At 32.4% G+C, this 72,089-nt stretch overlaps 2 protein-coding genes across 2 annotated transcripts; both read left to right on the forward strand.

The window, feature by feature from the left end:
- The first annotated feature begins 5,788 nt into the window (after positions 1 to 5,788).
- Positions 5,789 to 21,777, forward strand: LOC123669354 (venom dipeptidyl peptidase 4-like). The gene is made up of 13 exons (XM_045602961.1): positions 5,789 to 5,931; positions 10,385 to 10,535; positions 12,166 to 12,257; positions 12,816 to 12,893; positions 14,120 to 14,172; positions 14,419 to 14,609; positions 14,940 to 15,109; positions 15,187 to 15,831; positions 16,501 to 16,726; positions 17,148 to 17,298; positions 17,952 to 18,112; positions 20,222 to 20,427; positions 21,449 to 21,777. Exons 1-13 carry the CDS (start codon positions 5,929 to 5,931, stop codon positions 21,542 to 21,544), a joined length of 2,223 nt encoding a protein of 740 aa, XP_045458917.1. The 5' UTR covers positions 5,789 to 5,928; the 3' UTR covers positions 21,545 to 21,777.
- A 776-nt stretch (positions 21,778 to 22,553) lies between these two features.
- On the forward strand, positions 22,554 to 25,281 carry LOC123669743 (spermine oxidase-like). The gene is made up of 3 exons (XM_045603334.1): positions 22,554 to 22,579; positions 22,845 to 23,051; positions 23,213 to 25,281. The coding sequence occupies exons 1-3, from the start codon at positions 22,554 to 22,556 to the stop codon at positions 24,561 to 24,563; spliced, it is 1,584 nt and encodes a 527-aa protein (XP_045459290.1). The 3' UTR covers positions 24,564 to 25,281.
- Positions 25,282 to 72,089: the final 46,808 nt, after the last annotated feature.

Here is a 72,089-nt window from a genome sequence, read left to right on the forward strand (position 1 = left end):
ATAATATTTTTTTAAAATAAAAATAGGATTAATAATAATAATAATAAAAACTCTTTATTGTACACCAAGAGTGAGCTAAATTACAAAAAATACAAACAGGAGATAAGTATAAAAGGCGGCCTTAGCGCTAATGAGCGGTCTCTTACAGGCAACCTTTAGGCAGAGGAAATGGTATATATGTAATGGTATATACAATATTTTTAAGACAAACAAACAATGTAACAAGGATTAGTTTTAGTATTTTTTCATTTAACCAATAGCCTTGCTTAAAATTCACGTAGGCACTAACTCTGCCACTAAAATAGCCTATTTAAAACAATAGTTAAAAATAATACGATGAACATCATTTATTTTTCTTTTATCATGATAAATAGTTTTTTATCATACATGACAATATTTGCCGCAAACGACGCTTAGGCAACGCTTATAATTTCATTAACAGTACTACTATTGTTATATGACGCGTGACGGATTCATGGTTATTTAAAAGCTAATACTTCCTAACTTTTAGTGGTCCTACCATGATAATGTTTGTTTGTAATTTTTACAAGACATTAATTTAATGACCACAAAATACATCTCCGTTGTTATTTAACCAACAGTTAGATATTCTGCAGATGTCAGGCGCCAGTTTAGATTTACATGTAGGGCTTATTATAATGTCACTCTAGTGACGTTGACCAAATTTTGGTCGGCCAAAGTATGGACCAAACATTGTAAACAGACGTTACAACTTCGCGTAATGTACTGTCAGGAAAAAAATATCACGGGATGGCCAGCAATTCAATCACACGTATTCGCTACAATGAGCTTAATATTCAACCACTCTGGTATAGTGGTGTGAGATGCTTAACACCAGCAGTCGTGGTTTCGATTGCCTAGACAAAGCAGTAGAGCAGCATGCTGGATTAAGCAGTGACTCCTGCATGTAGAAAGTGGAATGGGCCCACCAGTAGGATGTCACTGGCTGAATCAGTCCATTAATCATTCTATATCTACATTCTAACTTCCAATATATATATATATATATATATATATATATATATACTAGCTGTGCCCGCGGCTTCGCCCGCGTTGAAATCAGTGTTTCACAAAGTTTTACCAACAAACTTCCAGTGAAACTTTCATCAAAATCGGCTTAGTCATTCCGTAAACCTTCCTCTTGAAGCACTCTCTCCATTGGTGAAACCGCATGAAAATCCGTTCAGTAGATTTTGAGGGAATCGACCACATACGCTTACGCATACGCTTTTGGGGACTTTGTTTTATAATACACTAACTGTTGCCCGCGACTACGTTCGCGTGGTTATGAAGATACGCATTACTATTAAGATGTTTAACGCAAACTTTTTTTTATTTCAGTCACTTGAAATGCTTATCACAATGATTAACTTTTTAAAAGGCACAATTTAGTATAATTTAATAGTTATTTTTATAAAACCTCTCTATACACCAACTTTTTAGCTTTATTTTCAGGCTGCAGTATAAATAACCTATCAGGCGAACTTATAGCTGCTGTTTATGTTTCGTACAAACTATAATCGCCAATTAAACCCTCTTAGCGGTGGAATATCGTAAAATCCGTTTTTAGCTGACGTCTACTTACTATAATCTACCTACCTACCAAATTTCATCTTTGTCCATCCTGGATGGATTAAAAACCACTGGATGGTCCCAGCGGTTTTTGAGTTCTCGTGATGAGTGAGTCAGTGATCATTCTTTTTTATATATATAGATTACGATACATTATTTGGACACCTCCTCACCATCTATAGAGCATACATTTTAAATTTCAAGTCTCTTACTCAAAAACATATGACTTTCATATAAACTTCCAACCCCCGTTTTATCCCCTTAAGGGTCAAGTTTCGTAAAATCCGTTCTTAACGGATGTTTACGTCTTATAAGGAGCCTACCTGCCCAATTTCAAGTTTGTGGCTATTATAGTTTCGGAGATTTCGTGATGAGTGAGTCAACCTACCATCCCCCGTTTTAACCCCAAAAAGGGAGTTGATTTCTAAATATACATTATTTAGACACCTTCTATAGAGCATACATTTTATATTTCAAGTCTCTTACTTCAAAAACATAGGACTTTTATACAAACTACCAACCCCCGTTTTACCCCCTTAGGGGTCGACATTTGTAAAATCCATTCTTAGCGACTGTTTACGCCCTATAAGGAGCCTATCTACCAAATTTCAAGCTTGTAGGTGTTATAGTTTCGGAGATTTCGTGATGAATGAGTCAAACTACCATCCCCCGTTTTAACCCCAAAAGGGAGTTGATTTCTAAATATACATTATTTAGGCACCTTCTCACCATCTATAGAGCATACATTTTATATTTCAAGTCTACTTTTATACAAACTTCCAACCCCGTTTTACCCCCTTAAGGATTAAATTTCGTAAAATCTGTTCTTAGCGGATTTCTACGCTCAATAAGGAACCTACCTGCCAAATTCCAAGTTTGTATGTGTTATAGTTTCGGAGATTTCGTGATAAGTGAGTCAACCTACCATCCCCCGTTTTAACCCAAAAGGGAGTTGATTTCTAAATATACATTATTTGAACACCTTCTCATTATTTATAGAGCATACATTTTAAATATTAAGCATCTTACTTCAAAAACATAGAACTTTCATACAAACTTCCAACCCCCGTTTTACCCCCTTAGGGGTCGAGTTTCGTAAAATCCGTTCTTAGCGGATGTTTAAGCTCTATAAGAAAGCTACTTGCCAAATTTCAAGTTTCTAGGTGTTATAGTTTCGGAGATTTCGTGATGAGTGGGTCAACCTACCATCCCCCGTTTTAACCTAAAAAGGGAGTTGATTTCTAAATATACATTATTTGAACACCTTCTCATCATTTATAGAGCATACATTTTAAATATCAAGCATCTTACTTCCAAAACATAGAACTTTCATACAAACTTCCAACCCCCGTTTTACCCCCTTAGGGGTCGAGTTTCGTAAAATCCGTTCTTAGCGGATGTCTACGCTCTATAAGGAACCTACTTGCCAAATTTCAAGTTTGTAGGTGTTATAGTTTCGGAGATTTCGTGATGAATGACCTTTCGCGTTTATATATATTATAGATAGATTATATATATATATATATATATATATATATATATATATATATATATAGTATGTATAGTAAGTAAAAAATGCGCATCTAATATGAATAAATACATTTTACCACTTGTATTTTATTTTTGTCTCAGACAGTACAATGGTCTAAACTCTAAAGGTTCACTCCAAAGTCAGACGTGTGTTGCGTCAACGCAGAGCTGAGACACGTCCGACTCGCTGTAACGTTTCATTTGTTGAATTCAATTAGAGCGTGGCGAAGCGATCCTGGCCTTTTCTGAGTAGAGCAAAATTCTTCGTTTAATGCCGTCTTAATATGAACGTAGATAAAAAATACATAGAAAATTAGTAATTGAATAGTTATTAATTTTAAATATTACATTGAGTTTTTCATTACGAAAAATTAGTTTCATAACTTTTTTTTTCTATATTTTAACTTAACTTTATTATATTAAGTATTTAATATAAACTAACTGGTATAAATGCTAGATTTTAAAACCTTTAATAACCCTTTGAGAGAACAAATTTGTAACATACATGTGTGTGTTCTTTAAACGTTTATTTAAAATAAAAATTGCAGCAATATGTACCTATAAAGAAATAAATAAATAATTATTAAAAGTATAAAGCATGTCTGCGTGTGATGGATGCAAGAATGCTAGCAGCATTTCCTACTGAATACCTAATCCGATTCTCAGTGTACGAACCGACTTAAACTAATGAGTTGTAGTCATGGTGACATTATTATTGTTCAAATATAAAATTGAAAAAAAAAATGTATGTATACAAATTAATTGAATAACTTTAGTTACCTACTTATATTAGTACAAAATTTACGTCACTAAAAATAAAGGTGTGTGATGTGTCGGTAAAATAAAAGGTTGTACAGCGATTGTAGATAGTTTTGGGCTTACATATAATTTTTAGTCTGTTTTCAATAAAATTTGGTATCTATTTATTATTTTACTAGGTTTTGCCAATATATGATATTGACTACTGTCAAGTAGTCGCTTTAGTCGAAATCAGCTTCGAACATTACACATTTACAGATAATACATACTATTTACACTAAATAGTGTTCATCATTACAGCCTATACGGTCCACTGCTGGACATAGGCCTCCACAAGTTTACGCCAAAAATAACGTGAACTCATGTGTTTTGCCCATAGTCACCACGCTGGGCAGGCGGGTTGGTGACCGCAGTACTGGCTTTGTCGCACTAAAGACGCTGCTGCCCGTCTTCGGCCTGTGTATTTCAAAGCCAGCAGTTGGATGGTTATCCCGCCATCGGTCGGCTTCTTAAGTTCCAGGGTGGTTGTGGAACCTTGTTATCCCTTAGTCGCCTCTTACGACACCCACGGAAAGAGAGGGGGTGGCTAAATTCTTTAGTGCCGTAGCCACACAGCACAATATTTAGTGTTAATAATTTTTTAATATATTACGAATTATAAATAAAAGTGTAACTTAACAGTTACACATTTCTTATTTTTTTTTTGTTTAATGTGATGTATCTTGAAAAAGAAGAAGTATCTAAATTCGACTGTATTGTTTTTAATGTGTTACATTTATGATGTAACTTTTTCTGATTTTAATGATTCTTTTTATATTTGTGACTGGTGCTTGTCATGTGATCCCATATAAATTTGAGCGATATCTGACGAATAGTTTTTGAGTTATAGGTATCTAATAATATGAATTGTAGCTACTATTAATGTCGATGTAAATTAAAGTCGGATTTTTTTTCCAGAACAAACAATTATTTACAAAGAACATTTGGTTTGTGGCCTACAAAGTTTGAAATTGAAAGTATACATGGGTATTCATCGTATTTAGTATTTAGGACAACTGAATATCCGAAGATTAACTTTTTTACAATAATGCATTTATACTTTTATATATCAGGTACTGCATTATTTATTAATACTTTATTGTACATATAAAAAAACAATTTAAATTTATTTTTTCGACCTTACCGCATTCATATTATTAATGAATCTAAAATCTAATAACATAGATGATGGAACGCTAGTTTTCTACATTATTCATTTTCTAAGTTGCATAAAAACACCGAGAGTAAACAGAGTCAGTAGAACCGTAGTTTTTGTAGTAAAACCGACGGCACGAACACTATCACGCATCGTTGGAAAAAATATAAACATGTGGGATATGCGGTTAAACTTGTTAAAAATTGTAATAGATATGTTAAAACTGCATTGAGTATAATTTTCATATACATTTTCTAGATAATACTATTATGCTTTAATAATAATTTTATACTTTTAAAAACATGTTTACACAATTTTGCGCCTAATTTGTAATCAAAAGGTTTTAATTTTAATATGTAGGTAAGTAATATATTTATCTAATAGGGACCTTAATTTTTTTACAAAATAAAGTAATTGCATGAACCTACGATACTTAGGTATTTGAAGTTGCTTGTTCAAAAGTAGTCTTGAAAATTGAGGTTTATTAATCTGATTAATTTTCTTTCTACGTTATGAAACCTGTTTGAGTTTGTGAGCAAGCCTGATTATAGGCTCTAAAACAACTAGATACACATATATAAATTGTATAAAAATAACAGACAGATTTAATCTTCTCAAAAGAAAATCCTCTTATAAACCAAAACATCAAGTAATTGTAGGTCAAATTAAAAGTTCGCAAGCAATCCAGTGCGCGGGCGCAGTAAGCAGTTTACGTTTGTACCGCGTCGAGCGAACTCGTGCGTATAGTTTGATTGCCTAGTCGAGTGTGATGTGATCTGATTGGACCACTTAAATCATTGACAAGGAGTCATCCTTTTGTCCCGTGACCTGGGAGTATTTATTTACATAAAATGGTAAATTCAATGTTTTATACTTCTCCTTCATTGAGATTTACTTTCAATCATTATATTTATAACCACTTTTTTTATGGAAACAAAATAATGTCAAAATTACAATACTTGTTAAATAGTTATTTTAAACGAACAGTTCGTGATCATTCAATATAAACAATTTTAACTGTTACGTGTATTGATTATCAAAAGTACTCGCCTAATTTAATGGGATTGCTCATTGTTTGTTAACGTGATTGCAATTAAAATAGTGTTATTAAACAATTACTGAAGAGATAGGTGGTGTGAGAGAATAGATATTTAAAATTTAAATTTTAAGAGATTAATAAATTGTAAATGTTATTAAATTCTTTTATATAAGTTCATCTATTATGAAGGATATATTTACTTGAAGTTGGTCGAGTTGGGTGGCTTCCTGGTTTTTCCCAGAGTTAAATAAGTGTGGTTCCTTGGTTGATGATAAGATTTTGTTGATAAGATTTTTTTATACCATTTATTATCTTGAAATAAAATAAGTAAATAAGTAATAAATGTTTCATGTTAAATATAGAAAAAATAAGTGTTGTAAACGAAAAATTTAATAATCTAAAATTCGTAGCAGAAAAAAATAATGTAACTAATTTTTTTATAAAGACTAGCTGACCTGATCAGTCCTGTCTTGGAAACTGTCAATCGCGTGAAGTTTAAATAGAAAAATAAACAAACGGGACACTTTTACCACCTAGCCGCTAGCGGTATGATGATATACTTCATGATTTTTTTCTCATACATAGCAAATATACACAAATAAAGTGTGTGTGTAAGCTCGGAGAGTAAACTGAAATTTACTCCTCAAGAACTATTACCGAGATACCTGTTCAATAATAATAAATTTCTAAAATCAAAACATAAATAAATAGTTTTACTATTATTATTATTTATTCACTATTATTTATTACTATTTATTTACTATTCGTATCGGTATAGTAAATGCTGATATACTGTTATCTGTATATATATCTTACATTAACATAGAAGTGCTGTAAAACATCGTCCTCAGCGTCACTGAGTGTCAGCGTCAGTGTGCGTTGGCGTTAGTTGTTTCACACGATTTTACTCCCCATATTCTTTTCAATACCCCCCTTATATCTTTTCAGTAAGTAAAATTTCATGAAAATTGATTGAGCGGTTTTGGTAAAGTGTGACCACAAAGACCTTGAAACGAGATTTTTATGCATTACATTTAGAATTTACAAGTATTAATTTTAATTGATTCATAATATTAGATAATGGTTGTAACGATATCCGTTTCGATATAATGGCTGCTTACGCTTTTATTTATTTTATTAGCTGCGCCACGCGGTTTCACCCGCATCATTTCCGACCTCGTGGGGTAGTAGAAATAAAAAGTAGCCTATGTGTTATTTTAGACCTCAGCTATCTATGTACTAGGTTTCATTAAAATCAATCCAGTAGCTTTTGTGTAAAAGAGTAACAAACATACATACCTACATACGTTCATACAACATTCGTCCTCTGTAGAACTACGCATGATCTAGACACATATGTATATTTTGTACATTTTTTTTTCTGTCTAAATGAATGTCAATTAACTATTTAATTTTAATATTCAGAATAATTATATATTATGAAATCCATTAAAATTTTAATTTAGATTGATTGAATTATTAAATAGTAATTGATCGAAATATATTTATTAAAAGATATTATGTACCAACCACCGATTTAAATTTTCACTGTGGTTTGAAAATTTAAATGTTCAAAAATATAACTATACTCAGATTTTATTAAATGAATTAAAAATATCAGTACTATTAATCATTTAGGATTTTCGATCTAAAGTAATATTTTAAAGCTGAAGAGAAAACTCTTGTATTGTGTCACGCGTTAATCTCAGTAACCAGAATAGAATAGAATTCGCAACAGTAGACTTCGAATTGAAAAATTATTTTATTGTTGGATACATCGACCATTTATTGAGGGATTATATAGACTTTATTCCATCAAGCTATGAGAAATTAGAAGGATTTTATGGATTCTTAATGAAAAATATTGTTAAAATGGGAACAGATTTCTTTTGAGCGCAAGCGTGGTAGCGTGAGTTAGCAATAGCAGTTGAGCATTACAACTGCACGTGGAAACTAGTCTAAAGTATATTATATTTATAAGCCTCTCATATATATATAAGTCATTGAGATTTGTATAAGAATCCTATAATTAAATGATAAATTATTGAGATTTTTTGCTATGATAGAATTCAATGCAATAAACTCATCTCAGGAAAGACAATACATATTACACACCTATTGTTTATTGTTAATAGCAGATATTTCACTCAGTCACACATAAAGACCTTCTTAAAATAAAAATAAAATACTCAATTGTTAATCTGTGGCGATAACGTTTTTGCCCGTAATGTTGACTATTTATATACTTCGCAAATTTAGGGTTACAGATTTGAAAAAAATAATTGTGCCTTCTCTTTTAAACGTGAGATAGAATGTTTGGTAAATAATATTATAGTCCATAAAACATTAAGAAACAAGTAATAAAATTGGAGTTGTAGCCATAAATGTCAATTAAAAGTTATATATAAAAAACTGGTCACCATTATCATACATAAATGAAAAGCTGCCGAAGCCAAGAAGTACGTCTACAATAACTAACTAAACGTTTGGAATTTATATTACTGTCTATTTATATATACAGAAAAAAAATACCATGAAATTGTTCATTTTGCAGAGTTAATTTAAATAAAAATATTCAATAAAGATAGCCTAAGTTACTCCTTACTATATCAGCTATCTGCAGTGAAAGTCCCGTAAAAATCGGTCCACTCGTTTCAGAGATTTTCCGGAACAAACAGACAGGCAGACAGACAGATAGATAGAAAGACAAAAATTATAAAAATGTTATTTTAGTATATACCGAGTATACATCGATATGCATTTAGTAAAAAGCGGTTATTTTAATATAATGTTTTGTGTCCTATTGCTTCTTTTAGAAAAATTATTATTAGTTACAAGCAGCTAAATTTCAAATATGTTTTAAATTTAAGAGCTTTCTGAATATCATATATTCCGGGCATTAATTAACAAGATGCTGTTAATTTCAATTGTTGTTTTAATTATAACCATAAATAACAATTAATTGACTTTTATAAGTGTAACTAATCAATTTTATTAAACAAACAAAAAAAAAAGAAAAAGAAACAACGCGCGATAACTCTTGCGATACGTTAGCAATAAAGATGTATTTGTTCATGGTATTATTTTTTGTAAAAATTACACTAATCGAAATTATTTTGATTAAAATTGTTTGAGAAAAGTATTAATTTTTTTTGGCAAATCTATACAAATAAATAAAATGGTAGTATCTGTTTGTAATATTAAAATAACTGCATTTTACTACATAATACCAAAATATTTTTTTTATATATATTTTGTCTTTTTGTCTATCTGTTTGTCTGTCTGTTTTCCGGCTAATCTCTGAAACGACTGGACCTTGACGATGGACGATGGATTTTGACGGGACTTTCACTGGCAGATAGCTGATACAATAAGGAGTAACTTAGGCTACTTTTATTTTAGAAATTTATTCATTTTATATATATGCATATTGAAAAATAACTTTTTTGTTAAATTCCACGCAGACGAAGTCGCTCGCGGGCACAGCTAGTTTAATATATAAATTGTGCATGATGTGGATAAGCTGTAAAACTACATAATATTATAATATTAAGTATCTGTACTTATTTATTATTATTCTTAGCAATTTATAAAATACGGAGTTGGAACTAAATCTAATAAATAATAAGCTAAATCATTAATTATTATTTTGTAACTATTTTAAAAATATGTATAGTAAGTAGGTACGCACAAACATTTTATTTCTTAATTAGCATTATCTTTACTACTTAAAGATTCATTTTGTAATGTATTATGTTAAATATTTACTTTTGTACTGTGTGACTACGGTACAAAAGAATATAGCCACCCTCTCTCTTCCCGTGGGTGTCGTAAGAGGCGAATAAGGGATAACATAGTTCCGCTATGGAACCACCTTGGAACTTGAAAAGCCGACCGATGGCGGGATATCCATCCAACTGCTGGTTTTGAAATATACAGGCCGAAGACGGGCAGCAGCGTCTTCGGTGCGACAAAGCCAGCCCTGCAGTCACCAACCCGCCTACCCAGCGTGGTGACTATGGGCAACACACATGAGTTCACACTATTTTTGGCGTAAACTTGTGGAGGCCTATGTCCAGTAGTGGACTGTAAAGGCTGTAATGAATTTAATGATGTTAAATATTTAGTAAATATCTAAAGAAGAAGTTTTAAGCAAAATAAAGTATGGTTTTAAACTATTGTTGCAAATATTGCACAAAAATACATAAAATAATATATGGCTTAATATAAGATGAGTTTTATTTATTTTACGTTTATTTATGTTATAGGCTTGGCAAACAGTTTATTTGGCCTTGGCATTGGTTGTAACAGAATCCTTCGCATCTCCCCAAAGAATACAAAAGACATTTACATTAGAAGAGTTAGTGCCTTTGCAGGTTGACTTCTTTCCAGAAAGAGTTGCTGTTCAATGGATTTCAGGTACGAATAAATATGTGGTGAGAAAACGGTTACGTTATTAGTGAAAACTGTAACTAAATTTTATTGAGGTAGTGTACAGCACGATGTATCCTGCTCAAAATCTGGAGCAGGCCATCTGGGGAAGTACGGCTATCTTACAGAAGATCACAGCTAAATAATACTGCTTTCATGTAGTGTTGTGTTCCTATGGTGGGTAAGGTGACCAGAACTCCTGGAGATGGTCAGGGGTAGGGTTGGCAACGCGCTTGCGATGCTTCTGGTGTTGCAGTCGTTTATAGGCTACGGTAATCGCTTACCATGGTTACCAAGGTGGGCCCGTACGCTTTTTGCTGCCATAGTTGTATAAAAAAAATACATTAAAATACAGCAGTAAAATGTTATGATTCATGGTTTAATTAGCACATTTCTTCATAGTTTTTAGTTTGTTAAAACATTTAATATCAAAATGTAGCATTAATTTTCAATTGAAAATGAATACATATTTTTACAAACTACTTAATGAAAAACGTTTATGTTTTTTATGTGTATTTTTTAGTAAAACTAATGTAAAAATGTAACAAAACAAGTTATAATAACATATAGGTATGTTAGAACTCACTTCCTTTTTTTATAATATTTTAGTTATTTGCGCTCTGTAATACGTCTAGTGATTAAATTTTATTTATATGTGTAGGTATTATATGTGTACGTTTATGGAAATTCAAGAGGTAATTATCAACAATTATTATATTCATTTTGAAATTTGTAGAACTAGTATTTTCAGTTTCCTCTAATAAGTATTGGAAAAAATTGAATTCCTTTCAAATTAATTCTAATATAATGTAAATTTATTAAACTAAAACTAAAAAATTGTTTCTCTATTTTAAAATACTATATATTACAAAAATACAAAACAATGTAGTAGGTGGAATTGTGTAAACGTAATCGTGTTGGCTCGCAAACGAAAAAAAAAATCGACTTCAATTACATCGACCAGTAATACAACTATGGTCGACGAAAAAATAGTCAAGTAAATACACATTATTTGAGATAACTCAAAAGGTACTTGGCTGTTCTCGATTATATTTAACATGACAAGCACCATATTTCGAATAAAAAAGTATATGTATCAGCTCCGACGCACGACTGGAGTTTACTCCTTCAGATCGATTGTCTAAATAAGCACAAAAAGTCTCAGAAAAGATTAATATCATATCAAATGGTAAATAAACGAATCAAATAAAGTCACCTATTGATGATACGTTACAATGAGATGGCGTTATTAGAAATTGTCGTTACGACTTTAGACATTACGTGATAGATGGCGTTACGAGAAACGTAACGAGGTCATTTGATCAGTTGATTTTAGTTCTCATATTTTTTTTCATACTGGGCGTTTTATATGAAAATTATTATATAATAATTTTATTTTTAAGGAGTAAACTCCAAAAATTAATCATCAAAATGGGTCCAACCAGAAACAGTTATGAGGTAACACATAAAAAATACGATCGAATTAAGAACCTCCTCCTTTTTCCAAAACTAGTTTTGAAAGTACCCTACCAAATTAGTTTATTGACAAATGTAAAATGTGATTGTCAAATTTAAAAACAATAAATAAACTTTGTTAAAGAAATCGTGTACTTTTCAGATTCTGAGTACGTAGTTGTAGAGCCTGGTTTGATAAATAAGTATGACGCTGCAAAGGACACTTACGTTACGGTTCTGGATCATGCCGAACTTGTAAGTATTCAACTTATATTTGCTTGCTTCTTAACGATCGCATTAATTCTCATTTCTTCTTTGTTACAATTTATTAAAAACTAGCGAACTCGACAAACGTTTTGTTTTCTTGTGAACTGTCAAACGCTTTCTGAACTTGAAATAATAGTTACGTTTTCTAAATTATTTTTGACTGCAATAGGCTAAAGTGATGAAGAACCTTTTAAAATGTATTTAAAAAATTGCCAAAGCCAAGTTGGCACAGCCGTTCTCGAGCTTTGCGCTTAGCAATATATTTAGTGATTCATTATTATTGAAGTAAAACTTCTTGACCCACGCTTGACTTGGGGAGTAAGCTAGTAAAAGCGTGACGAGAGCATAACGAAAAGTGTGATCGGGTGAGGCGAACGGAAGTTGAAAGAGAGATATAAGTTAGTGAAGATAGAAAGAGAGAGTTACGTTTTGTATATTACTGTAGGGGTAATTAAAGAAGTTTTACTTCAGTCGTGAGGTGTAACACACTGAACGAATTTTTTTTTTTTTTAATTGAGATGTGTTCATTACATGTTTTTGTTACAGTTCAATTTAAGCCGCTTCTCAGTGTCATCATTTTCAAATGATCAGAAATATTTATTGATGACAACAAATAAAAGAAAGGTATGATTATTTATATGACAGGTCACACTGTAAGAGTTATAAAAATAAAGTGCGTGCGTACAAAGTACACATGTCAGGAGTGAAACTTTTTTGGCAAACTAATTATTAATTCTCGTTTATATTTTTAAAAATCTAATCGCCATGGACAAAAGCGTTGCCGTTTCATCAACATGTTGCCGTTCCATCAAAACATTGCCGTTTCATCCGTAACAATTTTCCCCTCATGCGCATAAAGAAGTTTCACTTCAAAAAGCACGTGCGTCAGTTCCGACGCGTGAACGAAGTTTACTCTTGAGAAAGATTACCGATGTCGATGTGAATTGAAGTCTGTATTATTTTCATTTGCAAGCAAACACAATTATTAATATTTAACAGTACAGATATAATAATTCTTTATCAACTAATTAAATAATCATCAGTATTATAAATATGTATTAAGAATTCAAAACGTGGAACACAAGCGTGCACAATAAAATACCATTAAAAATTAAAATTCATTACTCGTATCTTATAGATACTATATAAAGTTGTGTACATCTGCTTACTACATAAATATTTCCTAAATTAGGCTTCTGCTTTGGCAAAGTGCGAGATGACATTCGAGCGAGTAGTTTTGCTTTTGGAAAATTTACTATTTGATTTTTTGTGTGCTTGCGGAACATGAAACATTATTTTATAGCCGTACATAATATAATTAGTGGTAACACGATAAGAAATACAAATTTTAAAACATTTGTACTTCAATAAATTTTCGATTCGGTAATTAAATGGAAGTGATGTGATTGGATTCTAAATAGTTATTCTACTTTAAGTTTTTGCATGAAAATATTATCACCATGAAAACTAAAGCAAATGGTATCTTAGCTGGATGTTGACTTTTTATTGGAGTGAAGCTCTTTCAAATCGTTGTGATTTTAAGCTCGATGAAACCAAAAATGTTTCACGATAAAGAAAGAAACACATAAATGTATAGGATAGAATGATATGGAATACGTTAACGTTCAAAACGCGTAAGCGATGCGTTTTCCATGGCGCTTACGATCTTTTTCACGAGACCATGATCATCATCTATAGGACCAATCGCAAACAGCTTTCTAAGATTTTTCAGAAGTTTCACTTCTGCCGTGTGTTAAATGCACACACACACTTTTTTAACTTTTGCTTATATAGCCTGACTTCTTCTGCTTATGTATATGCGAAGAGACAATACAGACCCTTAATTTCAGGTATATCGTTATTCAAGCATAGCGGAATACGCGGTGTATGACCTTGAAAAAAAGTGAGTATATTAAAGCAATTTTTATAAACAAATTTTCATAATTTATTTCGTATTTAAATGTATTTAGAGAATTACTTTCTAAATTAATTCTATTTAAACTAATAACATTTTTGACAACTTACAATAACAAGAATACAAAATGTACTTCGACAATATGTACTAATGATTCGAATCCTTTGAAATTGTTAGCAACATGTAACACCAAAAGTTTACCTCTAAACGATAATAGCAATGTTTACTTAACAGGTCTATTGCTCACATTGGTAATGGCTCTCTACAAGTAGTGGTATGGGGCAATGATCACGCACTAGCGTTTGTTCAATATAACAATGTCTTTTACGTACCTGATGTCGCTAAGCCTGACGAAATCATACCGCTCACTGTTGACGGGGTAGTGGGCAATATATATAATGGTGTCACGGATTGGATTTATGAAGGTAAGTCTAGAATTAATTATTACATATATTTCTTTTATAATATATAGAATTGAATAAAGATATAGGTTTAAGATTTTAGATTAACATGGTTACTTCTATAAGGAAAATTATTCGAAAACGGGATATTTACCAAGTACGAAGTACATCCGCTGGAATTTAACTCGCTATCGCGCGCTATCGCTGCAAGAATAACGTAAAACTTAGTCAAATGCCTGTACAATAATATATGAAAAATGTGTGTTCAGCGAAATGCCGACCTTAGAAAGTCTCTTTCATTCATAAAATTACTCAAACATTCAAATTATAGATTTTTGATTGTTCCAATTACAGAGGAAGTGTTTAATGCTGCGGAAGCGATGTGGTTCTCGCCTAACGGAACCTACTTGGCCGTGGCTTCTTTTAATGACACTCAAGTGGAATCTGCGGTTTACCCTTACTACGGTGAAAGTTCTGAATTTGACAACCAATATCCTTTGATGATTCATTTCAAATATCCGAAGGTTAGTTTGAAATTACTAGCTTTTTTTTTCATTAAATTTATTTTGTTTACTATTATAAAATGTAATTGAATTGTCAGGCAGGTCGAACTAATCCTGTCGTTCAACTGCGAGTATTTAAGTTGAAGGAAAAGAACATTGAATCTATGGTCATACTTCCTCCTGTTGATATTATCGGCCCAGATCACATTTTGGGAAGAGTAAACTGGGCCACAGATGAAAATTTAATTTTACTGTGGTTGAACAGACGACAGAATGTAAGCGTTTTAGTTAATTGTGATTTGACTAGAAACGAATGCAATATCATGAAACACGAAACTGAGCCGAATGGATGGATTGAAGTCCGTGAAATTTTCTTTGACAAAACTGGAACGAAAATGTTGGAAATTCAACCACTACCTTACGGGGAACAGAGATTCATGCATCTTGGTCGTTTCGATTTTAATACAATGCAAACTGAAGATTTAACGCCTGGAAATTCAACAACTACCGAAGTCTTAGGATGGAATTTGGATACCGATACTGTATATTATATTGTATCACCAGGAATGGAACCTTGGAAGAGACAACTATGGGCAACTTCTAAAGGAAAAGCAAAATGTGTTACTTGTAATAAGCCACATTGTCATGACGTCGATGCGGCATTCTCACCTAGTGGTAGTTACGCGATTGTATCTTGCAGCGCTTTAAATGTCCCAGCTGTAACTTACTTTTACACTAGTGAGGTAAGTAGAATAAAGCTATTTTATATCGTCGATGACGGTTTGGCGCAACGGTCACAATACTGACTGTACAACTAGTGGTTGGGTTCGATCCCCGCACATGATAAAGATTTATATTGGCTATAGTTTGTCGTGGTCTAGGCGTTTGTGCTTGTGTATTGTATGTGTTTCCGGTTCCCTGACAAAGGAGAAAATCCTACTGGGAGCCGTTGACTGTGAAGCGTTTATTTAATTATTATTACTAGTGGTCGCCCCCAGTGGTCGAAATTCGACCATAAATAAAAATTTAAATTAAAGAAAATCAAAAAATTATGAAAATAAAGAACCTTTTTTAAATATTTTCAATTGACTACAGACTGACAATCAACAAAAGAGTGTATATAATATGCGTCTGTGTGTGTCAAATAAATAGTAGTGTGTGTAATGTTTTCTTTATTGATATAATGTATTTTTTAATCATAGTTTTACAAAAATATTAGTATTCTGCACTCCTTCTCTATATAAACTATAAGTGTACGAAATTTCATACTCCTCCATCCGCGCAATTTTCGTGAAAAAGGGTTTGTTTCACATATTAATATATAGATTTGAAAAAGAGATTAAAACTTATTATCTTTTAAGATTGCAACATTTTAAGAAAGATTGGATTTTAATTTTCTTTTTTAATTTCAGACGGATACATTTAAAACACTAGCAGATAATTCAAGGTTAACTACGAAATTGAAACAATATAAACTGCCAATGGTTTTGTTCAATGTGATAACATTAGGCGAAAAATTAAGGGCACATATTAAATTGCTTTTACCTCCAGAAATGGAAAAAGACAAGAAATATCCAATGATAGTGAGATTATATGCTGGACCTGGAACATCAAGAGTTAGAGATAGTTATGATTTAGGTATTTATATATTTTGATATAAGCAAGTGGACTAAATTTTACTGTAACAGCCTATTCCTGTCTCAATGCTAGTCAAAGCCTTTTATTTGCATTTTATTTCGGAATATGAAGATTTCCTCATGAATTTTTTAATCAAAAATTATACCACGAATAAAAAAAAATGCATTGAAGTAAATATTTACCTGCTCTACCTTCATTTTTTTACCTGATTGTGTGGCTTAATCACGGGACCATCTCAGCTCATGAATATAAACCCTTTGTGACGTAATTAAACAATGTGACTGTAAGGAATTTTCGAGAATATTCATGTGCATGTTTATTGATAATTGCTTTTAATCAAAGTGATTTTGCAGATTTTAATAAGATTCTGAAATGTTGTCATGTGTTACGCTACATGAATTTTCTTCTGGTTTACTTTCAGAATATTATAGTATGTACTTGAGCAGCAATCGAAGTTTCATAGTAGCGTCCATTGATGTACGAGGGTCGGCTGTAATGGGAGTTGAGGCGCTGCACGCCGTAAACGAAGCTCTCGGGACAGTGGAAATTACTGATACCTTAGACGCGATAAGGTAGGAATTAGGAAATCGTCTTTTTAACCAACTTCCAAAAAAGGAGGAGGTTCTCAATTCGATTGTATTTTTTTTAATGTATGTTAGTTACTTCAGAACTATTGACTGGGTGGACCGATCTAGATTAAAAAATTTTTTATCGAAAGGTGGTGCGTGTCATTTTGTCCCGTGTAAATTTATTTGAGATCTAACAACTACTTTTTAAGTTATATCTAATAATGCGTTACTACTGGGTGTACCGATTTTGATGATTTTTAATTTAATCGGAAGCTGGTGTTTATCATGTGGTCACATTTAAATTTCATCGAGATCTCATTACATCTTTTTGAGTAATCTTTGATAACGCGCATTTACTTGACTATTTTTTCATCTAACTACGTTACGTTGTATTACTTGTCGATGTAATCGAAGTGGGTTTTGTTTTCGTTTGTTAGCAAACACAATTATATATATAAATATGTATTGTTTGTATTAATGTATTACGTTTAATAAATAAATAGATAAATAATATTAATGTCAATCGCTACCTGCTAATGTAATTAAAAAGAGTTAATAAGTTAAAAATTTGAGATTATTTACACACGATCACATTATTTTTTGATATTGTTGATTATGCAACGTTTGTATAATTATCAGTATATTTAATTTAACAGGCAATTATTGAAAATGCACTCATTCATTGATCCCCACCGCGTTGGCGTGTGGGGATGGAGTTACGGTGGGTACGCGAGCACCATGATGCTGATCAAGGACGAGGAGAAGACCCTCGCGTGCGCAGCTGCCGTCGCGCCCGTCACCTCCTGGCTGTACTATGGTAATAATTAATAAATTTATCCGTATATAAATGACTAGCTGAGCTCCGCGGTTTCACCCGCATATGATAATATAATATAGCCTATAACCTTCCTTGTTAAATTTCCTTGTAAAATTCAAAACCAGTAGTTCCTAAGATTAGCTCGTACCAACAAACAAACGCTTTAGCTTGACCTTTAAAATGAGTAAAAAATAGCGGTTACCATGGGAATTATTAGCGGTTACCACCATTACAGCTTTGGTTTCCCGTTCACATATCGATTATTAACCAACTTCAAAAAAGGGGGAAGTTCTCAATTCGACTGTATTTTTTATGTTACCGCATAACTTTTACTGAGTATACCGATTTTATGATTGTTTTTTAATCGAAACCTGATGATTGTGTGGTTTAAATTTGCTCGACATGTGACGAATAGTGTTTGAGTTATCCCTCATTATGTGCATATATTTTACTATGCGTGTTGATATCAATTGAAGTAGTTTTTTTTTGTTTGATTAAAAGTATAATTACTTATTTTTTATACGAACCTAGTCCTGACTATCATCCTTATCTTAACAAAAATCCTAAGATTTATTGAATTTGATGCAGTCATTCGGAAGTATGTGCATATGAGCTGTCTTTTTCTTGTATTAAATTTTAACTTTTTAAATTGTTGCCCTAGCCAAGAGAATACTTTTTTTTTGTTTAAAATCGTTTGTTAAAAAAATATTTAACACGAATGTCATGGATAAATTAATAAATTACATTTTATTATCTGTAATGTTATGAATGCAGATTCGTGATTTTAGTTCATTAATTCTAGACTGTAGAAAGTACACGTTTTATGTTTTTTTGTGATTTTAATTACGATACGTATGATAAGGAAAGGCAGGCATAATTTCAATCCAGATAAAACACTTTCTACTAATCCGTTTTTAGGTATTTCGTGTTAATTCTTGAAAACTTATTAAAATAAATCAAATTTACGTAAACAAGTTTTTTGGGAACATTTCACTGATAGATATTAACAAAAATCGCTCATCATATTCATAATAAAATATTATTCAAATAATCAAGTTAATCTTTTATAATAAGAATAAAAAGACCGATATCATTTGTATTATAGGTTGACTTATTGTATGATAGAGTCCTAAATAGGTACATATGGATTGCATAAAAAAATAAGCAGCCTAATTTTATTATCGGAATTCGTTTAACTCTGAAACAAGGGTCAACATTATTGGTCTCTTGTAAGTTAATATTTTTATTTAAAATTTTAATTCCGTCAATCGTATGTAGTTGTTAAATTTTAAATAAAACAACTTTTTTCTGAACTGATCATATGAAGTTACGTACTCTGGCAATGAGGTCGACGTAATAATACATAACGTATTGTGTGTAATAACCGGCTCGAAGGATTATGTAAATTGGCCCAGAAACCTCGAAATTGCCAGTATTTGTAGGTATGTATATACATGCAAAAATAATCATTTTTATTTTAAGGCAGTATGAGCCTTATATCAGACTAACAATAAGCATTTTGTGGTGAGCCTTATATAAGACTAAAACTTTATAAAAATAATTAAAAAGTTGGAAAATTAGTAAATATAACTAAATAATTTTTATGTAAGCTATATCTAAGTTGTTAAAGTAAAATAAATGAATAAAAGGATACTTATAATAACGTCAAAAATTGTATAGACTAGTTAAGAAATCAATTTTACTATAATACGATAGTAGTACATACGTTCAACTTTAATTGAAATGTCATGAATTTAAACCTATGTACTTACGTCTTCTAAATTTTTAAGCGTTTAATTGCTTAAAATCAAATTTTGTACTCTGTTGTTACAAAACAGATAAATTCCCAATACATAGCTACTGACTCTAATATTATTTGTCTAGCTCGTTGGCGCAGTTTGTCCTACTCTGCTTTTTGCTCCAGAGGTTGTGGTTTCTATTCCCGCCCTGAATCTAAGTGTAATATATATTTATATGTATATATAGGTATTTTATTTAGTATATCAACCGGTTGCTAGCTAAAAGTCAGGTATTAAGTTGCTTACCTTAGGAACAAACAACCGTATGTGTTTCTTAAACATTTTTTCATATTAAGTTTTTGTTATACAGATTCAATTTACACGGAGCGGTACATGGACACTCCAAAAAACAACCCAAAGGGTTACGAGAACTCAGATCTGATGAAAGCGGCTGAGAAACTGCGCGGGCGCAAGTACCTGATCGTGCACGGTACTGGCGATGACAACGTTCACATCCAACACAGCATGCAACTGGCTAAAAGGTTACAAAGAGCTGACATAGCCTTTGAGCAAATGGTAATTTTTTATATATTTTTGAATATTATATACTTTGAATTATTATTGATAAGATATAACACCTGATCCGGCGACATCGTAGGACCAAATATTTTTTCGTAAAATTATGAATATATATGTTTTATATAAATCTTGTTTTCGTAATAACGAATATCATTTAAGATATGCAATTTAATGGTGTAGTCTGGAAATTAAGCACGTACGTACAATTCGACGAATCGTTATTTTATTTATGTAGATAGCGATCTCTACAAGGCTACGTGTTATAACTATTATGGCAGACCATTTGGAATATTCAAGTATTTGTTTGTTTTTTTTTTTTTTTTTTAAATTGATAGTATTCTTGTCTATTATTTTTTTAAAGTAATCTTGTTACGTCCACCAAACAGTTTACTTTTTAGCCTAAGTAATAACCTTGTAAAACTTATCATTTCGTTTATATTGTTTTTATATTTTTAATCTGATAACACAAAAGTAATTTATTGTTTATATTTTATTTATTAGCATTAAAAAAGAAAAAATTATGATTTTTTGTAAGTTGTATATCGAGGTGGGGTGGGTACCGCAGGAAATTAGCTGCTTAAAATATAGAGCAGCCCAACTGGGGTAATATCTCTCCCTCACAGAACGCTTCAGCTTTTAATATCCCACAGCTGGGTATAGGCCTCTTTCTCCATGTAAGAGAAGGATCAGAGCTTATCCACCACGCTGTTCCAAAGCGAGTTGGCAGATTTTTAAGATTAAAAATACTATGTGTCGTCATCATCAAAATCATCACTTCAGCCTATCGCAGTCAACTGCTGGACATAGGCCTCCACAAGCTCGCGCCGAAAATGGCGTGAACTCATATGTGTTACCGCCGTTGTGTCATTGGTGACCGCAGTACAGCAGCAGCAGGCTTTGTCGCACCGAAGACGCTGCTGCCCGTCTATACGTATATATATATATATATATATATATATATATATATATATATATATATATATATATAAAACTTCTTATAAATTCTTTTTTTTTTCAGAGTTACACTGACGAAAATCATTCCTTACGAGGTGTGAGTCGACACTTCTATCACACTTTGGAACACTTTTGGACTGAGTGTTTTGACGATAACTGAGAGTATTACTTAAAGTACAATTAAAGACTGTGATTACTGACTAATATAGTTTGTTACTCTAATTTTATTTATTATGTGACATTCATACAAGATGTATAAAAATAAATTTATATTTTAATACCACTTAAATGATGTTCCAATCATATGTATGTAAAATGTAAGTAAGCTCACAAAGATATGTAAGAATGTGTCTATCAAGAATGGTAATAAAAATAAATAGATTTTTATTTTTCTTTTGCTTGTTATAAATTTGTATAGTAAATTATTTTTTCCTAGAACTTATTTTTCAACATGCTGTGTATAAAACTAGTCTGCTTTAGACCACACAACTGAAGTAAAATTTCTTTAGCTCCATCTAACTTATATCGACCTTTCAACTTCTGTTTATCTCGCCCGATCACACTTTTCGTAACGCTGTCATCACGCATTCACTTACCCCAAGTCAAGCGTGCGTAAAGAAGTTTTACTTCAAAAATACCAGCGTGGCATATTCAAACACAAAGGTCAAGGACACCTGTCGGAAGTTTGTTCTTGAATATAGCATTTTTATTTTTCTTAAAACAAATAATAAATATTGCTTTTGAAAGCCAGTTACTAAAAAGTAGTTTAGTAACTAAATCATGTCATTCATCATTACAGCCTATACAGTCCACTGCTGGACATAGGCCTCCACAAGCTCACGCCAAAAATAACGTGAACTCATGTGTTTTGCCCATAGTCACCACGCTGGGCAGGCGGGTTGGTGACCGCAGTACTGGCTTTGTCGCACCGAAGACGCTGCTGCCCGTCTTCGGCCTGTGTATTTCAAAGCCAGCAGTTGGATGGTTATCCCGCCATCGGTCGGCTTCTTAAGTTCCAAGGTGGTAGTGGAACTGTGTTATCCCTTAGTCGCCTCTTACGACACCTTACGACGACAACTAAATCATGTGATTTATGATAAAAATAATTATAAAGAACAAAAGAAAAAAAATCCTGTAATAAGTTTTTTATTAAAAAAAAGTATAGGAGTATGTATAGGAAACAAAATAATAATAGGTTTGTATTTATGTTATTTGCTTCTGTATAGTTGGTTAACTGTATAAAGGAAAATAATTTGAAATAACTCAAACCATATGTGACGTTGACAACAGAATTTCAAAAAGAAACTTTTAGCTGTAAATATGAAAATTATCAGTAAAAATAATTTTCGACAAATAATAAAATGGCAAAGAATTGTAAAAAGAAGGTAAAATTGATTGCGATCTTAGGTTTTTTTCTTATACTGAGACTTAGTGAGAAATATATATACAAATTGGTCTAGGCTGACAGACAAAACACCCACACCGTTCCATTGCGGTCCGGATATGGAAGATCGCGGAATATGCCCCGTGGATCCCTGCGACCCTGACAAATGTTTTCCTGAACCTCGTGTTGTAATAGTTGGAGCTGGTATGGCTGGACTTTCTGCTGCAGCGAGGCTTTCTGAACGTGGCATCAATAACATTGTTGTATTAGAAGCTTATGAGAGGTATAAAAGCTATTTAGCTGAGAAATAATTATTTTTTGATAGTTTTTTTTATTTAATAGTTTATTTATTTTATTTCAATGCCACATAAAGAAATATTTATTGTTATTTTAATTAACTTATAATTGTAACCAAAAATATTAGCGGTGATATTTTACTTTTAGACCGGGTGGTCGAATACATTCTTGCTGGTTGGGTGACATAGTAGCTGAATTAGGAGCTGAAGGAAAGTCAGAAAATTTCTCTTCTCACCCAATTTATTCCATGACTTCCAATGAAACTCCACCTCGTCCTGGAATACCAGGAGCTGATCAGCCACGAGGACTTTTTAAAAAATCTGTGTCTGAAAATATGGCACTTCCGCCAACTATAACCGCTTATTATAAATTTCGTCAGATTGAAGAAGAAGCTGCAAACATTTTTTGCCTTGGTGGAAACAAACAACACGGCTCGTTGATAAATTTTATGAGCCTTCGAATCCAACAGGAGTTACATGAATATCCATTAGAACATCAGCACTATGCGGCAAAAATAATGTTCGGTCTAACTCACATGTTACGAGCACGATGTGGTGACGATACAGCGATGCTATGTGCTGATCATTCAGGATGTTATATGAATATGCCCGGTGGGGAGGTACGAGTTCCATTAGGTTTGGTGGGTATACTGGCACCTCTATTGAGACAGATACCAGAAGGAGTAATTCGTTACTGTAAGCCAGTTAATTGTATTTATTGGGGTACATGTCAGAAGTCAGGTTATCGTGCAACAGTATGTACCACTGATGGTGAAGAGTTTCCTGCTGATTATGTAATTATAACGGTTTCTATAGGAGTACTGGGTGCTAACTCTACAAAAATGTTTTGTCCAGCTCTTCCAGCATCAAAAATTGATGCACTAAGATGCTTAGGGTTTGGTTTTTGTAATAAAATTTACTTGGAGTACTGTCGACCGTTTTGGTTTTGGCACAAAGGTGATATAAATTTCAAATACAGTCCCAATGAATTAATGAGTCGAACTGATTGGACTCGTGGAATCAGAAAATTACAGGCAGTACCTACAAGTAAACATGTGATAAGCGCATCGGTTTTGGGAAAAGAAGCTTTAATGATGGAAGGACTTTGTGATAGAGATGTAGCTGAAGGAGTAACAGATCTTTTACGAGAATCATCAGGAAATAAATGTATACCTTATCCTATAACGGTATTACGATCTCGTTGGGCTTCCGACCCTTATTTTAATGGTGCTTTTTCCTATGAATGCCAGTGCTCAAATGGTCAAGTTCAGCGAGCTTTAGCTTGTCCTCTACCCGGGCCTTGTGAACCAGTTCCACCAATTCTTTTATTTGCGGGAGAAGCAACAGTGCCTGGTCACTTTGCAACTATTGATGGAGCAAAAGTAAGTGGAATAAGAGAAGCCGAAAGAATCGTACAACTGACAGTTCGATTTAAAGGACCACCACTTCCGGCTACACAGTCTGTCAATACTAAAATGTCATTACGTTGTAAGGCATGAATCAAAAGTTTGCTTAACAAATAGAAATGAAAATAAATATTAAATATTTTTTTATAATTTTGGGCATTCTTTATTTTTGATATACAAATGTATCATTTAGTATTTCTCTGTACCTGAATGTAAAAAAAATAATGTACAATTATATCGAAATATTATTATAGTGCCCGGCGATAAACATTGCCTACCGAACTTTGAAAAGAGACAATTGGCTATAGTTTCAGTTGCATAGAGCGTTGTTTCAGGCACACACTCACTATGTAATATTTTGCCAGTCGTTGCTTAAGTGTGATAGAGTACAATCGCCTCCAGTTAAAAATATATACAAAGGTTATTAGTACCATAAAATTTAAATAATTTACGAGTTGTGTTATGGTATCTTTAAGAAAGAGAGAAACCTTTACAAGATCAATTGCGAGAAATCATCTTCGATATTTATAAATGTTTTGTTACCGTACCCTCAAGATTAAAAAAAAAAATGACGATGAAAATAAAAGTAATAATTTTGAAGCAGTTCAAAAACGAGTTGCCAGTGCCAATGGAATTTCACGAAGATCTTTGAACAATTTCATAAACGGAGTCAATACTGAACACAAACTATATTGCTATTATGTTCAGCACTCCGAAAAAAGAGACCAAAAAACCTTTCCGTTTAGATGATTGATGATTTCATTATGATGTAACTACTAGTGTATAAATAAATATGTAAACATGATGTGAACATGCTTTTTTATTTTATTTTACTCCAACGTAAAAAAAGTACTTACAGAAAAAAATTGTGTATTTTATACAGAGGATTTTTACGAAACTTTCACTGGCAGGTAGCTGATGTAATAACGCGCAACTTAGGCTAGTTTTATTCTAGAAATTTATTTACTTTGTAACTCTGCGAACTGAATAATAATTTTATTTAAATTCCACGCGGACGAAGTCGCGGGCTCAGCTAGTACTATACATGATAGCATAGTCTAGATAATTTTACATCTCTCATGTTCGGTAAGCAGGTTCTTATTACCTCCAAATGGGGCTTGTAGGTGACTAATAAGCGCTCTAGGGTAATAATGTAGCCAGAAAAGCCCTCGGCCGTAAGTAATTTAAAAAAAAACACTTCTTTCTTTCAAAAAGTTCGCGTACATCTAACCATCATACTGGCAATAGACATCATGCAATTACCAACAAAATAACGAAAACTATTCAGCTTTCAAAAAATGAAACATCTTTTTCAAGAGATGATCCGCAACCATTAACTTCTGCTGAAGAAAGCTTCATCCCGTCAGATTTTGTCCATGACCATATTAATATACCCAAATAAATAAATAAAAAAAAAACAATAATAAACACATGTCCTTAAAATTTGAAAATTATTCTCATTTCACTATAAATTTCAACAAATAAAATGTTTTATTCTTGTAATGCCGGTTTTTTTCTACTTACCTCACAAACGAGATGTAAAGCAGAATAGTTAGCTCGGGTGTAAGCATCAAATGCACCCTCGAACTATAGCGCTATCTCGGGCTAAAATTGATGCCTTACAGCTCTTGGCTACTAATCTACTATTATACACTCACTTCAGCCTATCGCAGTCCACTGCTGGACATAGGCCTCCCCAAGTTCGCGCCACACATCCCGGTCTTCCGCAATCCTCATCCAGCCTACACCGGTAATCTTACGTAGATCGTCGGTCCAACGGGCCGGAGGACGTCCCACACTGCGTTTGCCAAGACGCGGTCTCCACTCTAGGACCCGTCTACTCCAACGGCCATCGGTCCTGCGACACAGATGACCAGCCCACTGCCACTTCAACTTGCTAATTCTGCGGGCTATGTCGGTTACTTTCGTTCTCTCGCGGATAGTCTCATTTCTAATCCTGTCTTTGAGAAACCCCAAGCATAGCCCGTTCCATTGCACGTTGTGCGACTTTAAACTTGTGGACCAGTCCCCTAGTCAGTGTCCACGTCTCGGCTCCGTATGTTAACACAGGCAGGACGCATTGCTCGAAAACTTTTGTCTTCAAGCATTGCGGAATCTTCGAAGTGATTACAAGTCGGTATAAATAGTCCACTTACATATAGATATTATACACAAAACAATATATTCTAAAATTATTTATGAAATAGTGAAAAAAAAGGATAATAAATAATTGTGTTTGCTCGCAAACGAAAAAAAACCGACTTCAATTACATCGACGAGTAATACAACGTAGATCGACGAAAAAATAGTCAAGTAACTAAGCGTTATCAAAGATTACTCAAAAAGTAGTTATCAGATCTTGATAAAATTTATATGTGACCACATGATAAACACCAGCTTTCGATTAAATCAAAAATTATCAAAATCGATGTACCCATTAAAAAGTTATTGCGGATTTTCGAGAGTTTCCCTCGATTTCTCTGGGATCCCATCATCAGATCCTGATTTCCTTATCATGGTACTAAACTAGGAATATCCTCTTTCCAACAAAAAAAGAATTATTAAAATCGGTATATTTAGTAGAAAGTTATGCGGTATAATACAACGTAGGTCGACGAAAAAAGCGTCAAGTAAAAATGCATTATTAGATATAACTTGAAAAGTAGTTGTTAGATCTCAAATAAATTTAAATGGGACCAATTGGCACACATCACCTTTCGATTAAAACAAAATTTGTCGAAATCGGTCCACCCGGTCAAAAGTTCTGATGTAACATACATAATAAAAAACAGTCGAATTGAGAACCTCCTCCTTTTTTTGGAAGTCGGTTAAAAAATACAGCCAAATGTTGCAAGACTTTAAAAAACAGGACATATTTTGTACACTGTTAACATCTAAATTTTGTTTATTCTTAATATTATGCACTAAATTGGTACCGTAAGTATGTCTTACACTTAAATGGCTCATATTTCAAGAGTAGTTTTTGCAGTGTTTACGCTCCTTTTTTGTTTTTTATAATTTCATGTTGAATCTTATTTCGCTACGCTCAGTGAATTGCATAGTATTCCGAATTCCATAATAAAGAAGCCTATGTTAAAAATTTGGAACAAACGCAATAGCTTTTTGGATGATAAATTAGGTCACAAGAAAACATTCCTCATAACATGCAGCTATATTTCGTTAAATTTATGTTAAAATCTTAAAGTATTCCTCAATTTATGCCTTATCACAATATTGAAATAATAGGAGTGCTGAGTTGAGAATTTATTCCTATTTATAGTGTCCATAAAAAATAATAGATTCTAGACCTACCATGTAACGTCGACTATAGATTTATTTTGATTTGCTGCTTTGATTCTTGTTTTACTCAAATGACGCTTTACGATGTAACTTTTCTGAACTAAGGTATTTTTGAACTAATGAGGATTTTTAAGTTTTTTTTTAGGTCAGTCAAACTACTTTTATATCATAATATCTTTTTAGTTAAAATATTTTTTACATTATCACGTTAAATAAGTTACCCCTTCACACTCAATAAAGAAGGACAAAACTCTGTGCTGGATGCCCAAAAATTAACACAATTGAAAGAATCCACGACCGCTACTGCCACAATTAATTACCGTAATTATTGCGCCAACTAGCTATCAAATTTTAGTAGTGAATATAATATTTACAACACACACACACACACACACACCGCCCGTAGCGTGCACTGCCTACCTTGGCATGTTACTAAAAATTATATATAAAACATGAACATTACAATTATTTTTGAATACATATTTTTGAAAAAGATATAAATCATAATTCAATTTAAATCCGCTTCAAAAAAACCCGCCGTCATAAACGTGATATCAGCGCTTCGTGCGCATCGACGACGGGCTTTTTATGAAACTTCTGCCTATAATCGCATATCAAATGTTAGCAATGACGGTAATAGATTATATAATCCTACAATTTTATAATGTCGCGCGCGTCATATGGAATACGAACAAAGTATTGTGTTTTTAACATTGGTCGGTTTAACAACGAAATTAGGCACTGCCTAAAAATAACCTGTCAAATTAAATTGTCTTGAATTCGATACCGTTTGTACTAATAATTATGATTTTTGACACGGTCGCGTAATCGCGACATTCCACAGAATAATATTATGACAATTCACTTTTAATTTTTCGTTTGTGCGTTCTTCTTATAAGTGAAAATATTAATATGTTAGTGATCAATAAGTTTACTTGTGAAATATGTAACGGAGACGTGTGTTTGATGAAAGTAAATATAGTGCATCGAAATTCAACACGTTCGATTTTACAGATAAATTAAAAATTGTTCAGGCGTATCGATTTAACACATATATAACAATGACGTTATAATTTTTCATTTATCAATAAATAAACAAGTACTTTCATTAAGCATACAATTTCGTAACTATTTAATAGTGTTATCAATGATTTCCTATGTTTGACACAAACGAATTAACAGAGTGCCGGCCTTATGAGATCACTATGCCTAACCAGTAACTGATTTGTTTGATAGGTATCAGTTAGTTGCTTTAGATGTATTTGTATGCCTGCATTATTAGTATAAATGCACTTTACGTGTCCAATAATTTACTTGTCTGTTCTTGAAATTATCTAAAAGCCTCTATTCCCAACAAATTAAAATAAAACAGGGTAAAATTGAAAGTAAGTGCAGTGTGGCTGTTCATTTTTTTTTTTTTTTGACTGCCTACCCTGTCTAAAAACTTTATGCCCGCCACTGCTTATCGCCACATGATAAGCGATTTTTATTTATTTTCAAATCAAAAAACTACCTATCAAGGAAGTTTTCCGATTTGCATTTCTGTCTCTGCGTCTACGTTTATGTTCATACTAGTGGTCGCCTAGTGGTCGAAATTCGACCGTAATTAATTTAAATTATAAGTTTGAACTTTAATAAGGTTCTGTTTTCAAAGACTATACTTCTATAATAATAAACAAAAGAGTATATGCCTGTGTGTGTCAAATAAATAGTAGGTTGTGTGTTGAAGTTTTTTTTTATTGATTTAATGTATTTTATACGCATAATTTGAAAAAAAATTAGCACTCTGCGCTCCTTCTCTTTATAAACTATAAGTGTGCGAACATTTATACTCCTCCATCAGCGCAATTTTCGTAAAAAGGGTTACATAGGTTTTGCTTTGCGTATTAATATATAGAAGATTCTTTGCAACATATAAAAGGGAACTTGTATAATTTTTTCAAATTCAAGCAAAAATTCTTTAGCAGTAGCACTTACAAATACAACAACATACAATTTTTGCCTTGATAACGCTGAACGTTTGAACGTTTTCAATTCACCTACCACAATCGTCCACTTTTATACTACCTAATGATGCTGGTGAGAATGCAATTAGCACCCTGCCTTGCAAGCCTGCCTTTAGTACAATATAATAGTAAAAATCACGATGCAGCAGTAATCTGCATCAATCTGCTGGGCAGGCCTCTTTCTCCATGTAGGAAAATGGAGGAAGAGAGTAAAGAATAGTAAGTATATGCTAATAATAATAAAAATGACCTAAGTAAAGTATTTAATAATATAATAAAGTAAAAGTTAGATAAGATTAAATATATGAAAAGTGAAATAACTGCAATAAATTTTCGTTTGCGTTTGTAGTTTCGGCTCTTAGCAAGTAACCCACTGTGATAAACATTTAGAATAGGATTAGGTTATGTTAGCCACATTAAATCCCTTGTTTCAAAGCGGTAGCAACCAGCTGGATTAATTCTAACTCGAGTATTAATTATTAAACATCTTACATTGTTAACAGTTAATAAAAAACTCAACAGAAGAAATATTTAATACAGTTATTTTCTTGCGATTTCACTCGCCTATACTTTATATCTTCGAGACTTGACATGTCGCATTATAGCCTAATTTTTAAACTCCTTTAGCTAACACGATTTCTTACGTGACAAATACTTTATTAGGGGTGAATTTTGTAAAATATTTATTCTAAATAAGCGCATTCAAAAAAATAAAATGTTCTGGTTTTGTAATGTTTATATAGTTTTTCTGTAGGTACATGAGTATGTATATCATTCCGGGTTAAGTAAATGAAGTAGTAATCTGATTCTGAGATTTATTTCTGTTGGACAAAGTAAAGTGTGTTCGCTAGTATTAGAATAAATATAAATTATTAATCCTAATCGGGACTGAGTAAAGAATTAATTTTTTATACAGCGTAGAAAATAATTGAATTTTTATAGCTTATTTTGGACTTTTTAAAATAAATCAACATAAAATATATTAAAAATTATAAATGTATCTTCTATTAAATACACTAACGTAAGCTTTTTCAAATGCACAATCACGGTGTAAAGTTCTCGTGTTTACTAGTTATAATGATTAATAGCCCTTCCGTGTGAGGCGGACTACTATTACAACTACCTACACAGATGCAAGTGACTTGTAGTAGCGTTATCCAGTCGTTAAAATTGTTGTTGCGTGCATAAATATAATGTCTTTAAATAATACAATGTCTCGAAGGCTTATTTTTTAGATTTAAAATATCGTTGATTTAATTTAAAAAGCCACTTAAATCGATTAAATGTTACAAAAGTACATTGCGCGTGACTAGCTGAGTTGAGCGCAATGTGTAGTTGAGTTTATTTTATAAATTCAAGAATTTTTTTTACTAAATAAAAAAGCCTCTCCTTTTCGTTTGAATACTATGAAATTGTCGCGTTTATCTGCAGTCTTGAGTTCTCTTAGTCAAAACTTTTATTACTGAGTAATTTTATTATTTCATTCGAATCGATTTGAATTTTAATAAATAAAACAAATTCATTCCTATTCACTTAAATGTCTCAATAAAGTGTAAAAATATTTTGAGTAGGTATCTAGAAGTAAACTGAAGTAAGTGACACGGAGGTCATTAACATATTAGCAATGTGACATGGGCGGGCGGCGCGCGCTTTCCTTAAAACGCGTCTCTGCAGATGGCGAGTTGCGGGAGCACGCAAGAATCCACCGAGACAGATGCGTGACGCAGCGCGCAGGACCGGCTCCCCGCGTCTCGCGGTGCGTGCTACCCCCGCGGGTCCCGTGCTCCGCACGAATTCCTGGCAAAAAACATCAATATTCGTGCGGTGCGTGAGGCTGCAGCGGTGGCAGGTGGTCGCGGCCGGGCGGCTCGGCGTGCAGCGGTGCGGTGGAGCCGGCGTGCGGAGCCGGTGCAGGCGGTGCGTGGCGCGCGGCGCGGCGGCGCGGCCCGGGCGGCAGTCGCTCGTAGCAGGCGGCCGACGCGGGTCGCTCTCGCCCACTCGCTACGCTCTGTGCATCGCGGATTGCGCTCGTGATACCGCCACCAGGTACATGACGGGTTGCGTTGCCTCTGTGATCCCTCTGAAACGGCCCACTATCACTTATTATGCACTTTTCATTCATCATATCACAAACTCATACGAGACTCGTTAGTAAATCAGTTGCATCCCTGATGACATGTGTTGTTGACGAAGGTGAATCGGTTTTTTAAAAAGAGTTCTAAATTCCTACTATTTTAAGTACGGTAAGAAAATATGGCTGCTAATTATTTTATATACATACAAAATACTCCGTGCTCTTAATGGTTTTGTAAACCTTTTTTTCTAAACCAGGTGTGTATTGATTACTAGACAAAAGATAATAGAGTAATAATTTTACGAAAACTGGAGAAATACGCAAAATCTACTGAATACGTTCAGAGTTAAAGAATGTGTTGTTTTATCTCAAAGAAAATGTCACAAGAGAAAAGAGCAATTGTTACTGGCTATACGCCAAATGCCGATGGCGCGCAACTACATTAAGAAAATAGTTTAGAAAATTAGGAATATTGAAAAGACACATTTATATTTGTATCGTGTCATACCCAAAAGACGGCTATTCGTGGTTTAGTCGTAAGCGTTCGACGTACGCTCGAAAATCTACTATTTTATATATTTCGTGTAATATTTTATACGTATTCCACATCTAAACAACAAAGATTGGAAATATCCCAGAAATATATCCTTACTTTTAATATTCCAAATGTTTTAAAAGGTAACGAAGGCAAATAAAAAAAAAAGATGTAATCGATGTTTGATCAAATGTTATTTTACCAAATTGTAATTAAAATTTTGGTAGCATCATAACACGCCCATGTCATCTCTTAACGTATCTGCAATCGTTTATTGCTGTTTCACCCACATTGAATTTTAATACTCTTCAGGTCACTTTTAAAAATATTTGACGGTGTCTAAACCATTTAATATTTCTAAATTTTGATGTACCTGAATTGCATATTTTTTAATAAACAAAAATTATAATAATAGTCAGGAAATTGTGATTCAACCGGATCTTTCGACAATGTAGATTTATAACGTACGACTCATTTTAGATAGATATATTTATATTTGTAATTTTTACGTATGAAGAATAATTATTTTACTTAAAAATAATTCTAATTGGCTCTCTAATTCATTTTAGCTTCGAAAGCTTATAGTGCGTCATGTCATTTCTTTTTCTTAGTTAAAAGTATCAAAATGATCACGACTATGATAGAATACTGCGGATACTTGTTATAAATTCAGTCTCTCATCTCTATCCACTTAGTTTCATTAACTTTGCTCTACGTAGGACAACCTTTTTCTTTCTTTAGTATAAGTTCTTTTTGTGAAATAATTAAAAGATGATATAAACGCAAAGATTTATAGATTAAGTAATGCATGCTTTTAGGCAGGACATAAGATTGAATTTACAATGGCTAAGCGATGTATCGAAGTCTTTGAAATGAGTAACTGATAAGTGTCTTATCGATTCTCCGTAGAATCTGAATTTTGAATCGGTGGTAGTTTTACATTAATTATACATAATTAAATACTAATACATTCCTGCAAACAAAAACCAAAAGTACTTTTCATAGCCTTTTCATGCCTTCTTGAATACATATGTTTTTTAGTAACGATTTTTGATGACAATAAATTAATACGTATATATCACTAGTTATAAGTGAACGAAGAAATTCCGTTTTACTTTCATTTATTACACCATGTAACTTTACATGTACTAATATTTAAAATCAATATACCTTTATATATCTCGATTTTTTTAAACTTTCAGCAATAGCCTCCTCTTAACTCTGACTTGAATTAAAATGAAATTTATCTTTTGAATAATAATAATTATTATTATATTATTATTTTGTTATTATTACGATTTCACAAAAATATTTTTGTTTGCGTGTGCAATTAAACTTTTAATTAATATTATTATAACTACATTTACATGTTTAGTCGTATGAATAAATGCACCAAGTTTTTAGCGAAATTTACCTTCATATGTTAAAAAATAAATGTAAAAAAGGTTTGACGAATTGATTTTATAGTTTTAGAGCAGTTATTATGTAAATAAGTAGATAATATTAAATAGTTTAATTAAAATATATCCAAACATTTTACAAAAACTAATTAAAATATTAAAATAAACATGTTTAAAAAAAGCAGCTTAAAAAAACTTAATAAAATATTGACACATCTTATTTATTTATTTGTTTACTTTTCTTAATCCACGTTTTATATGTATGTCATAGCAATCGAGAGTCGTATTTTAAACGATGGCATTTTCATCCAATGAAAATGGTTTCAGTGAAAACACCTATCGGTGCCGAGGTAAGCCTGGCACCAGATACCCCCAAATTTCCTATAAAACGTTACTTCAGTGGTGATTGTGTGTTTCATTAGTCCTAACTAAATCAAACAATACGATTTTCCCCTCACATTTTACGTAATTTCCGCATTGCCTTTGTTTAGTTACGATGATATTTAGCGCCGTGGTCGCGTTAACTTAAAATGACCTTTTTACACGCAGTTTTAGTAAGCGTGTTTGTGAAAACGTTTGGTAGCTCGGAATATATATGTATATTGGTCTGATATTGAAATTATGGAAAGCGGCACTACGCCGTAAACACGTTCGAAGCTAGCTAACTTAGCATAACTGTGCTGAAACTTAAGAAAAATCAACTGAATCCACCGAACACGTCATAATATTTCTGAACTTGTGAACCCGGAAAAATTATAGGAACTGCATATTGTCTTTCAGCTGAAATCTAGCTGACGTTTAAGGCAATTTGTGAGTTATCCACAATAGATGCAATTTCCCCTTTCCAATTGCTCTCAAGGCTTTTGAGTTAGTTAGAACTCTTGGCCGCTGGCCTGCCGAGTGTCGACACTACTGCGACGTCGATTTTTATTCACTTATTCAACTTCACTTATAGACAATGAAGAATGGAAAATAACAAAAATAGTTTTATGTATGCCTACTAATAAAACGTTTTAGAAAATACCTTCCTTTGTTATTGCACGACATTACAACTAAACCCTATACAAACATACTAGCGGTTCCCGCGGCTTCGCCCGCGTTGAAATCAGTGTGTCACAAAGTTTTCCCCGCAAACTTCCAGTGAAATTCTCATCAAAATCGGCTTATCCGTTCTGTAAGCCTTCCTCTTGAAGCCCTCTCTCCATTGGTGAAACCGCATGAAAATATGCATTACTATCAAGATGTTTAACGCAAATTATTTTTTTATTTCAGTCACTTGAAATGCTTATCACACTGAGTAACTTTTTAAAAGGCACAATTTAGTATAGTTTAATAGTTATTATTATAAAACCTCTCTATACACCACATTTTTAGTTTTATTTTCATGCTGCAGTATGAATAACCTATCAGGCGAACTTATAGCTGCTGTATATGTTTCATACAAACTATCAACCCCAATTAAACCACCTTAGCGGTGGAATAACGCAAAGTCCGTTCTTAGCGGACGTCTGCTAACTATAATCTACCTCCCTGCTAAATTTCATATTTGTCCATCCTGGATGGATGGACCATCCAGCGGTTTTTGAGTTTTCGTGATGAGTGAGTCAGTGACCTCTCTCTTTTATATATATATATTACGATCCATTATTTGGACACCTTCTCACCATCTATAGAGCATACATTTTAAATTTCAAGTATTTTACTTCAAAAACATATGACTTTCATACAAACTTCCAACTCCCGTTTTATCCTTTTAAGGGTCGAATTTCGTAAAATCCGTTCTTAGCGGATGTCTACGCCCTATAAGGAGCCTACCAGCCAAATTTCAAGTTTCTAGCTTTTATACATAGTTTCGTAGATTTCGTAATGAGTGAGTCAACACACCATCCCCCTTTTTAACCCCAAAAGGGAGTTGATTTCTAAAGATACATAATTTGAACACCTTCTCATCATCTATAGAGCATACGTTTTAAATTTCAAGTCACTTACTTCAAAAACATAGGACTTTCATACAAACTTCCAACCCCCGTTTTACTCTCTTAAGGATCAAGTTTCTTAAAATCCGTTCTTAGCGGATGTCTACGTCCTTTAAAGAGCCTACAAGCCAAATTTCAAGTTTGTAGGTGTTATAGTTTCGGAGATTTCGTGATGAGTGACCTTTCGCGTTTATATATATTATAGATATAGATTATATAGATAGATATAGATTGATTATGAAGTCAAATATTTTTCCTTTTAATTTCAGAGTCACTCATAATTATTATGTATCATATTTTACTCGATCAATAACTTATATATTTTTAATCCAAGTTGAATGAAAAGTTAAATGAAACCATTTATATATTTTGAATTTGATTACGTATTAATATTAAGTAGGTAACAATTAGTTTCAATTCATTGACGGATTTGTATCCAGGAGTGGATTGTATCTAGGGATTCAAGATGAATACTATTTTACTAAAATATACTTATTTAGGTCCTTTTTTTTGATAGAGCTTTTTCGTCAAAGGTCCATGATCATGCTATTGGTGACACCCATTAGTGCATCCATGTCATGTGTTAAACGATAATGCCGAAAATAGCGCAACTTTCATATATAATTATTACTGTTTACTGTAAGTAAATCATTGTTATTATTTGAATAAAAAAGAACAAGTTTTTAATAAACATATTTAATAATCTTGAAGCTTACAAATACTTCGAACATTATCTCTTACGTGGTAAATGACCCATGAATTTAAGGTTAAACCAAGTTTTAGGTTCATAAGCCTGTTTGCCTGAAATTTTCGTAAACAAGATTATATGCAAAAACATGCAAAACCCTTATTATATAGTAATATTATGCTTGCAACGTTATTCGCGTACATTTGGACGTTGATATATTGCTTGCTTACGGTTAGAACTATTTTACCTCATGGATTAAAACTTGTACGTTGAACGATATTATATCATAGACGTAGACGCGTAATGGATACACAAACATTCAGATAATAGATTCAAACCTTCTTTTATCTTTATACTTATACTTTTATGGTGATATTTTTTTTTTCTTCAGCGCACCCCTATGTATACGTCATTTTTGCTTTCCATTACACAAGGTTTCACAGTAGTCGGAGTTCAACGAAAAACAATTTTCATGTTTTACGAGTTAGTATAAAGTAGTATGTACTGGTTATATTTTTTTGTCACAAGTTTCTTTTTTAATTTTATAAATGTTTTAATTAATCGTAGTGAGACGCCATCCGGCCCATTGGACCGATGATCTACGCAAAATTGCCGATGGTGGCTGGATGAGGTCTATGTCCAGCAGTGGACTGCGATAGCTGAAGTGAATTAATGGAAATACTTAATCAACGCTAAGTATTTTTACGTTCTCACAGTAATCTAGTGTAGTAAAACATCAAAAAGAACATTTACAGTCTGTATTACGTTTCTTTTCATTTTTACTTTTAACTATGTAGCACGTAAGTTGTATAACTTTTTTTAATCATTCGCATCTCAATATCATATGTATTTTTACCTAATGCTTGCTCATAATTACATGCATGCTATTTAATAATGCATTTATATTGTTTATATCTTATACATAGGAATAGATAATGCAATCAAACAATTATAAAAGTTCAGTTCATTCAATTATTTGTTGAACAAATTCAGCTCACCTTTTTTTATTCATTACTAGCTGTAGTAGTTTAGCTGATTTAGTTCTCGTGGGATATTATATCTGAATACTTATGACCCCCGACACCGGAGTAAATCCTCGTGGAGACCGTTGAGTGTGAGGCGTTTGTGAAGCGGTCATCTTATTTTAACCGTTCCAGAGACAGATGTACAAACATTTAAAAACGTTTTAAATTTATCTTGACAAACAGAAAAACAGGACAGATAGACAGACGAAACTTTTAAAAACGTTTGTTTGTGGTTTAGTGTTCTGTAAATAACTAAAAACACAATTATGTATAATAAATAAATAAATTAATTATGTATAGGGAGATTAACAAATACACGCTTGTTCATTATTTTTATAATATCCCCCGGGATAACTGATTAATGTTAAGTATTATTGGTAAAGGCGAAGAACAATGAGTTAAGCTTTCCAGGGTATAACGTTCGTAGGGGAATGTTCTATATTCGACTATTAATCCAGTACCGAATACCAACAGCCTTTTAATACAAATATTTGTTTCTGAAAAAGATGTCGTTAATGTACCAGAAAACAGTCAAATATACTAACAGTAGTTTTGAGTAGTAGGTATTAAATTATTACGACGACGTAATAAATGTGCTAACAGACAGCCAAATAAATTTCAACCAGTTTATGAGAGTAATTTTCTTATATACGAATAGTAGTACAATAGCTATCCTCGTGGTTTCACTTACATTGTCGCGTCACGTAATAGGGTTATGTTTTTATCCGGGGATTACTTCTTTAGTTCAATGTTTATAGTATTTATCGGTTGAGAACAAGTAGATCCCTCCTATATTTTGTTGTGTTCATAGAGAGAGAGAGAGAGAGAAACTTGCATGTTAGAGTAACTTAAAGTAAAAACTATATAAAACAAAATTGTACTTAATATTGCTTATATTATAGAACATAACTTTAATGAGTTTTAGTATAAAACTGTTATAGGTTTCAACATGATTACGGCGTTCTTTTAATTAAAAAAATTCTCAGTTTTTTTACATAGCATCGATGTATAAAGTATTTATTATGAAAATCGTTGGTGGATATCGAGAGGTATCACCGTGAATTTTAATACACATTTAAGACGAAATTGTTATCGACACGTCCGCATCTTTACGCGAGCGCTATTAAACGTTAAAATAGAGAATCCTTATTGATTTCCGATATTGTCAGGAAAAAATAAATAGAATCGGGAGACTTGGCATAAAATGTTTAATTTCGGTTCGAGGGTGAAGACTCGCCGCTATAATTAGATTTCTTAAAGCGAATTATTATTATCGGTTTTTCATGCCCCGCTAGAGATAGCGGATATATAATAATATTTAAGGCGTTTTCCTATTCTCTGTTATTTTTATTTAGATTTTTTTTTACCAAAGTCCAGACACATTGTAATATATTCATACAATCAAATGAAACTTATGAATTTTAATAATGTTATTAGCTCTTTAGATTGTGGATTAAAAAATCTAATTCAAAGTCACCAAATTAATTATAATTTCGTCGCTACCTTGAAAGGAAAATTTTGCAAAATGATATGCGTCTAATATATCTAATAAAAGGTCTAAATAAATTTTATTTTGTTACAGATATCGAAAGGTGCAAAGGCGTTAAGTGTTCATCAGAAAACTTAATTATTATTTTAAACATTATGTAATATGTGCTATACAAGTGCTTTTAAATTGTTCTTTATTGTCGTTTAAGTGCCTCAGCAATAAATATCAGAGATTCAGCGACACAAGTGCTTAATTTTTTTAATAAGTGCATAAATAATTTATATTCGAACAATAGATAATTGATAGGGAAGGACAGAGTATTTATTTAGGAAGCCGAGTCAATATTCAACAATGTTGTAAAGGTAAGTGAACTTAATCAGAATTTCATACTAATAATTAATATTAGAAAACGTAAACATGGTTATGAATGAAGTTTATGAGTACGTTTTATGCGCCGTCTTCGCTGAATGCTGCATCAAATAAAGCAGTTTTCGGAAGCAACATTGTCTTATTACAAGCGTTTATTAAATATCTATGACCCTGTTAGCAATATCTAAATATCGACAAATTTTAGGCCAAATATAGGCCAGATATTACGTTTTTTGTTTAGATCTACATTTACGTATATTTTTTTTATTTTACTTTAACAGAATTAATTGACATTCTTCTTTGAATTTAATTATATACAAGCCATTTAAATAGTATTTTATGGTAATATGTAATCTTACGTGGTATACCGGGAATAATTTGCTGCAACACTCGATGATAGCAAACTTTAACAAATAAAAATTTTAGTTATATTTACATTACCTAATTTTAGACGAAATATTTTCCACGTTATATGTTCTATTTGGAAAAACAAATGATAGAGACAATGGAACAATGATACTTGTTCGTAAAGGAAATTAAAAGAATTTAAAGTGCATAAATAAAGAGGAATTGAAAAACGTTAAAGAAAATTAATTTATTTGGGGCTGTATAATTTATGAAAAGTTTCACAAAAACTTGTAGAAAATAATTAACTAAATATATTATACAGATAAATCTGTTTATTCCATGTAAAATTCTTATCTAAATATTATCTTATCAATAAAGTATATAAGATAATTTGTAATATAGACATTTAAAAAAATATATCAGTCACCAATAAGTTTGTTTAGACTGCGGAGCTCAATTTTCTATATTTAAAATATTCAAAGAAGCTTGTCAAACATGATGTAAACAGATAATCTCTTCCTTGATTGTCTGGTGTATCACATTGATATTAAAGAACTCTATTAATAATCTGGCACCACTCCAACTGCCGCGACATTTGCCGTGGCCTTCGCGAATGTTAATTATATTAATTTCGTCACTATTTACGTATGTTTTAAGTTAATCCATCTTATTAATAGAAAAAATGAAACATTATTTTCGATACAATTAATGAAAATATATGTATTTATATTCTAAAGTGACACGTGTTTATGTAGGTATGGTATGATTTCACACTTATTGTCAACTAATAATTGTTAAAAATACTCATCGCCAGTGTTCTTTGTTGTCGATTTCATTAGTTATCTATATATTTAAAAAACAATACCCAAAATGTACCTAGTCGTTCGAAAGTTATGCGCCTGTACCAAAGTGAATAATACTTTTTTTTGTTATGGTCGTTATTATAAGGACCAAAATTTTACAAAGGAAAATTTAAATCTTACGTCAACATCAAAAATCAAAATCAAAAACAGCTTTATTCAAATAGGTTCCAAGAGCACCTTCGAATCGTCATTTTACAAATACCTACGTTCTTACTTCATTCAACAATGACATTCTAAAACCTATTAGGATTTTTGTCCAGTTTTTAAATTTTTTAATGACTGAATTAGAACACACAATTACTTCAAAGTTTTGTATGATGTTGAATATTTGATTTTTTTTGTAATTTAATTTTTTAAGAATTGTAAGATACACAAAAATAAGCAAATAATATCTTTAAAAAATCGTCATTAACTTTGTTCACCTAGTTAAAGGCAACCACAGATAATACAAAAATATCAAATTGCGATGAAAATCGAAACAATAAATGATGTACGTACCAATATCAACAATCTAAAAGTGATATAAAATCAAATACACCCCCATAAGGTAAACAATGTTGTTTGTGTTATTCTACGCTATTTACGTCACCGTAAACGATAATCCAAACCTGAGAATAGGGAATAACTTTGTAGTCACAAGCCGTCACGTGTACGGTGTGTAGCGGTTTATCCGTAACATTAAACTGGTTCAAACCAGATGAATTACTGCAGTTAGACGATAATCTGTCAGTTAACGAATAGCTCTACAATAAGTGCTCTTTTCGGAGCTTTTTTTTTAAAATATAATATCACTTTATTTACCCTACGGTCTAATAAATTGTACATGTGTTTTCTAATTCCTATTCTTATATAAAGGTTTTTTTGTATATTATATACTATAATAATAGTAATTTTGACATATTTTGTGTTTTTTTTCGTTAAGTTCTTCATAGTCTTATCAGTTAAAATTTTTCGTATTATATAACCAACAACGTTTCGAAACTAAACTACAACTTTTTTTGTGAAACTAGTAATGTGAATAAAAAACTTTTTTTTTTTTTACTTAAAATAAATAACATAACATAAAACAATACGCTTTATTGTACACCAAAACGGAGATAATAGATAGCAAATTGATTTTAACAAAGTATCATACTACAAATCTGAATATACTTAGCCTATAACTGAATATAGTATACGTTTGGTATACTATATTTTGTATTAGGAAATGGAGTTATGTGTTACATACAAGATAAGTGCAAAATTAAAAGTTAAACACTGCCCGGAATTGATCTAACTTTACGCTTTTGACGATCTCCAGTGCTAGAGACAATCACAGTGCCCGTGTGCTTAACTGTGATAATTAATCATTGGTAATCTGTGGTAATTCTGACTGAATCCGACTCTTAATATTGATGATCGAAAAGTCACCTGGTGCTGAATATAACAGGTGTCTGACATTAAAACAATATTATCGTTTAATTAATTGCAACAATTAACGTTGAATTACATAAAATACGCTTAGTTAAGAAATGAGATGTTATGTAATGATCATAACAATATCGAGTCCAGTTATAGGTACTAAAAAAATGTATATAAGTAGTAGATTTAGAGAAAAAAAAACTGATTTTTCTTCTTGCTATTTTAATAAAAGTGTAACAACTTCATTAAGTCATTAAAATGCTTAGTAAGATATAAATATTAAGGAGTCTTTTATATATGACTGTTTTATGAATTTTCAAATCTATAATTAGTGTTATTATCACGTTTTCATCAATATGTAAATATTATTACTATTTTATTAAAGTACTAAAATCAAATTTAGCACTTAACAGTTTTCAGATTTCCCAGACTGTCATGGTCGTATATGACATCGTGCCGACAATTTAATCGCTAGTAAGCATCGGTAATTCGACCGTGACTGCGAATCCACGTTGATGTACGGGAAATCACCGGGAGCTTGTGAAATACGATGACGACAAAATACGATGTTTATCTCATCGTATTTATTTTCTCTCAATTGTTTATTTTTCTTCCATTCGCAAATGTATTTTTCCTCATTACCAGAGTTGCTACTTATATTTTAAAAAAAAGTTTTCATAAATAAGGTTTAATAAGTGTTTTTTGTGCATAAATAACTTTAAAAAAATTATAATATCAATATCAATTATTTCTTCAACATTTTTGGTAAAGAATAATGAATACCCTTCAGAACTTTACTTTAATAGCACCGTTGACAATCGTTGTGCTGTACATAATTGTACAAAAGTTTAATATGCGAAGACGGTCGCAATTTCGATTCCCGCTTCGAACGAATTTATAGTCCTTGGGGGATTTTTCCTAACGTGCCTTGGAGAGCACGTAGCTACTTCAAGCTTGCTACAATAGTTCAACAAGTAGTTCCTCTATGTTATGGTTTTTATTATAAAAACCTATTATGGTCGGCACTGTTATTTAGGAAATTGTACGTGTCTTAATGTTAAGTAAGGGCAGCTCTTGATAGATTGGTGGTCTTGAAATTCTTTCCAACCTCTAAATCCTCAATTTTACTTTTTCACTTACTTCTTGTAAAGGTACTCATATTATATTTAGGTATATCTTACCAAGCAGAATCTGCAAAAGTATGTCGGAGAATATGTGTTTGTTACGCTATGGAGAAATGGTTGCTTATGTGGCGCCCTAATTATACAAAAGCTAATATTAATTATTTTAACTAATTCATTATATTTTGACCCACACATGTCTCTGTTCTATTCTAAAAGAAATTGTTGATAGAAGAATTAAACAATTTAGCTCATTATCTAATTTCGGGCGTATATTATATCATATAAAATAATGTAAGTATTGTTTTAACTTGCTAATATACGAGTAAGTGAAGTAGACAGTCCCAGTGATCACAACGCCAATTAGTCGCCTGTCAACAAAAATAAGAACAGTCATAGCAAAGGTTATTCTCACTAATTTAAAGTGATTCGTTATTCGTTGAGTTTAAAGTTATATTAGATTGAATAATTAAAACGAGTGAAATAATTAACGTATTATAAGTAATTAAATCATATATATATAGCTATAATACTCAAAACAGATATTTATCTATTATTCAGCAGCCGTTTTAAAAATAGAAAAGCTAGATAAGCTGTTGCTAATTTGTAATTATTAGCTATAAGATGTTTAATATCTAAATGTTTACAATGTATATAAACGTGCCTACAAAAAAAAAATTAAATAAGAAAATAATATCATAAATTTACGTTACTCCTATTTTCTAATCGTCTTGTTTATATTCCTAGAGCAATGGTAGTTTTAACGCGGTTTACATTACTCCTGTACGAAATTTTACGATCTATAAATTCTTTATTAACTCGTATACAACGTAAAACAAAGTTATTTAACGATATTATAATAATCTGTCTGGTACTTTTATTAATTATGACATATCATCAACTTCTTATTTATGAACTACGAAACATTTCTTGCTGTTTCACCTGCATTCACATTTACGGCTATTTGATCTCGTTCTATAAATTATAGGGTGACGTATTTTAAATTTTTAGCCTATCTTCTTTCCACATAACACAGCTTTGTAATCGTTGATTACAAAATTCGATTCTGTAGTTTTGAATTGTTTTCAAAGAGAAAGTTTTTTTGTTTTTTTTTTTTTATATTTGTACAAACTGTAAACGTCCTGCCTGTGTGAGTGTACCTACTGTGTAAATAAAAAAAATTCAATCCGTATTCTTAATAAGATTATTCTTGTAGTAGGGCTATTCAAATTTGTAAGCCAAATTTATGTTTATCACTATGTATTTATTACAGACACTTTCATAAAAATAGATACAAGATTACTATTTGTAACGAAAAAAGTAAATAAAAATTCCTGCGGAAGTTGTTCTGTAAGGGAAGGCGGGGTTAAGACTTCAATCAAATGGAGGAAATTAAATATAATTTCTATTATACAAGCAACTATTACTTTTCATGAAACTTGTCAGAGATTCTTAACAACAAAACATTATATACACAAATATTAAAAGCATAGTAATTTCTTTCGTTTTATAACATGAAACGAACTCCTTTAAAATACGTGAAGAAAACACTTAAACAAAATTAAGCCAATATATTTTAAAGACTTGAAGAATAGTAGGAATTTTATTGCAATACATAAACAACTTGAAAACTAATAAAATGCTATGTTAGGTTAATACGATTCTTATACCCATAAAAAAGAACATTTTGCATTTCTCAAGATAACGAACGTGCAAGAACGAAATATCTGAAAATACTTATTATAAAAATCCTGCTACAAGTGACACAGTGAGAGCATCTGCAATGGCGTTACCATAACAATGTATTCACAGTAGCAGAATTTAAGATTTTTCTTTTCCGCTACTCGTAGTTTACATAACCAAGCGAAAACGTGCATAATGCATCTACTTATTCAGAACAAAGAAATATCTTTATAAAGATAATATAAAAGTATATTATACGTGTATACGTATATTCTTTGTAATGTTAGTGATCAACCAATGTGATACAACGATATAGGAGCCGTTGTAACAATGTTGAATTCCCTCAGCCTTCATTTGATCCTATGTATCTGTTCAAAGCACGTGTATTCTAAACCAATGGGAATTTAGTGTTGAATTCTCTTTACCTTGTCTTTCTTTGTTATTTGATGTCAACAGTAAAGTTAACTCGTGAAATATTTTGAACATAGATTTTTTCTTCGTGTGTTATGTTTAAAAATATATGACTAAAATCATTATTTTAAATAAAAATTGCGTATAAAATTAAAAGAAATTGTTATTTAAAATTAAAAGAAAGCTTATTCGCCTGGAATGGTGGCAACAGTTCTTGTATTTTCTAACTTAAGAAAAGTCCCAGTTCCCTATACAGAAAAGGAACCATTCCATTTCTCGCAATTGGGGGCTATTAGTTTCAATATTTTAGAAATTTTATAGCACTGCAATTCTAATACGTTGTTTAGACTTTAAATAGTTCAAATAATTAAATAGTAATTCCCGAATTACTATTACATATTGTAATTGTGTATTCAGTTTGTCTAGGCACATAAAAGCATGCGCTTCTTTCTACGTCTCTTACTATTATTACGCCTAATCTAACCGCAGTTACAAAACAAGTAGAAAGGTTGAGTTACTAGTCTAAATCTCAAAAAGTAACTTTTAAATATTTTTAATCAAAGAGCATAGTGGAAATTTATACCTAAACTTTTGTAACAAAAAAAAAGGCCGTGTAGTCAAAAACAATAAACGGCTTATCCACGCGAGTAATTCTATCATAGCGCAGTGGTATCCCCGACCGAAGACTTATGGTCATACGAAAACTTTTCTTATCAAAAAATGTCCAAATTTTTTCGATAGTGTTGCGTGTAACCTGACTTTTTTTTCGATAAGGATATATCCAAAGTACGGTTTTATTATTTGATTTATTTATATTATGAAGAAACGGCGAATCTCATTTGCTAACTACTTTCTGAAATTAGTACATTACACCTTTTCGTTTCTTTGCTACATTAGCATTAGAATCTGTATTTTGAACTGAGTTTCACAACATGAAAAGAAAAAAGAGAACCACATGAAAATTGTTGGTACATCTTTGGTTTAGAAATTAGTCAGACATCTTCAAAATTTAATAATACTCATTACATTTATAATTGTATTCATGCCCTGCCACAGTTAAAACTGAAGAACTTTTAACTGAGGTAGATACAGCAGGTAATTTTCTGCTCAAATATGGAGTGGCCCGACTGGGATAGTCCAGGGGGAATTGGGGATAGGGTCGGCAACGGACTTACGATGCTTCTGGTGTTGCAGACATCTATAAACTACGGTAATCGCTTACCATCAGCTAAGCCGTACGCTTGTTTGCCGACCTAGTTATATAAATAAAGGTTCGTATATTAATTTTGTAAATTAAAATGTTATTATTATTAATTCTGCGACAAAATTTAGTCGTGTTTATTATTTACGTATAAATTTCAATGTAACGGATTTCGTTTTAAAATTTCGATTGGAGTACACTGTTTATGTAGTATATACATTGGAAAGAAAAATAATAAGGCTCACAGAAGAGTACTCAAGGTTTCTTTTCGAAGCCTGAGTGATATAGACTTGGCCCGTATCCCATGCACTCACAGTGCGGTACGGACGTGAGTAAATATGAGCATAGAAAGCACTCCAAGCAGCTTTTGGTTCAATTTAGATCGAATTTTCATTTTGAAGATAATGCAATGTGAAAGAAGTTAATCTGGCAAACATTTGTCTTTACATAGCTTAATAGATATGTCAGGTTCATATCATTCGTTCAAAAACTTTCCGACTTAGCATCGACTAAAATAAGTCCAAAGTTCATTTTGAAAATTGTCTGTAGCCTACTTAAATATAAATTATTAGTAATAAATTAAATAATATCATATACATTTACAACATATTATTTATCTTTTGTGTATCTTTATTATTTATTACATATCCTTAAATATCTTTTATATTTCTATATTTAATATAAAATTTAACTGAAGTATATTTAGTATTGTGATTGTATTAAAAGCATTGCTGAAACGACTTAACGATGTAGTTATATTAGGAACAAAGGAAACTTAATTGGAGAAAATCGTTATAAATGAATTAAGTCCCTACAAATGACGCATATAAAGTGATTATTAAAATTTCCTATAGGACTCCTATTTTATAGGAGACTTGTTTTCTCTTTGTAACATAAAAAGCAAATGGTGGCGTTTCTTTATTACTTTTGTTTCAGCCTAACCTTTTTTACGACGACTATTATATAATATATTATTTCATCATCATCATCATTACAGCCTATACAGTCCACTGCTGGACATAGGCCTCCACAAGTTTACGCCAAAAATAACGTGAACTCATGTGTTTTGCCCATAGTCACCACGCTGGGCAGGCGGGTTGGTGACCGCAGGGCTGGCTTTATCGCACCGAAGACGCTGCTGCCCATCTTCGGCTTATGTATTTTAAAGCCAGCAGTTGGATGGTTATCCCGCCACCGATCGGCTTTTTAATATATATTATATATATTATATAATAATATATTATTTGTAAATACTAAATTACTAGTACTAAACTAATACTACTACTTTAGATATAGCAAGTTTCTAAAACACCTTTTCATTAATTCCTATTAAATTATTTAGAATGTTTTCTTACTGACTTAATGAGCAATTAGTCTAAATTCGTATGCTAGATCATTTTATAAAATACAAAGAGTTCATGTATCGACATTATAGCCGATCGCATCAATGTGTCGCTTAACACGTGTATCGGCGAAGTGAAATTATTATTTCGCAGAAAACTCGATCGATCGATTTAGGAAAGGTCAAAGAGTGTAAACAAGGATCGTTATGATATTATTATTAAAATTCCAATTAATGGATGTATGATATGTATTGGATGTATGATATGTATGATTGTTTGTGGAAACCGATTCGGATTAATTAAATGTGACTATATTACGTGGCTTAACTTAAAGCATTTTAAAAGTTCGTGGCTCGAGACGGCTGAAGAGATAGTGCTGAGTTGAGATAACTGTCGATTAAACCGCAGCGCATCTTTATGACAGAAAAGAGGAGATTTAAAAGAATCGAATGCTAAATTTATTGAAATCTTTTAAGACTGCTCAATGTATAAAGCTAGCATAAAATATCAAGCGTGCTTACTGAGATATAACATTGTACAGAAAGGATCTATTTTCAATAAATATACTTGTAGTTTCTTTATATATTTAAGTAAATGTACTGTAACTCAGAACCCTAAGTTAGAATGCGGTGTGGTACACATACGAGTGTATATATATATATCAAATTGCAAAATCTAAATATTTTTTATAATCCTTACATGCACTTAAAACGTGTTCAAAATATTCCGTGTAATCCTAATATTTATACGAACATACACAAAATCTTGTACATATCGAATTGAAGAAAAATAAATTTACTTTAAAGATCGTGTCTCGAATCTGTATACAATGAAACATGAACCCAAATAATACGCTCGTTTTTGTCTCTTAAATATTAAAATAAAATAGCGTTTTATAATCCGTCCACCTCGGTTGCCATGCAAAAATAAATTAAGCTTATATTCATTGCTAGAGTATTAAATCGATGTTGTTTTTGGCGAACAATTTGCGTGAAGGGAAGCAGTGACGCACGTGCGGGCGGGGTGGGGGCGCGGTCGTGACGTAACGAGCTACGTCAGATGATCCTGCCCAGCCTCGACCGGAGGAGCTCCCCATACTTGTACCGAAGGCGGTGTGGCGCCACGCGCGCCTCTAGGACGAAATCGAATCTATAAAGGTCTACAACCTTTTTCGTAAACGGGCGAGCTTATCTTAAAGTAACGTCAACTATTGTTAATCAACAATAAATAGCATTTATTTTATTTATTACTTATATATAAATAATATAGAGCACTTACAAAACACAATACAGTACTGAACCATGACGACTTACGCATTATTAAGGTTATAATTTGGCCGTTTGCAAGCGAAGGTAGAGATTAACTTCTAACTAGAAACCTGTTTTATATATATTTATGAATGTGGGACAAATGTTTGACCAAAATTTCATGTTTTTGGCATTTTTTACTCTTTTTATTTTATTTGAAGATATATTAGTTTGTATGATGTCAGCCTAAAGCTGTAGGCCAACATTATGCTGTAGCGACTCTTGTTCGCTGTTTAAAAATCTGCGCACACATGTCAATATTTTGACCCCTGGGCAAGTTTAATTCTACTTATATCTTTTAAGGTTTTTGCATAATAAAATTATCAACTACATGAGCAATTTTAAACTCTTGGAGTTACGTTATTATTTATTTAACTGATTATCGCCATGTTTAAGTATTTGTAAAATATACCTACATTAATTATAAGTATAACATATTCATGAATATTTTAATTATGTATTTTGGTCTCAACGAGAACTCGTTTCCTGTCCGATTTTAGGTTAGGTTAGGTTAGGTTATTAAGGACGTGGGTGGTCCGAGCACCAAGTGCCGTCGGCTGTACTCCAGCGTCATCCGGAGAATAGCCATGTACGGGGCACCCGTCTGGGTGGACGCCCTCGGTCGTGCCAACAAGTCGTGCTGCGATGGCCGCAGCGGGTCATTGCGACGAGGGCGATACGCGGTTACTGGACGATGTCCTGGACGGCAGCGTGCGTGCTGGCTGGCGATCCCCCCTAGGAATTGCAGGCGAAATTGATATATGAAATATCATTTCATATATCAATTTTGTGGCGGCGAGGAAATCCCGGGGGGAGCCTCCTACGTGGGGAGGAGCTCGCACGCATGTAGAGGCTGGCGCAGGATACCCTGTTGCGGCGGTGGACGGAGGACCTGGCCCCACCAGTCCCTGGGCAGTGAACGGTGGACGCAGTGAAGCCGGTTCTCCGGAAGTGGGTGAGGCGGTGGTTCGCGCCGCTGACGCGAGACGAGAGGTGACTCCAGCCCGCCACGTGTGTGGAGCGCCAGAAGATACGGCGCTCCACACGCTGGAGGTGGCACGCTTTCAGCGGTTCTCGGAAGGGATCTCTCGCTGCCGAGTGTCGTAAAGGCCATGCTTGACAGCGAGAGATCGTGGCAGGCGGCGGCCTCCTTCTGCGAAGAGGTCATGACGCAGAAGGAGACCGCGGAGTGGGCTAGAGAGGAAGACGCCTCTGCTTGCCCACTCCGGCGCAGACTTACGGGGGCAAGGAGGAGACGGTATCCCCCCCCCCTCCCCCCTCGTAATAGTGAAATCAACGGCCGATGGTTGGGGGACTTCGGAAGGCTGGACGACACGACCCCACACGTCTGAGGGGTGGCCTCGTTGTGAGCGAGGCCACCCCACCATTGTGCCGAGGCCCGGAAGCTTTACCCGGGCCTACCGCCGGAGCGAAGTGGCGAATGCTAGTGCGACCCCATCTCGCCCCACCCAGGCGGACGACTGCTCACACGTGGTGGTTTTTTAGTCAGTAGGAGTCTGACATAACCCTCTGGCGCCCCTGCGCTGGAGGGTATCCATGATGGATTTTCCCCACGTAAAAAATAGGTTGGGTTATTGAACATGTAATAATAGTAAAGCTTTATTTTCGTGTTCTGTTTGATGTATTGTATACGTTTCCATTATATTCTCTGAAATAAATCAGTATTGAACTCGTTCTTTATCATTCTTTTTTTACCTTTTTTATCTAGCTGTGTCAACGCATAAGGTTTAGATATCTGGATTTTATTACTGTTAAAGCTATTGGATCTATACCGAAGACTGTACCTGTAATCATAAATAAGTATAATAAATCGAATCGAATCTTTCGAATGGTTGGTATTTATTGGTGAGCTCATCAATTGTTAATGGGTGAAACAACTGGCTAAATTTTCTTGTATTTTTTTTTTGTATATTACACTCCTATCGCATTTTCAGGTGGAGAAATAATAAAAAAAATACTCAAAATTCGGAAAAATCCATGTAGTAATAAATACGTAGTTAATGATACGCTAGTCAGTAAAAATACAAAGTTTACAACGCAAGAACTTTACAGTACATTGCATTTTGTTGAAATTGCTATTGGCTATTTACACGATTTTAAAATACTATTAATTGTACAGTAATCAGAGTTTACAGTTCTAAACCAAATAAGTTTAAACAAAACTTTCAGAAATTGATTTTTCGTCGCACTTTTGCAATTAAGAATCAGATGTTGTCATTTTTTGAGATTGAGATAGATGTATTTTGTATATGTGTTAGTATGTATATATTTGCATGTAAGTTTATCGTATAACTGCTACCTACCCTGTCTCGAGCTAATAATAAATTTATTCTTCCTTTACTTGGGTTGTCTGGAAAAAATGGCTAAATAGCCATAAGTCCACCCATTGTAATTGTCTGTAACTGTCTTTAAATTTGTTTAATGTTTAAAATGAAGTTGTGGTGTAGAATAAAGTATAATAAATAAATAATCTTTCAGAAGGAAACACCTCACGATTCTATACAATTTAATTTATATTTGCGGAATTTAATATTTCAAGTACTTTTGGTAAAGGTTGCCTGGAAGAGATCGCTCATTAGCGATAAGGCCGCCTTTTGTACTTAACTCCTGTTTTTATTTTTGTATTTTTGCTCACTTTTGGTGTACAATAAAGAGTTATTATTATTATTATTATTACTTTAAATTGTAATCTTTACGAACTAATCTGTTTTTCAACGAAATTCTACCCACCATCTCAACATTACGATTTACGTTTATTTCGGCTGAAATTTCGAATAGTGTAAAGTTTAATGAAAATGAAATGTTAATGACGGTGACGAACAATAGTCATTTCAAGCCACGCGTGGTAAACCCATTCTGTTTGAATTCATTTGAGAACTGTAACATGTATAATTTTTTGTTTTGTTATTAAAAAAAGGAAAATATGTCATTGTTTAAAGATTATAAAATAAGGTAGAAAAAGTATATCAAAATCTTATAACATATTTAATCTTAAGCACAATTATTTTTGACGATCGATAATCTCGTACACACTTATATGGTAATTCGTATCTTTCAGTTTGATAACAAAATTACAGAAAAGAGTTGTCTTCGTTCTTTTATGATTGGTTAAGAAAGGAGTTTTAAAGAAATATAATAATATAATAAACGCTTCACACACTCAACGGCCCCCAGTTTGATTTTCGCCTGTATTGGGGGTCCAGAAACACACAAAATACACAAGCACAACTCCCAGACCACGACAAAATCTATATGGCCGGTAAATGTCTATCGTGAGCGGGAATCGAACCTACGACCGCCAGCGCAACAGTCAGTGCTATGACCGCTGCGCCAACGAGCCGTCTAATGCATATAAGTTCATCATAAATTTAATAAACAGTAATTCTGTTTATTGATCGTAAACAGATAGTTTGCTTTATAACTTTTATGATCATTAACCAATTAAGCATGAGTCAACACATTAGTTCAAGCCAACAGTCACCTGCGCTCATATACATAACTACGTAACCATATGTATCTGTGTGTTGGTACTCAGATCAACAATTCACATACAATTATTTTAATTAAAAAACGAAACGTGTCTGTACTTTCTTGTTTATTTAATCATACATTCACATATTTAATAAGTATTTTATATTATACTAGCAGTTGCCCGCGGCTTCGCTTACATAGAAATTGATAATGTTTACAAAGAGGGGCTCCGTTCTTGCGGAGTATTACTAACTTTAAATCTGAGTCACATTTCAAATTTGTAGCACAAGAAATGCCGGACTTTTATACAAACTTGTGAGAGCACTAAGATAACCTAACTCCAGCACTATCGAAAAAACCGTCCTTAGTGGAATTTTACTAAGTATAAACTACACCTGAGGCAAATTTAGTGTGTAGCATAAAAAAATTACTTTTATACAATCTTTCAACATCCCTTAGACATTTTTAATGCGGCACTGTCGCAAAATTAGTTCTTAGTAGACGTTTATTAACTATTAACTATCTTCTTGCCAAATTTCAAGCTTGCAGCATAAAAAATGAAGGACTTTCGTACAAACTTGTAAGAGCCCTTAGTCCCCTTTAAGCCGACCTTATCGAAAAGTCTTAGCGGACGTCAACTAACTATAAGCTACCTCCTGCCTAAATTTTATCCGTCGGTTTTTCGACGTCCAGCGGTTTTTGAGATTTGGTGATAAATCAATGGATAATGATTTTATATATAGTTATTTTATTTCATCTAAACATAATGAGTCATTATTACCGCATCAGTGAATTTGTTTATGTATTAAAATTACTATCTTATATATAAAATTCTCGCGTCACAATGTTAGTTAGCATACTCCTCCGAAACGGCTGGACCAATTTTTATGAAATTTTATCTGCATTTCGGGTAGGTTTGAAAATCGATCAACATCTTTTTTTCACACCTCTAAATTATAGTGGGGGGGGGGGGATTATGGGAGTTAATAACATATATGACAAAGGTCAGCTTTAGTAATCATATAAATCTATTTGTGTATTTAAAACAATATCGTAGTCGATTAATTTGACGTAATAGGTCACAACAAAAATTATAGTTGTTCCACGATTTATAGATATAATATGGGTAACATCAATATTTTTACATATTTTTTACGTATTAAAACGTTGTTATCAAAATAGTATTCAAGTCGTTGTGTCCGAGCTACAAATAAAGTCAAATCAAAAGTTAGATAGAGTTAATCTATTAAGTTCATACGCTTAACTGATTGCTGCTTTATATCATGTTGTAAAGCCACTGCTCTACAGAGCTGTTCCATTAGTTTGAGTGCAAACCAAGTGTAGTGCAAAGAAATGAAGAATAATATTGTATTGTGTTTCGTGTTATGTTTTTAAAACTATGATATTAAATAAAAAACTCTGGAATTAACTATTATTGTGGCTTATTCGCTAATTGGCTTGACGTGTAATAAAGATTAAGATCTTTATAATGGCAAATTCCACACACTAACGGGGTTGGTTGATTTATATTATGAATATTATTTATAAACTTACATTGTGAAAAGAAATTTTATTGACTTAGCCTAAAATGCGTGAGTTTACATTTACATATTCCCTGTTAAATGTTAAATGGATTCATTTCGATAAATTATATTTTACTTACGCACTATGATTTCATCGTAATTTATTTTTTCAAATCTTTTTATATTTTATCACAGGTGCTTATTTATCTTACCTAAATTTTTGTATTGAAGGGTTTATAAGTATTTTATTCATATTGTTTTTTTTTTTGTTGTGGTTGCTAGTCTATGTTTTAAAATGAGTTTAAAATACCTATATAGTTTAAATCAATACTCTTTAGGAGGTAACTGTCAAATTTTAAAGAATCATACGGAAAAAGTGTTAGTCTGACAAGTATTGAAATTTAAAGCGCCATAAAATTTTATATGCATAGGGAACAGGGATAGAAACGACGAGTATCATCTTGGTGTATGTATATCAAATGCGTTAGATAAGAATATCGCCCTTTATACCCTGGCGACACATGATAAATTTAAAAGAAAGTGCAAATTATATGATTTGGGGTTTAATAAATAAAGAAAGAAAAGCGTTGCATTGTTTGCAATTGTTTTTGAAACTTATCATTTTATACATTTTGAGAAACTATTGCGAATTTTCAACTTTTTTAATTATTTTACTTTTCAAATTATTCTCATAGCAGAATTTTTTGAAACATCGTGATTTTAAAAGCACAGGATATAGCCATATTATATACTGTTATACTTTTTTGAAATGGTAGTAAGTCGGAACCACAGATACACGACTGTTTTGATGTAGCGGTGACAAGTGTTATTTTGGTCATCATTTTTTTTTGGCATTCCTTATTTTTGGTAGAGAAATCATCGACTAATCTGAACTAGGGGAGCGTAGCGGATTAGGTTGCAACTATTTTTCTATAAACCTATTATAAGAGGCCTTGGCCAGTAGTGGCCAAGTAAGTTTACCGCCTTTTTCAGTTTCAGTTCAAATGATTCTTTTTTGTATTATATAATTCAATCTTCATTCATTCATTTTCATTTCGTGTCTTTTCTATCCCACGTGGCATTGGCGAAATTGACAGTGCCCCTGGCACAACTGAAAGCCATTAAGCCCAAGAATAAAATAAAATAATTGATTCTTCACGTTTCCTTTAATAACTACATTTTCACCTTAAGTTTTTCTCAACTAATGTAATTCGGTTGTTGAATTGTTTCTTATGGTTTTCAAAGTGAAATACCTCTCGTAGTACACTAGTATCCCGTACACATCAACTCCAGCTTATCTCTTTACAATTTTGTAAACGTAATTAAATTTATTTCATCAATAACCAACACATTACAATAATAACACAAAGATTGACTTCTTCTTTTCAGTGCAATAAGCTCCCGTGCCAGAAGGAGTCACTCTTCCTTAACACACTCATACTTAATAGAAAGTTATAAGACGAAGCAAACTAAGCTTTACAAATAATACAAATAAATAAAAGAAAAAAGAAAATTGTTAGTAACAATATATATTAGTTAAATACGTAGAGTGAAAAAGTGCAGATATTCATTTGACTTACAGAATAGTTAAACATTCAGCTTTAAAATTAAGGTATTAATAGATCAAAGATAATCAACCAATAGATAGAAGTAGTGGTTTTTGATATGTTCATAAAAAGGATCACACGTAAGGCGATTTTTATATTTATCTCGATTTTAATGTCGAGAAACATTTACAGAACCTCAAATATAGCGTATTATACACGTGTTCAAGCGCTTTAAAACAGAAGGTTAGAACCCTTAAGTGGATGAACTAGAGAATAAAACTTTGTATCGAAGTTTCGTAAAGTTTTTAATTAATAGAAGTTACAAACATGAAAAGTTAAATTAGTTAGACTTTGTAAAATAAGTTCAGCGTTTTTTTTAAATCTTTTACCGTCGAAAGGTTAATAATTTTACCTAATAATTTTTATAAACTAATTTGATATTTAAGCTATTGCATATAAATTAATATGCATATATATTTAACCATCTGTTAGTTGTAGCGCTTTTATGATTTAATGATGAAACATTTATAATTTTAGTTAAAAGATTTATGCCTCGTTTGGTTAGAAATTATTTATTTATAGAACACCTATAAATTGTACACCATATTTCGAGTAAATCGTACAATAACAATAAAGTCTGAGTGTAACTTTAATTATAGGTGATAACTACATTAAACTTGACTAACATACACTAATAACATACACATGGCTAGAACATTATTATATTACATTACATTATGCGCATACATATATATTACTATTGATTTATAAATTTGCTTCATATGCTATTTTGTGTGAGTTCGTGATCTAAATTAACCAATCTGAAAACAACAGCTAAAATAAAAGTATTAAGTTGTAAAGAAGAATAATTGTGTTTGCTCGCAAACGAAAAAAAAACCGACTTCAATTACATCGACGAGTAATACAACGTAGATCGACGAAAAAATAGTCAAGTAACTACGCGTTATCAAAGATTACTCAAAAAGTAGTTATCAGATCTCAATAAAATTTATATGTGACCACATGGAAAACATCAGCTTTTGATTAAATTAAAAATTATTAAAATCGGTACACCCAGTAAAAAGTTATTGCGAATTTTCAAGAGTTTCCCACGATTTCTCTGGGATCCCATCATCAGATCCTGGTTTCCTTATCATGTTACTAAACTAGGGATATCTTCTTTCAAACAAAAAAAGAATTATCAAAATCGGTTCACCCAGTAAAAAGTTATTGCGGAAAGTAAAAACGCAAGTAAAAACGCATTATTAGATATAACTCGAAAAGTAGTTGTTAGATCTCAAATAAATTTAAATGGGACCAATTGACACACACCACCTTTCGATTAAAAGAAAATTTGTCGAAATCGGTCCACACGGGCAAAAGTTCTGATGTAACATACATAAAAAAAAATACAGTCGAATTGAGAACCTCCTCCTTTTTTGGAAGTCGGTTAAAAAGTTACGAGCACTACATTATTTTTGTAGGCGAATATGTAGAATCTCTCAGGTTTCGTTTATACTTATGTCAATTAAATTACTGTACTAAACTAATGAGCTTGTTTGTTTAAATGTTTTCATTTCAAGATATATTAAAACCCCTCTAAAAGCCAAAGTGGATACCAAGTAAGCTATAAATACGCTAATACTTCTGGTATTGGTAAAAATAAGCACGGGAAATACCGCTTTTGTCACCTAATTTAAAATAAAAAGTTAATAATAAAACAAATAATGTCCATAAAATTATTTGTGTTTGTCAATATTTGTATTAATCTCTAGTTTAACAGATATATTTTCATTGAAGTTATTTAAAATAAGTAGCCTAAAAAATCATAACATGACCCGATTTTCAGGAAACATTTTTATATTACAAAACCTTCTTCGCTATTTCACCCGACGATGGAGATCACAATAGATATAAATGTTGCTATTGTTGAAGAGAAAACTTATATTGTCTCAGTATCGTACGTCCACGATCGCGATGTTATCTCCTATTGTTGCTGTTGCAAAGACGCATTCAGCACTCGGAGAAGCGGGTCTTAAAATGAAGTTACTCGAGCGTTAACTGTGTTTGATATTTTCACCTAAATTTGTGTTACACAATTCAGAAAATTTTATTTTACTCATGACGGTATGAATCCTTCAAAAAATAAGGAAGTTTTCAATTCGATTGTATTTTTTATTTGTTATGTATATATTAAATATGTCTGTGCATGGCTGATGCTTGTCATGTAGTTGGGACTTAACAATTTGAGCTACTCGTAGATAGTATTTTGAGCAATTCCTAATAATGTATATTGCACATACTATAGTTGTAATTGAAGTCAGTTTTTTTAAAAATTTATTAATAATATATAAATGTAAAGAAATAAAACTTTTGTTAGTTATGAGAGCAATGTTTACTGACCGAACTTAGCTCGGTATTTTTAGTAAATCATGTTTTTTGGAAATCATATTTAAATACGAACTATATATCTATAAAATATGAACAATATTTTTCGATTTTACCGACAGTAATAAAAAATATTAACATAATTAAATAAAAAATCACGAGTGCAATAAGAAAAAAAAACAATCGATCTGGAGATGGATGGATGGATTTGAAACATGGTCTTCTCAGTCGTTTCCGACCCGCCGATTTCCCACCTGTACTATTACAACTTTATTGACAATTGCGAAATTTACCTTCTTATTATAACGATATTGTAGCCATTTTTTCATTGCCTAAAAACAGGGATAAAACGACATTTTCTAAAAATGAATTCTAGCTATATCGATTTATTGCCGTCGAAATCCCCTGCATACTAAATTTCAAAAAACCTTTGGAGGCGTTACTGAGATTCAGATTATATATATGTAAACCTATAAGAATTGCTCTCGCTTAATAGTATTGGATACAATTGACACGTAAAACTTGTGACAGAATAAAGATAAAATGTAAATTACTTAATTATATTTTAAACATGCTTTAAAACAAAACCTCAGCAAGTTTATATTAATTGGCAGCACTCAGCCGTCCGTTGTTAGTTAGTTGCTAATATGAAATATTACTACAATAAATATCATAAAAGTATGCAAGGATATTGCAGAGTTAATTAAGGAACTGCATTTTGAGTAAGTTGGACATTTGATGGACATGGACGCTGTGGCTCAGTAGAGTCCGAAGAGTTACGTAACGAGGCAGACTACGTAATGAATTGAGTTTAGCCGTGTAACCCGGAACACAAAGTACAATACAATATTCATTTTAACCCACCAGTAATCTAGTTTATTTTTTTAAATTATATTTTGTTTCATGCAGGTTTTATAAGCAGTGTGTGACACAAAAAAAAAGGTCATTTGATTTCCTGAAGAAAACAAATCATTTTCTGTAATTTATATTAGTAGGTACAATACGAGTACAGTATATAAAATGTAGTTTAAATAATAATTAATTTCCATACTTTATTGTTTCGTTTATCAATATTTTTTCAATTTTTTGAGGTTGTCTATTAGAGTCACTCTTAGTGATAAGGCAGGCCTTTGCGTCTTTTTTAAGTCTTAATATTATTATTTCCCTTATGTAATTTTAAATATGCAATGAAATGTTAAATAATAATAAAAAACTACTCAATAATGTTATGAGTTTTAAAATAACTTTCTCCATCAAAAATTTCTCCAATAACTTCTTTGGTCTTTCTTATTTTTTTGTAAACAATATTTCTCAATTATCATCATTTATTTCCTATTTATAATATATCCATATTTTGATCATAAAATATTGTCTAAAGTATTTAAATTAATTTCTAACGATGAGAGTGATTATACGAATTTGTTTTACTAAATCATATGATCAATTTTAATAATATTACTAATTTATATAGGCGTTTTGGCAATTAATCATCGTGTACACCTGTGTCTTGGCACGGATCCATTGAAAATTAATAGCAACGACCTCGTAATTGGTAGATGACGTCAGCTTATTAATTGATGCATCCTGTATGTGGTGACAAAAATTATTTTAAGCGATGATTAATTGGGTGCATAAAAATAAATACGATTTTATAATATTCGCACACTGCTATCTGTTCTCAAGTCAGAAACTTCCTACACATGTTTCAGGTAAGACTAAAGTAATATTATACATTATTGATAAGTATATTTCAAAAAAAAAATATAAATCAATTTAATACATATATACAAACATCAAAGAAAAAAAAGGAAACCACAACTTTGAAGTGGAAGCAGGGTTACTACCTATTGCACGCTACGGGCAACGTGGTCAGCTCCACAATTGATTAAATTTATGAAAAACATTTTTAATCGATTATGTATATAGAATATTTGTAATGAAGTTTGAAGCAATTAAATTATAAATAATTGATAAGCTTTTATAATATTCACGAGTATATGTCAGTGCTAAGACTAGAAACTATCAAGAAATACACGCAGTACAACAATTTACTGTTCATATCTATCCTACTATGCTGACCTAGTCGTGTCAACGAAAACAGTTCGGCGATAAATAGAATCTTTTGGCTCTCGACTTTAGTTCAGATTTACGCTTTTATCTTACGTCTCCGTGTTCTTACATGCGAGTCGTCTAAGGCGGCGTGTGGTAATTTTAATTAAATATATTTGCTAGGAAGAGCGCGTCGAGAGATGGAAAACGTTAACGTCGGCCGTAGGGGTAACAAATGTGTAGAGGGTTAACTTGACGGGGGAGAGTCATTTCTAAAACACGTGACACCCACCTGCCGACTATTACCTTCCTGCTCGTATGACACTTCAGCTTTAATATAATCTTTCTTTTCTTTAAAAAGTTACGAAAGATTTATTTGAATTTGCAACTGAATGGATAGACCGTTATCCCGGGAAAATTTAATTTGCTATATCGAGGTGGCCTATCTAAATTTTACGTCTGTTGAACGATCATTGCGTCAAAGCATAAATCAAGAATTCGAGAATGTCGAATAAGCGAAGGTTTAAATCTTTAGTCTAAGTTTGAGGGCACAGGAGATTTAGTAGTTTCCTAGCGTTGTATTTGGGTCAAGTTTTGTTCTTCTAAATTCGGAAAGCTTCCGAAAGTCTAGAAAATTGAACGCAAATCCGATTTGTTTGGATCCCTCTCAAAATCTTTCTAAAAACTGGAACGATATCTACATACGAACAATCCTGAGACCTTCTGGCAATTTTATCGCTTTGTTTTTTTAAACGTATATAATAGCGCTGTAATAAACTGTTGATCGTTATCGAAGTAACCGCAAACTAAACAGTTAAATTTAATCGATTTTTCTAAGAATACTCAAATTATAGATTTTTACGAGTAACTGCGCAAATTTTTGTCGTAGTAAACAATACCGGTTGACATGCGCGTCAAAAATTGTCAAAAGTTGTATTTTTTTTTTTTTTCAAAAAACTTATTTCTCATTCTGGCCGTAATTAATAAGATATAATTGTAAAAAAGTAATCATTTCATAGTTTATTCATATATATCTACTGGTACTTCCACTTAAATATGAAAATGCGTATCTGTAGAAGTTGACAATATAACCAATATAAGTCAGGTGAAACGGAAACTCTCGACTCTGTAGCAATAAAACAAACTTTGTATATTAATATAATGAAAGTTTTTGGTTATTACATCCGTGTACTCAATGTATGTGCGGTTACGATATCCTTATAACTTACGTACTAAATCCACAACTTGAGTAAAGAGAAACTTGTGAAATACGGTGCGAATCTGCTACTCAAGTAGTTGTAAGTATTGATTAGTTTGAGGTACCTACGGTAAACAATATTGCTAAAAGTGGACACAAGTTACTGTGGTCAAATGTACTACACGGCACACCTGAGTGGACATCGGTTGTTCAATTCACTTTTACACAATAAAAACATAGCGACCACGATGAAAGTTAATAATTTCATAATCGTTATAAATATATATAAATAAAATATAAACCAGTTTTATTTATTTCCGGTTTAGCTTCACAGAAATAACTGAAATCATTTTGATAATATAAAAAATATACAGTAACTAGGTTTCGTTACAACTACTAAGCGAGGATTAACAATTTAATAACACTGTGTTGGGTCTTTTTGTAGCATAATTTTAGCCTGATCTCTGGAGATAAGGTTATAACAATGTAGTTGACGAGACAAAGGAGAGGTTAAAAAGTAGTAATAATTAACAATATTTTTTTTATTTCAATCTTTTACAACTTTTTTGAATTTTACGAGGACACGATATTACTGTTATGTTTCACAATATTATACTAAACAGTAGCATAAGCAGTTTAAGTGAGCAGCTCGAGACCTCGCTACACTATTCCTACTATATAACTAAATTCAAATACCCACTATAAAACTAAATCCTCTAAATAAAGATCAGGTTCAATTGTTCGATAATATCTGTGTTATAAATATCATTGTCGACTACTGTTCGTGCGGCGACCAAATTTTGATCTAGTTAATAGAGTTCCGTATCATACTAATCACCCGCCGCCGATAGCGATAGCGTGGGACTCAAAACCCGTCTCTTGATCCCTAACACGAAATCCTAGTATTGACAGGAATTGGGACGACTAATATTGGCTAATAGCAACTTAACTTATCACTTCTAATGAATAATAATCACTATTTGTGTAATAAATAAATTGAGCATTCTATATTCTATAAAAGTACAGTTTTTTTTGTATTTTAAAATATGTAAAAATTGAATTTATTTTGAGTAAATAAAATAAAAATAGCACCTACTACTTTTAAACTAACAGTGAAACCATTATAATATCAAAATTAATCATCACCTAAAATATATATAGCAGCAGAAATTGCTACGTAACAATTCATTCGACTAGTACAAAGTATCGGAGCGTTTATCTCGGTTTAAGTTTGCGTCGTAAAGCTATTTAGATGAAATCTACTCCAGTCCTGGACTAGTATTCTATTATCCAAAGCACGCAACGCTATTGTAATAAATCTTTTTATACGTATAATTGTAGCATTCTAGCTATTTAACTTGATTTAAGCACGATGGTAATTTTGTTGATAATACTCGCTGTAGCTGTGTTTATTAAAGGATACATGAATATCAGTGTATAAATTATATGAAACTATTTGTAATATAATGTACTGTAAATCATAATCTAGTTAATCTATTCTCATGAAAGCTGTTATATATATTTAAATGAACGTAACTTATATTTATTTATCCATTTGTATATTATCTATAATAATTAACAATTAAACATAATAATCATTCATAAATTAATATTGATAAGCAATATAGATCATATTGTTAAAAAGTCCACTAATTATTTAAGAAATATCATGACATATAAAGAAAGAAAAAAGAAAATTATTTTTATATTATTCATGTCCACTTTAGATTTTTGTTATTAAAATGTACAGTAAATTGATAATATAGTTTAGACTTTTAAATTGGGCTATAGAATCTCAAATAAATATGTGCTTAGTTATTTTATTGAAATAAGAATTTCTGAAGAAATTTGACCTTTTTCTGATCACACCACAATGTCGTGTGTAATTGTAATATTAGAGATACGTATTTATTTTCAGAGTATATAGTGCAGTTACTTTGAAAAACGTTTCATTTCTATAATTTACCACAGTAAAATATATAAAATAGCATGTTTGATGCAATAAAGTGCAAATTTTTAATTCATTTAAGCTTTTGTTTTGATAAATTTGTACCGAACTTATGACGCAAATACTCTGTACCTTATAAATAGCACCTCACGTTAACTAACATAAAATGTGCACCCCATATTTTCCAAGGAGCATTGAAGGTCCAATTATGTTCAACCTTGGTTCGTATTACGATCAAGTTAATGCAATATATTACAGCTTGAAATTTATAATGGACTTAATGTAGCGGTCGGCCTTTACCTTTAAACATAATGTCACTGATGACCTTTAACCTCATCTGTATTATATGCAAATTAACTGTTTTAAGCGACAATGAGTTGCAATGAACGCTAAAACTTTATACTCAACGCTTTTTTGGACTTTCAACATAACATTCTAGAATGCTTTTAAAAGTCAGCTAAGATAGTGTATATTAATCTAGTTTTAATTTGGTAACCGTTCTTGATGCCTGAAACATTAATGTTTCTAAGATTTATTTTGTCTATAAATACAAAGGAGTCTTTGATTGAATAATCACAGGGCAGATTCTATGATTAAATTCGCAATGCCTCGTGATTGGGTAATATTGTATGTGACCCAGCACCTTAACGACACCAACCTCATCTTCGTACTGCGATTTCAGTATTGACAAAGCAAGCAAAATTTAAACTTATACTGATAAACGTGCATACAAATTCCGGTTTGTGATATCTTGTAAACCTGCATCCCTGCATTTTGTAAAATGAGTGAGAAAGCCGTTTTTTTTCTTTAAACCGACACATTTGAAGGCTCTATCATGCTCCAGATATTCGTAGGCAGTATTAACATTTACAACATCATATGTCTTAAATTGTTAGTACAAAAGTTTTATATCTATCACTCTTTTTATGGTAATCAATAGAATTACCACCATTCAATTAAAAATAGAACATATGTCTTGTAAATGTATAAATTTAATCTTATCTATCCTAACAAAAATTAATCTCTTATGTTAGCGCAAAATTCGTGATCAATTTGATCAACACAAGGGATTTGACCACTTTTTTAATTTTTATAATAAGTACTCTGTAAAAAGTTCTCATGGAGTCAGACATAAAAAAAATTGCATAGGAAAAATAATAAAAGTTCAAGTGTGATGTAATATATTCATTATTATAAGAAACAAATAAAGAAGACAAATTAAAATAAGTAGTTGTGTATGATAATATTAATTTTTACAAAATGGTGCTCAAAAATCAGCTTCATGTGAAATCTTCATGTAAATCAGCAGCATATGAAAGACTCAGCGGTAAAATGCTCGCACTCAGCAGCTACCACAAATGTCTGACAAATTAATGAAATAGTTTTGTCCGTGCAAATAGTTCACTTGCACATTTGAAGTTAGGTTGTGATTCGGCTATAATGGTGTTGTAACACTTTTGACTCGTGAACGACATTTAAAAATTAAACGAATAAATATAATAAACATTTCTATAATTTATTATGTTTGAAATTTTGTTTTAGGGAAGTCAACCTTTTATACTGTGATATATAAATTATGTAACATTTTAAAATGGTCGTTTTATTTCTGAAAGTAATAATGTCATATAGTATTCAAATCTATGTACATAGAATTTTTACTTCTTTAAAACTATTAAACTTAAAATTTGTGAATATTCTCTTATTGTATTAAAATTATTATTCCAGCGTCTTTAACAGTTTTAAAGCTATTAATTTAGTTTACGAAACGTCAAATAACGTGGCGTAGACTTTGAAATTACTCCTTCATTTATAACAGTATATATTTGTGAAGTATTATTAACATGTAGAGTAATTTGCTCGGTTCACACCCACTTTACTCGCGAACATTAATTACGGTTCCTCTTTCATTTGCTGCAGTATATATTTAATATGGTAGCTCAGGAATATAAATAAATCAAGAGTTTGTGATCTAGACACTAGTCCTAGGAGCTTTGGCGTAGTTTACGATGGCATAAATTATTAATTTAAACCCGTTTGCAGAAAAGCGAAGTGCTTCGTGACGATAAAATTGAAGAATACTAAAATGTATTCTGTAATATTACTGACACGCTCAACTTTTAGTAACGATTGTCTTACACATTTATAGCTATAAAGATATTTCTAGGACATAGTGCGATTCAAATATTCATCGTCGTCGTTGCCTTTGTACCATTTATGAAAATTAGTTAACCTAATTTACAATGATGCAACTATGACGTAATAATGTTGCCTTTATGTTTTTTTTGTGGGTCTTCTCTCTATTTCCCCGAATATGTTAATATGTCAATCCCGGTTGTTTTTGGTGACATTTGATGGCGATTGTTTTTCATAGTAGGGGAAGTGTACGCTAGCCCATTATGGAACAGGGTAACTAATTCCAAACCTTCTACTATATAGGTGAGAAGACCTTTGGTAATAATTAGGATATTTACAGATCAGGTTCAGTCAACTTCAGCTACGTTTGTTTATTGAAAATTGTTATTATTCTTTACTTTTAACTCTGTACCTAAGTATTTTTAGTATCTGTGTAATTTATAATAAAAAGATAAATGCATCCGAACTATGCATGCACAACTAGAATGTTGAAGGCGTTACTACTGAATTCAACACGTTTTCTTTTAAGCAGCCAGCAGCAGCTATTGTCACATGCGACCCGCACATCAAACTCTATCTGAATTTCAAGTTCCCTTTGTCCCCGGAGTGCGCTACTATTAGATTGAAATTTCCCTCGGCTATGTTTTTGGTAGACCTATGAAAGATCCATTTGAACGTGTACTTTGAATTGAAATTACGCAATCGGCTAAAGTTTGACTCAGCTGGGCTCGCCGTTTTGGCTTATCAGCACTACATCGCTTTGAATTTTGCTTCCGAGACCAATAATGTTTTTCGATTTATTTTACTTCCGTCGTAACTTCTATCGTAGATCGAAACCGTCGCGAACAAGTGAGTTATTGCTATTTTAATTAAAAATTTTATGATTCCTTAATCAAATTACAAAAATTTGTTATGTTTATTTCTTAATCGCTTCTTCGTTACCTAAGAACTTTTAAGAAGGTGAATATGAATCATATTTTTTATACAATTGCATTATTGCATTAGTACAAGTTAGTTAAAGGACAAGTTGGTCTTCGTTGAATATAATAATCGTGACCGCTTCCGTTGCCTCTCAATTAACAATACTGTTGCTCTGACACTAGTAGAAATAGATTTACATAAATATATTGTTAAATATTGTTTCCGAAGTAATGAAATTACAGAAGCCAAAGGTCTTTAAATTAATTTCCTCTGTTAAATTTTAAATTAAGATAAAGCGTACACTAAATAGATATATTAATATAAGTAAAAAAGTACAATAAGGAAAAAATCGATACCTAGAAATCTTATTATATTACTATTAGCTGTACTTATTAGCTGTGCCCGCGATTTCGTCCGCGTGAAATCTAACAAAAAGTTTTTGTACAGTTCTCATGGCTATAAAATAAATAAATTTCCATAATAAAAGTAGTCTAAGTTACTCCTTACTACTTCAGCTATGCGCCAGTGAAAATCCCGTCAAAATCGGTCCAGCCCTTACAGAGATTAGCCGGAACTAACAGACAGACAGGCAGACAGACAGACACAAATCGGAAAAAATGTTATTTTGGTATACGTACCGTGTCATACATCCATATGCATTTAGTAAAAAAAAAGGGTTATGTTAATATTACAAACAGACTCTCCAATTTTAATAATAATAATAATAATAATAATAAATACTCTTTATTGTACACTACAAAGAAATGTTACAAAAAGGGATACATACGAAGAAAGATGTACAAAGGCGGTCTTATCGCTAAGAGCGATTTCTTCCAGACAACCTTAGGGTATAGGACAGGGCATATAAAATGAGAAGCGGTAGGGAAGTGTACAAATAGTTGATAAAGAATTGGCATGGAGTTTACAAGCTATATGATATAAAATTAGTAAATATACTACATATAACACATGCAATACATATACACATATAATACATATATATACACATATAATACATATATATATATATATATATATATATATACATAATTATACATTTATATAAACACTATATATACATTACTTCATACATACACCATATATACTACATACACAAATACTACATAATATATTGCGAAGATGATATTTAACAGTTATTTAGGGACAAAAAATGAGCCTTTAGATATTTTTTAAAACATAATAGAGATTGAGCTTGCCTAATAGAAAGAGGAAGATTGTTCCAAAGCTGTACAGCTTTAACAGAGAAGGAATTCGAATAAAAGGAAGTAGTATGGGAAGGAGTTTTGAGTATTAAGGTTGAAGATGACCTGAGTGAACGCTCATGAGTGTCACAGAGAAACTCGAAGCGATTTTTTAGGTAAAGAGGAGTATCTGGGTGGAAAAGCACACAATAAAGCAAAGAGAGGATGTGAGTATTCCTGCGAAAGCGGATAGGCAGCCACTTGAGTTGATTACGAAAATCGGATACATGGTCATATTTGCGAAGACCAAATATGAACCGTATGCAGAGATTCTGGAGACGCTCAAGCTTATTTAGCTGCTCCTCGTTAAGATCTAGGTAACAAATATCAGCATAGTCAAGAATTGGTAGTAGGAGTGACTGTGCTAACGCAATTTTGGTAGACATAGGAAGGAAGTGTTGAAGCCGGCGGAGGGATCCGATAGCTGCGAATAACTTGCGACTTAACTCACTTAGTTGATGTGTCCACGAGAGGTGACTGTCAAATATTACACCAAGGTTTTTTACTTTTTCGCTGTAATTAATCACAGTGTTATTAAAAATGACGGGTGGTATAAGTGACCAGTCAATTCGAGCTACTAGTTTTGAACTACCGATGATAATAACTTGACACTTAGAAGGATTAACGTTTAGACCATAAGATTTACTCCAACTATAAATGCTTTTTAAGTCGCTATTTAACTTATTTATGGAGGTCGGTAAGTCAACTAGTTTTCCGCGGGAATAAATTTGGAGATCGTCTGCATACAGGTGGTAGGGAGAAGATATATGAGGACCGAGAGAGTTTATGAAGATAGAAAAAAGAAGTGGAGACAACACGCCACCTTGTGGAATGCCGGCAACTACGTTTAGCCATTCTGAATATGAATCTTCGACACGCAAACGCTGCCGCCGTCCGCACAAGTAACTATGAAACCAGCCAATTGCCGATGGAGATATGCCAAGAGAACACAAGATAGCCAACAGTATATCAAAATCCACAGTATTAAATGCATTACTGAAGTCCAGCAGGGTCAACACCGTGAGATTTTGTTTGTCCATGGCCAATCTAATGTCGTCGGTGATTTTGACCAGAGCCGTTGCCGCACTATGACCTTTACGGAAACCGGACTGATAAGGATTAAGGAGGTTATTTGAGTGCAGGAACAATGTTAGCTGCTGATGGACGAGACGCTCTAAGACTTTAGACAAAAAAGGAAGGATTGATATTGGGCGAAGATCAGAAAACGTGATGGAATTAGGTTTCTTGGGTAAAGGAATAATTTGAGCGTCTTTCCAGCAGGTAGGAAAGGTATTGGAAAACAAGGATTCGTTGAAGATGTGAGTTATAACAGGTAGAAGGGAGTCTAAGATAGGTATGATCATTTTACGGCTAATGGAATCTGATCCTACGGCATCTGAATTAACGGCTAATATGCTATTCTTGACATCACATACAGACAATTGAGAGAAGGAAAAAGTGGATGACAGCAAAGGAGTCCTAGTAGCAGAAAGTTGATTAAGAGTGTTAGATTTAGTCATAGAGTCTATAGTGACAGAAGATGTGAAGTGTTTGTTAATTTGGTTAAGGTTTAATGAATTTGAAGATATGTTTTGTTTGATCTTGCCAACTCCTAGAGATTTAAGAAATTTCCAGATTTTCGCAGAGTCTGCTTCCTCTAATACGGAATTGTGAATATGGCGTCGTTGTGCATCCCTACACGCCTTGTTGCAGCGATTCCGAGATGTTCTATACTTCTCCTTATTCAACGGGCTCGGGTCAGACCTATATCTAGCTTTGGCTTTGTTCTTTAGAAGCTGCAAAGCCTTAATTTCCTTTGTAAGCCAGGGTGCAGGCAGATGTCTGACACGCACAGGTCGAACAGGAGCATGGACATCGTATAGTTGAGTTAGGCGGTTGTTAAAAATATCAGTTTTTTCATCCACCACAGTAGTGTTGAATAGCTCTGACCAGTCAATCCTAGCAGCATCCTCACGTAGGCGGTCCAACTCCATACTACCAAAACTGCGCTGCAGAAGAATTCTTGACTTTGCTTTTGGTGGTCTGATTTTATATGAAAGGAAAATGAGATCGTGGTATGAGAATGCATCAGCTGGGCATTGTCCATGCTTAGCAACAGAGTCTGGGGAGGAGACAAGTATCAAATCAAGGAGGGATGGGGTACATGTAGGTAGGATATGAGTGGCGTTCGAGGGAAGAATGTGCATGTTTGCAGAGTTTACAAGAGAGCGAAGGCGTGTGGCTCTGCAGTCTTGCTTAAGGAGGCAGGTGTTAAAATCACCCATCACTACCGTGTGACCATACTGTGGTGTAAGTACTTCTAAGAGATTTTCAAGAGACGCAAAATAGTCAACAGCGGGCGATGGGCTATAATAAACACCCAAAAGGAGTTTTGTGTTACACAGACGGATTTCCAAGAAGAGGTGATCTGGGCCATGCCCATCACGGGAAGCGGATTGGCTGATGATGTCGAAGGAAATGTGTGAGCGGAGGTAGATGGCAACGCCACCTCCAGGTCGCCCAACACGGTCGTTACGGAGTAGGTTGTAACCTGGGAGGGAGTAGGAGACTGATGATAAGCAGGGCTTAAGCCAAGATTCACTCACCAAGATCGCATGAATATTTTTATTTTGGAAAGAGGATAACATATCAGGATAATGAGCAGGAATGCTCTGTGCATTAATATGGATGATATTTAAGTTTTTTGGAACATCAAGAAATTGGAAGTCAAGAGTTTCGCTTAAAGACGGAATACTAAGGAAGCTTAGGTCTTCGCTGCAGGAGGAGAGGGAAAAAGAATGAAACGTTTCGTCATTGTCATTAGACATAAACTGTAGTTTGTATATAAAAAAATAATAATAATAAATAAATAAATAAATAAAATAAAATATTAAAACTGAAATAATTAAATTAAATAAATAACTAAAAATTAAATAATACAAATAAAAATAATAATTAGAAGGTAAAAAACAATAACAATTAAAAATATATATATATATATATATATATATATATATATATATATATATATATATATATATATATATATATATTCTCCCTAATAAATAACGTCCATACACCCGCCAGCTGTACAGGAGTATACAAAAATCATTAACATGACACAAATAAGAAAAAGGAAAACAAACAACAGAAGTAAAACACCAATGACATGATTTACACTTGACAGACAGAGACACTACCAGAGTATAAAGTTACATCTTGGAAAAAAAATAGAGATAAAAAAAATTACAATTAAAAAATATTAGGTAAAAATTGATAAAAAAACTAAGAAAAAAAAAATACATAATAATCACAACTTGACATTTGCATCGTTACTTTTCATTTAAGTATTACATTACTGAACGTATGACATGACAACGAAAAACAATTTCTCTATGGAACTGTCACATCAATGTCAAATACACATTATAACATATTGTCAAAATCTGTCACAAATATTTACATGAATATACCTAAAAGAATGCAAAATGATTGGAATCGTAAATATCTTTAATATTTTAGTAAATAAATTGATTAAATTAAACTCTAATGACAATAAGTTGATTGGAATCGTAAATATCTTTAATATTTTTGTAAATAAATTGATTAAATAATGCCAATTAGTTCAGGTATATTTTAAATGCAGGTAAGTAAAGTACAAAATGAAATAGTGGTATTTATCTTACATATATATTTATATATAAAAAAAAAAAAAAAATAGAGGTTATCATAAAAATATACTATCAGGGTAAATACTTGTTGGTAGCGGTAGACATGTAATAATCACGAATGAATATAATAAAATAAATTAAGATCACACAAATTATACACACAAAGAATACAAAGAAAAACGAATATAAAAACTACTTATGTTTAACGGTTCTCTTTGTGCGCGAAAGCGCCAGTTGCTTATGTTCAGTAGGCTTGGGGGCTTCACTTTTCTTTGGTGTTGGGGATTTCTGAGTATTTGAGATATTCCTAAGGTCTGACAATGTCTCCACCTTATGGCGTTCACCATCCGTTGTCACAATGTGGATACAGCCTTCACGCGTCCAGCAGTTACTGATGCCAAAACGTTGCCTCGCCTCCATAAATACCTGATGGCGAGTCCTTGTTAAAAACTCGGATTGCGTATATCCCGTACCCTTGAGTTTAGTTTTTGCGAACCAAACCTTATCGCGGACAGCAGTATCGGTGAATTTAACCACTATTGGTCTAGGCTTTTGGTCTAAAGAGCGGCCTAGGCGGTAAGAAGCCTTGATACTACTGCTTGAAAAATTAGCGAGACTTAGATGATCCGCAGCAAGGGCTGTAACTATCGCAGAGGTGTTTTCAGTTTTTTCCTCAGGCACTCCATGCAGAAGCAACATCTTAATCAATTAATCTCAATTTTATTTATTTGTATAGAGTATACATAGTGAAAAATTGCGTCATCTCAAAATTATAATGCTAACTTATAAGGAGTAACGCCTTGAAGTCAAATATTATCATAATTTAAATTCAGAGCTAAGTTTTACATTAGAGTCACTCGCTACCAGTTGAATATATATTTGTGAATTTCAGTAAGATTGCAGGGTTCCGTTAAGAGCATACAAAATTACCGCTAGACAGTGAAAAT

This window comes from Melitaea cinxia, chromosome 3 (genome assembly GCF_905220565.1).
Source record: "Melitaea cinxia chromosome 3, ilMelCinx1.1, whole genome shotgun sequence".
Classification (NCBI taxonomy): Eukaryota; Metazoa; Arthropoda; class Insecta; order Lepidoptera; family Nymphalidae; genus Melitaea; species Melitaea cinxia.

What these genes read in the sequence shown, in the direction of transcription:
- LOC123669743 (XM_045603334.1), top strand. Translation starts at nt 22,554, where the DNA reads ATGTATAGGAAACAAAATAATAATAG. An exon ending in AGGAAACAAAATAATAATAG is followed by an intron (nt 22,580 to 22,844) that starts GTTTGTATTTAT and finishes AAATTGGTCTAG; the next exon opens with GCTGACAGACAAAACACCCA. An exon ending in GTATTAGAAGCTTATGAGAG is followed by an intron (nt 23,052 to 23,212) that starts GTATAAAAGCTA and finishes TTTTACTTTTAG; the next exon opens with ACCGGGTGGTCGAATACATT.
- LOC123669354 (XM_045602961.1), top strand. An exon ending in GATACCTTAGACGCGATAAG is followed by an intron (nt 17,299 to 17,951) that starts GTAGGAATTAGG and finishes TTAATTTAACAG; the next exon opens with GCAATTATTGAAAATGCACT. An exon ending in CACCTCCTGGCTGTACTATG is followed by an intron (nt 18,113 to 20,221) that starts GTAATAATTAAT and finishes TTTGTTATACAG; the next exon opens with ATTCAATTTACACGGAGCGG.